At 42.2% G+C, this 66,648-nt stretch overlaps 2 protein-coding genes across 2 annotated transcripts; one reads left to right on the top strand and one right to left on the bottom strand.

Moving 5' to 3' along the window:
- Positions 1-22,953: 22,953 nt before the first annotated feature.
- Positions 22,954-27,955, bottom strand: gdap1 (ganglioside induced differentiation associated protein 1). The gene is made up of 6 exons (XM_069667394.1): positions 27,774-27,955; positions 26,925-27,117; positions 26,202-26,372; positions 25,973-26,067; positions 24,811-24,925; positions 22,954-24,668 (listed from the first exon to the last, which is right to left on the bottom strand). The coding sequence occupies exons 1-6, from the start codon at positions 27,933-27,935 to the stop codon at positions 24,316-24,318; spliced, it is 1,089 nt and encodes a 362-aa protein (XP_069523495.1). The 5' UTR covers positions 27,936-27,955; the 3' UTR covers positions 22,954-24,315.
- A 1,238-nt stretch (positions 27,956-29,193) lies between these two features.
- Positions 29,194-66,370, top strand: jph1a (junctophilin 1a). Its single transcript, XM_069667604.1, has 7 exons — positions 29,194-29,246; positions 29,366-29,868; positions 32,057-32,825; positions 53,659-53,777; positions 61,940-62,673; positions 63,747-63,843; positions 63,945-66,370. Exons 2-6 carry the CDS (start codon positions 29,490-29,492, stop codon positions 63,825-63,827), a joined length of 2,082 nt encoding a protein of 693 aa, XP_069523705.1. The 5' UTR covers positions 29,194-29,246; positions 29,366-29,489; the 3' UTR covers positions 63,828-63,843; positions 63,945-66,370.
- Positions 66,371-66,648: the final 278 nt, after the last annotated feature.

Below are 66,648 nucleotides of genomic sequence, written 5' to 3'. Positions count from 1 at the left end.
ATTCAACCCTTCACATGCTCTAAGCCGTGAGTTGTTGGTCCATCTCTCCCCAGCATGTGCAGTGTCAGTGAGGTGACCCATGTCATCAAGACCAGGCTGAGGAAACACATTCCTGGAACTCAACCACATGTGGAGGAAAAGCGGTGGGTGGTAGTGACGTAAAACACGCTCAAAGAACATACTATTAAGACCCTTCGAACAACAATCCCTTCTTCTCTGCTTTTCCTCCCATCCTGGCCTCGCAGGTTGGACGAGTCAGGAGGCAGTTTGAGCACAAAACACTTGCAGGTACATGCCAGTAAATGGTGGTTTACGCATGTTAGGGTTGGTTGACGTGAAGAATGTAAGTGCACCAAGATCTGTATCCTTCCTGTTCACTTTGCTGAATAGATATGTCTTAGGTTTCTGCATCTGCTTCAGGGAAATGGCTCTTAAATCTAAACAGGATGGACGTCACAGGGGTGAAACTGAGCTCAGCTCAGGTCCCTGTCACGTTTTCTTCCAGTATACCTCCTCACGTGGATTCATTGATCAACAAGAAAAATCCTGACCGTCATTTGACATTTTCCCATTAGAAAAATATTTTGCAAACTGACACAGAAAAAGTTTCTTTGCATGAATGTTAACCACGACTTCTTGGCAATGTCTGCTTGGTGAGCTTTTATTGAACCCAAGTGTGTCCATGACTGGTTCTGTTTCCCAAATCTCTGTGACTCCCCAAGGATGTAACTGACGTAACTGTGCCAGTGTTGTTGCAAAGAGCCATTAGAGAGATGACGCAGCCTGGCACTCAGGCTGATGTAGTGAATACATGCAGTTCACAGAGAAGTTCACACACACCAGGGCATAGTATCTACAGTGAAAAAGAGAGATTGTTTAATAGGCCCATGGGGATTGTTGGCAGAAGTCCATTAAGCAAAGAGAGCGTAACTAAATGACTTGTCTGATTGATAGCTGTATGTGTGTGTGCATATGCCTACACTGCCTTTGTAAGTGCAGACTAATGTACAGGTTTGTGAATTAATGATTTTCTTATTATTATTTTTCAGAAAACTGTTGCAGTTATTTGCTAAAGTGCTGGTAAGTGCACAGAACAGGCATCAAGTGACAGAGACCCTTGCCTGTGTGTGTTGATTGTGTGTGGGTGTGTGGGTCATGCCTCAGGACTCCAGTAGGGGAAGTTGCAGTCCTCTCCATCGCTCATTAGCAACAAGGTAAGAGCTATTTTGTTTATTACCTATTTCAGGAGGGGATGGCTATCATCTTTGGAATCTTTTTATTAATCTCTATAAACCTTAATCTGCATATAAGTGCAGCTAACACTCCAGCCGTTTACCTTTTATCTTAACACCAACTCCATTCTCACTTCTGCTAGTCAGACTACAAACAATGATGCCTAGACAGAAATGGAAGCCTTGGCCTGGATATCCTTTATCTGTTGTCTGAATTATCACTGGCTACACGGGAAGCCCTGAAAAAGTTGTTGTCTCTAACAGAGGCTTTATCATTGTCAGACAACTTCTTGGTTCCGAGATTGCCTTCCACAAGCTTTTCTAGTCTTGCGACCACTCAGTGTCTCTTCCGGCGCCGTCCCGGACAGCAGCCTGCTAGAGTCACTCCTCGTCGTCAGTTTAACTGCCACCATTACTTCCTGCCTACTTCTGCTAATAACTATTGTAATATTGTTTTTCAATTAGGCGCAGACTTTTGCATTAACCCATACTCTTTATATTTTTTACTTATATTTGAGTTGTTTTTTGCATTTCGATAATTTTTTACTGTTTTTTTGTTGCTATGTGGCACTATAAATTCCTTCGGGATTAATAATGTTCTATCTTATCTTAAACTTCTTTTACACTCCATGTCATATTCACCCTTTCACACACACATTCATACACTGATGGCAGAGGCTGCTACGTAAAGTGCCCAATTGTCAATCAGTCATCACATTCACACAGCGATGGCTATACCATCGGGGGCAATTTGGGTCTTGCCCAAAGACACTACGACACGTAGACAGAGGGAGTTGGCGACCGAACCACCAACCTTCTAAATGAAAGAGGACTGACTCTACCACTGAGCCACAGCAGTAAAAGACAGATGTGCAATTTTTTTCTTGTATATTGTCTAAGACTTCATGGCCACCTCAGTTGCCATAGGAGCTAGTTATTTGAGTCAATGTTGACTGTAATACCCCTTTCCCACCTAAATTTAGCGTGCTGACGCAGGTTTTTCAGACCCGGGAAGACCCGCTTATAAATGGCCATCGTTTTTGTTCCCATAGCCAGTGGAGTATACTGCTTTCGGTCTCTTTTCTGCTGCATCATCATCTGATGTTTCAAACACGCTGGAGACAGGGTTAGTGACAGTGAAGATGTTACGGTGGTTAGGTCTTTATTGTATCAATTACTCTTTCAGTCTGTGTATCAAACCCAGCACTGACAAATTTGGAGCGACGTTCGAGCGCTGCTCAGACGGAGACGGGCAGAATTTGTAGCTGAGATGACATGGAGTCGCAGAAGTTACCAATGGAGCATAGCATCGCTCGGGAAAGGGGGCGGAGTTTAGCATGTCGACACAAGCTTTGTGTTATCATCAGTGCCGATCGGAGCCGAGGTAATAATTACCTGGGTCTACAGCAGAGTCATTTGAAAGCCGATTGTAACCTTTCCCACTAAGCAAAAAAGCCGGGTGTTCGCAGGTTTTTTGAAAAATAGCTCCTGACCCCATCAGCTATAATTTGACGGCAATTTTGCTTTTAATTCTCTATAAAAAATAAACATCTGCATGCAAGTGCAGCTAACAATCAGCTCTTAGATGTTTAATCTCAACTCAAACTCCATTCTCACTCCTCAAGCTGCTGGTCGGAAAAGGAAGTCTTTACCGGAAGTCCTTTATAGCTAACTGCTTGCTTCATTGGAAGCCCTGGAAAGTTGGCCGTCGCTCCCAGGGGCTATATCATTTTCAGACATTAGCAGATGGGTTCCCAGATAATTCGGATCATAACTGAGAAGTGAAGATGTAAAAAATCTTTTGAAAGAATAAAAATGTCCTTAACACTTTTACTAGTAAAAGACACATATGTGAATATCTAAAACAGCTAAAGTAGTTATAGAAATACAATTCCATTCATTTTTTGCACGCACTTAGTCACATGAATCTAAATTTCTTAAAGGTTGCCAAACTTTTCAGTGAATATATTTGAATATTTGGCAGCTTCTTCACCCAGCGTGACCCCTCTGACTCCTCCAATAACATTATGAACTCCTCCTTGAGAGAAAGTGAAAGCAGGTTGTAGCTGGTTATATTTGTACAGTAATAATCCATTGGCTAAGCCAGCATGCTTTAGTGGAATGGAAAATAAATGATCCACCACAACACATCATCCAACCCAAAATCAAAACAATGGTTAGCCACATTTTAGGCCAAGTAAACACACATTTAATTGCCTGATACACAATCTCTCCTTTACCTCATGTTACCCCTTCAAAGTCCAGTTTCACTTTCCTCAGTAAGGTGTGGATTCACCCTCAGAGACAGAAATACTGTGCATCTGTAGGTGTTTCCTTTTACGTATGTGGGGCATTTGAGTTTCACCAGATTTAGATGACGATGGGATTTATTTTGGTTTGGTTGGTGTCCTGGCATCGCTGCTCCTGCTGCTGGTTTGTCTGTCACTGCAGTCAAGGTGAGCTGAGGGACACGAGGCCTGTGATGTCTGGCTGGGGGACAGCGGTCACAGCCTATGATGCACTGAGTCTAAATTGGTATGGAATTGACAGAACAGGGCAGGGCTGGAAAAAGCAGTGGTCTAAAACTGAATCTGTCTGAAGTTAAGTCAGGCCAAGTTGTCTCGTCTTTGCCCCTTATTTATTGAGCCAACTGAAATGACCACAATGACTGTAGCATGTAGTCATTATCAAAGTGAAATCTTTACTTGGGAATGGTTCCACGTCAAAGCCAAAGAACATATAAAAGAAGTTAGTGTAGCCTCTTGGGTTCAAAAGTGAAACATGCGCAAGTGTCTTGAACCTGCTTTCTTTCTAATGGCCAGAAGGTGGCGACTTCATTGGTTGCTATAAGAAATCCACTTGTACAGAACAGGACCACTATACTTTGCATTTAAAACATTTACCGATTAAGTTTAGGGTCTTCAACGCATGTTACATGTCTTCATAAACACAGCATCGTGTTCATTTTGTTAAGTAGGATCCCATTTAAAGCAACTTTGATGATAAAGCAGGAAAAACAATATGTATCCACCCTGTCATCGAAATATGGTCACCTTTGGCTCCAAAAACCAAGATGGCCACTGCCAAAACTCAAACTTAAGGCGTCAGGTTTTAACAAATCAATGAATGAAGTCACAGTTGTTTTGTCAATTTCTCTTACACAGTCTATGTTGAAAGCTCTGGGTATCACATAAGGGAATTACAATTCATACTCAGGAGGAAGTGAGTGTTTCTCCCAAATTGTGTAATTTCACTCAAGACCACAAATATCAGCCTTTCCAAAAGGAGTGCCAAAGTCACTAATCGTAATCCCCTGAAGACTATAATGTCTAAACATTTCATGGAAACCCACTCAGTACTTGTCAAGTATTTCAGTCTGGACAAAGGTTTTGGACAGACAGTCCAACCAACATTGGCCGCGTTTCCCAGATTCGATCGTTCTGAAGGACTTAAGAAGGCTCTTAAGAAGGGTTCGGCTAAGAAGGAGCGCTAAGATAGGGGTGTTTCCCAGACGCGTTCTTAACTGCCTTCTTAAGATCCCGCCAAAGAAGCTTCTTAAGAAGCTCTTAGTGGGAGCTGTCCACCGCCGTGGTGCTGAAACTAAATCAATCGATGCCAATCGATGGCAAATCGATCACCCACCACTTTATCAGCGAATAAATCACACACAACACCCTGTGGTCCCCACACACAGGTGCAATTAGGCTACGCGCGCGTGTGTGTGTGTGTGTGTGTGATCACAGCTAACAGGTGTATCCAAGTAGTAATCAAGCCCATTAACGCATATATACCCCCCTGTGGCTAGGCACACACGTGTGAGAATGGAAAAAGCAGCCAGCAAACGAAACAAGAGGTCACCCTCGTTTACCGCAGAGGAGATGGCCGTATTAGTGGACGAGGTCTGGCAGCACCGTGATGTGTTATTTGGGGGAACAAAGGGCAAAAAAAACATCGCATTAAAGAACCGAATTTGGCAGGCCATAGCCCAAAAGATGTCCCCCTCTAGTCCCTGTGGCCTGCGAGACTGGGGTGCTGTAAGAAAGAAGTGGCAGGAGTTCCAAAGCCAAACCAAAAAAAAAGTGCAAAGGTGAGGCGAGAGAGCATGGGCACGGGTGGTGGCGCACCTGGTGCTACAACCCTCACTCCGGACGAGGAAAAAGTCCTATCCATAATTGGAAAGACGGCCTCTGAAGGCATTAGTGGGGGCATCGATCTTCTGGGGGACGAGGGCCTCTCAGAAAACAGCGAGGGCGAGGAGGAGGAGGAGGAGGAGGAGGAGGAGGAGGAGCCATCTGGGAGCAGAGCGGCGACATACACGTCCCCAGGAGAGGACGACCCCCCACAACCGAGCCCTGTCCCCGCGCGCCAACCAGCAGGGCCCGGTGTCCGCATGCGGGGAGGCTTAACAGGGCGGCCCCCCATAACGACCTGTACCTGCAGCGAGACGCTGGTGCGTCTCGAGAGGGAGAAACTGGCGGTGCTGCGGGGGATAGAGGGCCAACTGGAGAGACAGACTGCCCTCCAGGAGGAGATGGTGCAGATCGAACGCCAGAAGTTGGAGCTGCACCGGAGACAGCTGGCATTTGCCGAGGCGCAGTTCAACTGTCCCTCCATCTCGGTCCCAATAATTCTCCCCCAGGATGGAGGTAAGGGGCATTTCTATTTTTTTTTCTCCGCATTGCACAATGTATCCCGTTCAATTTCACTAATCAATCTCCCTTCATTGCAGGTGATGCAGATGCAGACGCCCAGTAACGACAGCGGTGCCACTGCTTTTTGTTTCTCTTTGTTTTTTTTAATAAACTATCAACAGGGTTGTTGATGTTTTTATAGCTAATGTAAACTCATATGCAGATGCCGAATGTGTGTGAAAACGTAATGAGTGATAGTAATGATGATTCATTTTATTTATGTAGCTACAGGAACACATGGGCAATTCTTTATTTTTATATCGTTATTTTTCTTCTTATGCTATTATTTTTCTTGCGTCAGTGTTCTGCAGCTGTGGGCGCACATTCATCATTACGCATGGTTTTAGTATTCCTTTGAGTGTCAGATATAACTTTCCCTGACGCGGCTGCAGTGAGCGTTTGGTCGCTAAGAAGGCTGTTAAGAGTGGGTCAGGCTGATCTTACATTTCCTTCTTAGTGAAAGATCTTCTTAAGCTAAGAACGACTCTGGGAAACACGTCCTTCTTTCGCAGCGCTCTTAAGAGCGCTCCTAAGAAGCTCTTAGCGCTTAAGAGCTTCTTAACGAATCTGGGAAACGCAGCCATTAGCATTCCTTGAGCTGCTAGCATAATACAAAGTTTAGTAACAAATATAATACGTAGACTTACAATGTTCATTGTGTGAGCTTGTTCATAGTCCATATAGAGACCAACTAAAGGCTGGCCCATATGAAAAGCAGACGTGACAGACCCCACACATGACGACAAATAATGATAGATTTAACAGCTTTGTTCCTACAGTGAGACGGCACACCACGCACAAACAGATTCCATTCACCAACAACCAGAGTCACGACTCTCAAAAGTGGAAATATCGCAAAATCTGTCAAGGTCAAATGCAACTTTACAGTAAACAAACATGGCGGACAAAGGGCAACTGGCTATCGTTTCCTTCCACGTGACAATCCACAGAGTGCGTGCTCGGCTGTCATCAGTGTCCCCCCCACACACAACAGGATATTGGATCGTAAGTATTGAACGTGTTTAATATTTACGATTCTTTCACATTTTACCCAAGTGTCGAGAAAAGGCTGATGTATGTGATGCACAACGGAGTGATTGTGTTTGGTCCCATCTGACCTTCATCATTTGCTGACTAGGAAACATGACCTCATATATTCCTACGTAAACACGCACATTGCAGTATTACAAATCCTCAAATGTGTATTCTTGAAGGACAACATAAATATCTTCTCTTCTATGAGCATTATCCATCTGATCCTGATCTGATACATCTGTGTGTTTAGAATAATACAACAGTATGGAGGCATGACCCAGCGGTGTATCATTTTCAGAGAGGTCTGACTCAGAAGACTTCATTTGCAGTTTGTTGGTTTGAGCGCATAGTCCATATCAGTGCAAATGTTTGTTGGTACAGTACTGCCATCCAGAAATGGAGCCCTCACACCAAAGCTCCAAAAGCATAAAGCCCGCAGTGCGGCCGTCCACTGCTCACCTTGAATCCCACGGTAATAAAACAACACACATTGCTAGTTTGTTTCACTGGCTGGTGGTCGACTTTTTAATCAGTTTTTTGTTCATTCTGAGGGCTAAAATAAAGAGTTGATTGTTTGATTTTGAAAGTCAAAGACACAAGCCTGTATACCATTCTTCCCTCTGGAGTGGATAGGAGTGGATAGAAGACAAAGATTAGCTGAAGTACCTCGTAGGTACTGTCCTGCTGATGGGTAAGGTAGGCCTCAGGTGACCTCTACACCCTTGCTTCATAAGTCTAGATTTGGCCGTACCCTGTATCTTTTCTTGCTTTCAACTGGAAGAAAATACTATTTAAGGAGTAACTGAACACTAGGCTGAAAAGCAGAGGTCATTTCATTGTAGCACGTCTGACTAATGCTGCCATAACTGAGCTGTCCTAAGAAGAGTGCTGTGTTGCATTTGCTCAAGGTGGATTAATGTCGGGTCTCTACAAAAAGAACAGGTCTAGGTTTCTTTGTTATACTTTTAACAAAGGATCTTGAGATCTGATTGATTGATTGAACTGTAGCCCCACCCAACAATGACATCACAGTATAGTAATACACCATGGAGTACTATGGATAACTGTTTTGTAGCCTTGACTGTCGCCATCTTGTTTTTCTTGGAGCCAGAAGTGCCCATTATAGAACGAATGGGTGGATACATGTTGCGATGTCCATATCCTTGTTGACAGTTGTAGTGACTTGTCAATCAAAGGTAGCCACAACCTACAGCATGCCCGTTGACGTGGGTAAGCAGCATAGAGGCCAGTGAAGATGTTTCGGTGGTTAGGTCTTTATTGTATCTATTACTCATTCAGTCTATTTATCAAACTTGGTGCCGACAAATTTGGAACGATGTTCGAGTGCTGCTTGGATGGAGACGGGTGGAATTTGTAGCTGAGATGACAAGGAGTCGCGTCAATGTGCGTCGTAGCATCACACCGGAAATGGGGTAGGAGATTAGCGTGTCAATCTGGGTTTTGTGTTCCCATCATTGCCGATCGGAGCCAAGGCGATAGTTACCCGGGTCGACTGCAGAGTCATTTGACCTGGGTCTGAATGCCAATTGTAGCCTTTCCCAATAAGCAAAAAAGCTGGATGTTCGTGTTTTTTTTTTAACAGTGGGAAAGGGGCTTAAAGGTATAATAAGTAGTATTTTTCCTTGCACTTTGGCCAAGCTAACACCGACAGCATCACGGCTACCTTTGTGCTAGCATGCTAACGCTGGTTACCTTTGCGCTAGCATGCTATCCGCTGGTTACTGTTGTGCTTACATGCTAACCGCCGGTTACTTTTGCGCTAGCATGCTAACTGCTGGTTAGCTTGTCCTACCCAGCTTGAGGCACCTACCTGTCCAACAGAAAGAACACCAACTCTGCGTCGCTCTTTCGCCATGTTCGCCGGTCTGATTGGGGCCCAGTTGCTAATTTGAACCACTCCCACACTCACCTATATGCTGTGATTAGCTCAGGGAACCACAACAGCGCCCCTCCTGAAAACGTAAAGCAAAAACGAGCAAAACAACAGAATAGATGCAGACAGAAGGGTCTCACAAGGGTCTGCACACACACTCACCAACACACAGAGGCCCATAAGTGATGATTTATATTAGATTATATTTGTAAAAGTCTATATTCTATTTTTCTAGGGTAATCCTACTTAGTATACCTTTAAGTGGGGCCAGAATTTACAGAATGGACATCATGTTCTCATAGACTTTCATACAAACCCCCTTCTTTTCGCAACCAATGGAGTCGCCCCCTGCTGGCCAATAGAAAGAATGTAGGTTTAAGTCCCTTTCGCATTGGCTACACTTATGAAACTTGGAGCCAGGGGATGTGATAAATGAGAGGAAAGAGTGATGTTTGTCAGCATATCACCTTTTCATTATAGCTCAAAGAAGCATGCTCTCTTGAGGCCACAGAAGTTGTTCTAATTTAGAGGGATCTATTTGCGCCCAAATAAATATACTTCAGTTCCTGTGGGTGAAATAGTAACCGGCAGGATTCAGTCCAAACTAAACCACCATGTATTTTGGCTCCTACACGCCCCCTATAGTTTGGTTGCAGTAACTGCAAAAGCTTCCTCCTCAATGCATCCTAAAGCGAGTTTGATTGACCTGTCGATGGTGTGTGTGTTTTCTCAAATGACCTGATAAAGACACTCACAGCATTCCTCTCTCGTCCATTGATCCAAGGAGGTTACCAAAAGCGTGTGCGCAATCTCCCTAAAAGCACCTTGCAGGAGGAATTTCACGGCAGAATCATTGCTATCACTTCCCGTGCCCCCGTGGGGTCATAGTTAGCACTTCATTTCCTTGGCTGCAGCTTCCACTTTGAGAACTCCAAGCAGTGGAAAAATGTCTCTCTCTACTTGGCTGGTGTTAATGGGTTCAGACTTCTCAGAAAACAGACCTCTCTAATCCTCCATGGATACAGCCGTGTCAATAAAAGCCTCTCCCATTTAATGCCTCTCTTTGTAACAGTGAAATACGGCGGAGATACACAGCCAAACGAGAAACTTTAAACGAGCATTTTATTTTCAGTTGAGGCAACGTTTCAAACTTTTTTTTCTTACAAGTCAACAGAATGGAAATTGGCATCGAATAAACAAACACAGGACTGTGTACGGATCTCTTTGTTGCTTGCTGAATTGACACTACGATGCATTTTTCCTCGTCTCCTCACAGATGCTTTTACTTTGACATCGCAAAGCACCTGTACTCATCCATCATTTTCCTGCCATATTTAACAGGAAAAGACCCTTAAATGCCGACTAATGCAGTAATGATTCTTTTATTTCTTTTGATTTATGATGCATTTGTTCTTGGATAAAACTCGGTCACGGAGAAACGTATTGAAATTTATTGATCTGTTCTTTCCGTAACTGTATGTCATTTTGGGGCTTGTCTGTTGGACGAAAGCTTTCACATTAAATAGAAAGGAAGTTATTTTTATACGTGACTTGTTTTACAGTCGTCTCTTTTCATTTCCTCTTCTAACTTTGTTTTCTCCCTGAACTACTGTACCACACACCTCCTGTTCTCCAGTCTACACCCCTCAGACAGGCCCTTTAATCTTTATGTGCGGTGTTGTATGGGAATATTTCTATGGCTCTGAATCAAGGCCACCAAACATAATCAATGTTAATGATATGCAGTAAAATGTGAGCTCCCTCGGTTGCCTTCGAACACTGCGAGCCTCAGTGGATTGTTCATTTTGAAACAAGTGTTTCTCATTATGTCGAGTATTGTGCTTGGCAGCAGAACCTCAGAACCCCTGCCAATGCAAAATCTGCTTTCCAATGCCTGCTTAGAATACCATATATAGTTTCACCTGTTATCCTGCTCAATTCTCCGAGATAATCCACAAAGTCAGCATGTTTTTTCGTGTCTTCGGTAAGTATGTTGTGGCTAATATCCCGTGGAAAAGAAGTGTTCCTCGCATGCGTAGTTAATTTGATTTCAAGTGTTCCTTTTTGTTATTGTTTGAGAGTTCAGATTCAGTGAATAATGCGATGAGGTTTTGGTTCGTCCCCAGTGACCTCCACAATTTGTTAGTGGTGCTACTATTACACCTTACTTTGCAGAGTTAATTGAGAAGAACCATGCATAGAAAATCCGTTAGAAATGCTTAGCCTGAACAAATTAGCAAAAAATAATGACTTTAATGACTGTAGCATCAGAATTAATCCATTTAGCATCAAACAATATATTAAACCAATGTCAGCCTCATTTTGGGCATGAGCTATATTCAGCTTCGATATTAAAGAGTAACTTAACTTGCAGGTCTGAGACCCCAGTGAATCAAAGTGTAGGGAAATGATTTAGTAATTATAATTTCAACAAAATATATGAATTAATCCACTACGGTGGCTTCTGGAGTCATTTTTTGTATGTTTTCATATATTTCTGCATCAAAACAAACAACCGGATGTGACGTAATATAAAGGAGCCCGCCAATTAATGATGGCTTTAAAGAGCCAGATCGCCAATTTTTAACCTCAGTCCTATCGTGCTATCATGGGGAGCTAATGCCATTATGGTAGGGAAAAAATGCAATTTCTCTCAGTGCCTTTGGAGGACGCTATCCGCTTCTCCAATGGGCCCTGGAAAACCTCCGCCAGACGACGTAAAACACGTCATCTGGCGGAGGCCAGGGAGGTCGCTAAACTACACTTCCTCAATCTAGGTCGCCCTCCTCCGATGTCATGTCTCTTTCAAAATTGTCAGGTTTGAAATGTAGACTGCAGACCTGAAGATTTTTTAGACAATCCACCGGTATATACTTGTCATGTTTCGGATTCTGTACCGCTCTGAGCCATTGCCTGCAGCGATCAATGTCCTTGACTGGAAAACGGTAGTATTTCACTCCCTTGTCTCTCGCTGGGCTATTCCTTTCAGAGGTAGGGGCACAATGCACTCTGGGCAGTCTGGGCACTCTCTCACAGCTATGGCGCCAATTTCAAATATTATTGCTTCTATTGATTACAGAGAACACCAGCTTTGACTGACAGTGGCTTTTTCCAGGGGCGAATTGCTCCTTTAACATGATTCAATATGGATCTAAATCCCAGTGTTGTCATTGAAGATGAAGAAATTGTTAATTCATATGCATACGACGGACCACAGGTTTATAATTATGAGCCTGTTAGACGTCAAAGAGAGCAGGAACCGGCCAGGATGAGGAGAATTAACGGCCACAGGTGAGACTTTGAGTCATAGTGCGACGAGAACCAGTGGACAACTGAGCAGGTGTCGTGATGAGTGACCGGCGTTAGCAAGCGGTATCTAACGCTGTGCTCACATCACAACATTGTGAAGTTCATCACATACCAAAGGCTATAACAAATCATGAGTAGTGGCAAGTGGAAGCATTAAGACTTACAGTTATTAATGGGCGAGTGTCAGCTTGTATCAGTTGTATTTCATGTTGTCTTCTGTAATGTTTTACGGTGCCACAGCGGTGTGTGTAAGAAACAGAGAGGGAGAGAGAGCAGTGACAGTTTCCTGATACTTTGTTTGTGCTTGTGTGTCCCATCCTTTCACCTGCAGAAAACGCACCCAGGCACGAAAGCTAGCTAGAATTTGAGCAACTGGCACAAACGCAAAAATGAATCATCATAATAACTGGTGAAATGCAAAGTTAGACTACTGAAATAATATCTACACAATACGATACGGCCGCTCAGACTCGCTACCACCTACTTCTGTATGTTGAGCTCAGGCAGAGTCGGACACCTGACTGAAAACGGACAATTTTTCCTCTAAACTTGTGCCCTTATCTCTTGAAAATTGTATGAAATCAAGGATTGACCTATTCCACAGCATTTTCAGACAAGACTGAGTATTAATGTAGTAAAAAATGAACCTGCAAGTTGCTCTTTAAAGACTCTGCTCCCATTGAAGCCTCTTTTCTGGCAGCCATCTTGAAAATAGCATGTTGGTTTGTAATGGAGATGTGGAATTCGTGACACAGATTATTCCATCATGGACCCATATCTGCAAATTGATTGTATCGCTGAAGAAATGTCCACATTTTGAAAGCTAAACACCAGGTACAGACTCAAAAATCTCAATGGTATCTGCTCACACTGGGAACAGTCAAAGCTAGAATCACATATCATCACACACACACACACTATGAACCCTCTCTTCAATGTGGATTTCTATTCAAATCTTCGAATTGTCACAGAAAATTCCCCTCTGGAAAACATCTTTGCAACTAACAACAGTCAGATGTATTGTCGTGTTAGGTCACTGCCTTTAAAAGGTCACTGAGTACAAGCTGTTTGGTGGAGTACACAGTATGACTCAGCTAATTTGATCAATTCAGTTCCTGACATGTGTTTTCCTTTCTGCCTTGATCCTGAATTTCTAATTTTGTACAATGTGTTCATTGACATGTTCTGGCTGAAGGAGGCTGTGCTGATAAGACAGGCAAAGTGACGTAATATATCAAACTGAATCTAAAAATAGAACGAGGTTAGCATTCCTTCAAGCTAAGTAATGTCATGTTACATAACTGGTTTTTGGAAGACAGATGTATGGACTAAATTAAGCTTCAATCCTCTGGGAATTTGACAAGAAACTGCGACAAAACAGCAGGGACAAAATTGTGAAGCATGCTAGCACCCTAATGTTTACAAAAAAAGCTAGCTAACGTAAAATTGTCAAGTGCTGTGGATCAGGGGCGTGTCCAGACATGTTTGACTGGGGTTTCCCAATTGGGACTCTGACTTAAGCAGGGGTGAATCAGGTTTTAGCATGTATCTCCACCAATCATTTCTACTTTAACTACTAACATTGAAGGCAACACATTAATCTCTTATCTCCTGAGTCACAGTTTAAAGTAACAACAAAAGAAAACTTGCTTTCAGGGGGCCCATGCCTACGGTGGCCAGCAAGGGCATTCACGCTGCAATGGCCCAAACGGTTTCCATTGGAAGAAACAGGCTGCAAATTCTGAAACGCATACAAAAGTCCAAAACAAATGCAACAATGGAAACGCACCGCAAATGATAAAAACGTGCTGCAAAAGCCCCTGCAACAAATACATAAACATCAAACACACTCCAAATACAAAAAAACCCAAAACACACAATCCAAGAGCAAGAGCTGAGTGTTGCTTCAGTTAGCTACAGATCTAAGTTAGCTTCGAGCTAGTGATACTATTAGCTAACTCTGCCTGCTGCCAGCACTGAGCATTAATGTCCAACATTTCAAATTGCCTCAAGATTTTTGCCATGGAAATATGACTACCTGGTCCCCAATGACAGAGAGAGAACAGCCAAAGATTGGAAATGATCACTGGATTCACTCAGGAAAGACAGTGTGTTCTTTTTAATGCTAAGCAGGGTGTTTATACACAAGCAAACAGTTCTTTTTCCACTCATCCTTGTGAAAAGAGAGAGCATACCATTGGATGACCACTCAACAAAGATGGCGACATCTGTAGCCAAGAAAAGGCCAAGTATCACCAGACTAAATGTTGTTTTTGTTGACTAAAACCAATCTACAATTTCGAGGAAAAGGCTAAGACTACAACCAAAATAAAAATGAGGTGCCAAAATTAACACAGCTTGCAGAGGCTAATGGGCAGTGTGAGTAATCGCATGCTAGCTCGAGCCATATCTGTTGATGTTATGATTGGCTCTTGAGCATTGATCTGTGATTGAGAAGGATTTCTTTCAGTGCAGAACATAAATCAGCAACAGATGAATTAGTCATTGCACCGTGTTTGTGTCCATCTTGCTTATTCAGCGAAGACATATCTGATTGGCCACACTGGATTTAAACAAGTACACCAATCTCAATTATACCAGTCTAGATTTCATGTTTTTCCTTCAAAAACTGGCAACACGGCGTCTTTCGAAGAAACAAAAACCAAAACACGATTTGGTTTCAATAAAAAATGAATTGTCAGCAGTAATTTCACTGACACTGATTACTGCAGAAGTCTGGTGTTTCTCAAAACCACAATGTTCTGAGCAAGAAAATATTATCATATGGTGGTAACTGGGCATGTAGAAGTGTAATCCAATCTATCTAGATCATCTCTGTGTAATTATGTAGGGGTGCATTTCATTTTCTGTACGTGTCATTGCATGATTCTGGCTTCTTAAAGCCAAACTTAGAAGCTTTAACTAAAAGAAAGAACATTCACTGATATATCAGTGTCCTGGATATCTCAGTGGAAGTTGGACCATATTGTGTATGTTTCCTCTGTTGGCCGACAATCAAAGAAAATACCTGGTAAAAGCATTTCTGCTTCACTTTATGTCTCTGCATTACCTGTAAGCATGTCCAAAACCAAGAAACAAGCGAGACAGATATACACGATGTCTCTGTAGAGCCACTACTGAACCATTTAGTGTCTCTTCCCTCTGCCCTTCCTTTGCGATAAGCTCTCAATTGCTTCTGCAGAAAGTTCCAAGTTGCTAGCCAAGTATGTTATTGCTACATTAAGTGAATTGGACGCCTTTATTTTTGACCTAAATATTTGACAAACTCAGAAAGCTGTGCAGACATTTGAGGGTCTGTTGTTGGTAACTTCTAGATGTGTAACCTCCAACACTCCACAGACATCAGCAACCAATTTTCACCTGATAGCAAGGTGCTAAACAAGCAAAACACACCATGCTAGGAGGTACAATGCTTCCTTCCTCTCAATATTGGGACATCAACCAACAAGTTGTCAAAAAACAAGAAAAGAAAATCTATCACTGGCTTCCCACAAGCTGCAGATGTGGATCGGTTTAGCCTGGGTGTCTGCAGTGGTGGCCAACTGCGCTGTTAGAGTGCTACCTTGAAGACTTAATCTCGAAGATTTCAGTTTCGTTCTCTTTGGTGGCACCTATGGCGATAAACTGTAATTGCGGGAGCGCACTTTTCTGATATCCAGAAAGCGTTGCATGTGTGACGTCCATGGTTGGCTCCGGTTGTAACTCCTGTTTTTCCTCGCTGACAGTCGCTTTCCTTTTTAGACTGTTTGCCTTCAACTGAGCATCGAATTTGTTTCTTTTTCTTTGGATTTTCACTTATTTTTGAAGTTGTATCTGTAGTCATCCATCTTTTCTTTGTTTGATCGGCCATAGTAGATTACTTTTTACTCGCAACACTTGCAGAGACCGGAAAAGCAGCCGCTTAGCTCCGCCTACCCTCTCTGGCAGATCAACCACTGCTGGGTGATGGAAAACGCGTCACTAACTGGGCGCCGCTTGTGATTGTTTTCCCGCGAAAGTCGCACCAGACACCCAGTCTGTAATACTGCAAATGCAAAGGCTTTCATCAGTGAAAGCCAGAGGCTCAATCGCCATTGTGTTACCTCATTCGGCGATAGATAGTGACTTAACGCTGCTTGCTAATAAAGCAGGACTGGGAACCTTTGACTCCTATTTCCTTTAGTTAAATAATTACTTAAGTTATTTAATAACCTAACAATAAATAATATGTAATGAGTAACTGGCCCAACACTCTTCAGTACACATCTGTAGAAAAGTAAAACAGTAACCTTACCTTAAGTGCAGGTGGACCCAGCGCTCCAAACAGTATCTGGTCTTATGGGCCCATTCGCTGGAAGCTCAGGCCCGGTTGCCTGAGGGGTTCATGGGAGAGGAAGTGTTTTCAAAGCAAGAGGTGAGCTCTCTATTTACATTAGGATATCCGTTTAAATGGCCTCAGCTGCGTCCGGCCCCCCTCACAGGGTTTGCTCACTTTGACTGTCACAGCAGGTGGAGCGACCTTCTGTGACCTTTGGGACCAGGCAGACTATACATTAGAGACACGGCAACATTAATCTGTGTCAGGTTGACGTATGGATGCTCGAATGCACACACTCAGACACGTGCTGACCTCCATATTTTAAAGTTTTTCAATTTTAGTTCTTATTAACTCATATTCACAAATGATTGACAGCAGTCTGTAATAGTACGGTGTCTCACATCTGTCAAAACTGTTAACTTGTGCTTAAATAGTTGGAAAAATAATTCCTCCTCACACCTCAGACTCTTATTGACATCACTGTGGTTAATTTGCCAGGTAATGGCAAACTCATTGTACACACAAAAAATCATTAACACAAAAAAAGCTTGTGTTGTGTTTGACTTGGCCACATCTGGCCAACTGAACAGCGCTGGGTATCATCTCTCCTGCGCCGCAGTGTTTATGTAGGCCAAGTTTAAATATTTGAGGAGCACATGTGGGGATGAATGGTGGCACAGGATTTCATCACAAAGCTGTGAAGGGCAAACCCAGCGGGGGGTCATTGTAACAGTAGTGTCAACATCATGAGATCCCGCCTCTGTCGACTCAGCAAACAGTGTCGCAGACGCTCTGAAAGGCGGCGACGGCTGCTTTCTGGAAAGGCCCGGGTGGTTTCTGAGAACGCCTTTTGAAGGGTTTGTAAATCTTCCCTTGTTGGTTCTGAGTAGTGTGTCCAAAGCAACCAGGAGACATAAAAGAACAGTGAGATATAAGAGAGTGAAATAAGGGAGTGATGCAATAAAAATGCTCATTGGACAGTGGTGACAAAGAGCGAAACAGCTGCTGCTCCATTCTTGGAGGTAGTTCATCCTGCTGTGTAATTCCTGTGTCTAAAGTGTCATTACGTAACACCACAGGAACAAATGAAGCTCATTATGTCCCAAACATCTTTCCCATTTGTTCCTCTACAGGATCTTTTCTTCATTTGCACATTTCTGTTCTTTTATTTGTTCTGGACTTTTGTGAGGAAGAATTTGCAGCTCATTTGCACGTAGCCGCGTTGGCCCTATCAGACACCGTAGGTCCCATACAGTATCCAAACTTTCTCCAAATCTACCACACCACCCATGCATCTCACAGCGTCTGATTGCAAAGAAGTGTCTGTAGAAGTTTCCATGCTCCCACTCTCACAGTCGCTCGAGTAAGAGCCACATTAAAGCAGGCCTGGCTGTGAGCGACTGGTGCGTGGGTTTCTGTTTACCTAGCCTGCCCGTCTGTGGTCACACACCACATCATCACCCCACTGTCCACCTGCCTCAATACCTTCAGAAAAGAGAGTCTGAATCCCTGCTTTGAAATGGGGATTATAACTGCCTTTCTCTTTAACCTCAGCTTTGTTTTGGACTCTTGCATCACCCTGCGTGTTTCCATCCATCACTCCCAGCCATACATGCCACACTCCACCACAGGCCTTCATCTGTCTCTCCCTCTCTGGTTTCTGTTTGTCTGTCTGTGGGGAAGCAAAGTCTGCTTGGGGTTACCATGCAACTATGGCTTTTCCCAAAACAGACACCTGCACTACTCCATCCACCCTCTCTGACGTAGATACCCCCTCAGGGGAAGAGAACCGTGCTCAGAGAAGAGGGAGAAATAAATTGAGTCTGGGATTCCTTCTGATGCAGTTGCTGTTGTTTATTTGAACGGCAGCAAAGAAACTCGTTACAACTCCCTGTTAGTGGTCTGAGCTTAAGTCAGTCACCGTCTCCAATGTATACTGGGGGCGTTTAAAGACGCACTAAATGGGAGTACAAATAATCCACCAGTTGGCATTGCAGTACAACATAAGGTTTGGTAAAGAGGTGAGTCAGCAATGATGCCACATCATCAGAGACAGCAGGCACTGTATGCTTTGTCGTCATTTCTCTTTGGGAATTTGGCAGATGTGAAGAGGTTTAATGACTTCAAACTTATCACTTATTTTTTATTGTTGACATCAACACAATATTGACACCACAACAGGCTGTCAGTTACATTTTGGGTTCTGCTATCAGGCCTGCCAGTCAGACATTGTGTGTTTTGCCGGTAAGGGAAAGCTGAGAGTCATCATTCAAAAGATGTACAGCAGGGTCCATTAGAAATTGTGTCCCTGTTAGTTTTGAAATGGTATTAATAACCTTCCCCCACAGACTGAAAACCCCTGGACATTCCCATTGACTCCAACATGTCAAAAAGAGCCAATGGTCCCGGGAGAGCAGAATAAACAATAAGGGTCCGGTACCAGTTCCCATTTGGGGTATAATTCTCGGTGCTAGATATGCTCTATGACAAAATTTCAAACGTATATCCTGATGATTTGGGTTTCTCCAAGCACCAGTGACATTTTCCCAAATTGCATTCCAGTTTAAAGGAGCAAGTCCTCCCTGGAAAAAGCCACCGTCAGTCAAAGCTGGTGTTCTCTGTAATGGATAGAAACAATAATATTTTAAATTGGCGCCATAGCTGTAGAGAAAGTTGTACAAACAGCTCGTGGTTTCGCCCATTCTACATTCCTACAACACCCAGAGTGCATTGCGCCCCTCCCTTTTACAGTCAAGGATACTGGTTGCTGCAGGCAATGGCTCAGAGCGCTACAGAATCTGAAATACAACGAGAGTATATACCGGTGGATCGTCTAAAAAGTCTTCAGGTCTGCAGTCTACAAAACAATTTTGAACGAGACATGACATCGGAGGCCGGCATCCTAGATTGAGGAAGTGTAGTTCAGCGAGCTCCCTGCTCTCCGCTAGATGGCGCGTTTTATGTAGTCTGGCGGAGGTTTTCCAGGGCCCATTGGAGAAGCGGATAGCGTCCTCCAATTGCATTTTTTACCACCAGTGGCATTAGCTCTCCATAATAGCATGATATGTCTGATGTTGAAAATCAGCGAACTGGCCCTTTAAGTCTTGCCCCAACTCAGATATATCTTTAATCCACGCTTTCATTCCTGATGTAGGCACGTATTTCTGTGAGTCACACTAATCTAAGAATAAGAATACAAAATCCGCAGGCCCGAAACAAGATGTTGGTAGCGTAAGTGTTTATGTGAGTAATCTTTTTGAAGTCCATGGAGTATTGATCGATTACATTTGAACAGGCTCTGGTTTTATGCAGGAAAACAGTTTATGTGGAGGGCAAATGAGGCGGAACACACTGGCTGAAATGCATTTAGAACGCATTAGCCCATTTTCTTTAATCTCTGCAAGTGAGTGTACAAAACTGTGTGTTCAATGCAACTCCATTGCTTGTGTCTTAAATTGCTTGTTGTAGTGCAAGGTATACGTGGGGACTGAACTATCAGCTCCAGGAGTTGAATCATAAACAGACAATAGCAGATTGCCCTCATATTTGCTTGATGATCATTTGGTTATACTGAACCCTTAAAGTTACTTCAGTCACAACAGCCAAATTCATATCTAATTTTGTGTAAAGTTTACAAATCAGCCTTTATAAGATTAAAATGTTTCTGTTGCCGTAAATCTTACCGCATTGTTCCTATTCAGTAATGTTTTAACTCATCAGTTTCAGTAAAAGCAAATCTATTACATTCAAAATCCCTGTTAGTAATCTGGCCCCTAAAACGTTTGACAGCTTTTTTCCGAGCGCCTCGCTGGTCCTTATTCTACATCTTGCAATTCGGCAATGCCGCAAATCTAACATTTATAAACATTGTTCTGGCCGGGACATTAACATGATTGATCGCTCATCAGGAAACTTCTCCAAATTGTCTCAAAAGTTACAGAATTAGTCTAAGAATATAAATGGCCCGCGACTCACATATTAGTAAAAGCCAGAGAATTGAGCATTTATTATTACAATTACTGGAAACATGTCCTTTTAATGTCTTTGCTAATTAATCAAACCTGCAGCAGCTACAGTAAACAGTTGACCTTCTGTTTAGAGCAGGCCTGTATGGGTCTGGCCAAAGTGTTTCAGGACTCTTAATACGCTGTCAGATTTGTCTAATATTACATGACATTGACTCTGCAACAAAGGAAAACTCCTCTTTGTTTTGCTGTTTGAGTGAGGAGAACTTTGCCCGATTACTGCGAACCACCTGTTGGATTATAAACAGAATAGCAGGCTGTCAGGACCAATCACTTAAACAATACATAACCATGTCCAGCTCGAGTATGAGGTTCATTTTCTCAGCAGAATGAATCGCTTCGGCTCCGACTGCGGCTTCAATATATCGCAGTCCACTCAAAAAGTAATTAACCAATGTTTGGATATGTTTACATGACATGCATATCACCCTGCATGTTGTAAAAGTAGTTGTTTCAAACACACAGTGGCTTACAGAGCATGCCCCCTCCCTCTGGAGTATGGGGTGGGTGGTGTTGCCCCCATCATTTAGAGAGGTGAGTGTTTTTGAGGAAACACTGCCCTCTAGTGGGGACAGGAAAATGCATTTGAAAACTAGTTTAATGGCTGAAGTAGAACTATTTAAAATAATCAATTGTATATACGACAATAACTATTAATTATATAACAGGAAGTTCCGACCAAGTCATTTAATTGGATTTCATGAGGGCTGATGTTCAGTACAACAGCACTGGGACTTTTCATTGCATGTATCATCAGCTGCAGGAAGTTCTGAAAACTGTTAATTAACATTGCAGCAGAAGGGGGGGTTAATCACTAATGGATCAAAGCAACTCTCAACAGACTCTTATTTTATTGGCTTGCATGATTAATGGAAGCGGATTCATGTAGATAACTGATACATTTAAGTAGCTGATCTGTGGTTATTGTAGACATACACAAAGTAACAAAATGTTTGTGTTGCTTGGCAACGTCCAGTTCCAGTCAAGTTGTGTGACTAGTTGTTTTGTTAGAGCCAAATGAATAATTAAATAACCAAAATTATTATCAGTTGTTTGTTATTACTTTTAACAACAATCTGCTGCATGCAAAACTGTTGTATAAAAGCAATATCACACTCGAGGTCGTGCTGTTGTACTGAATATCAGCACAGCTGTGATGCGGTTAATTTGAGAGTCTTAGCCGTGCTGATATTCAGTACAACAGCACTGGGCCTTTATTTGCATGTGTCACTCCATGGCAGCACAAGGGGGTTGTTCTTGAGTGATCAAGCTGGTACCTTTTTAAATCACAAAGCAACCGTTAACAGACTCTTATTTTATCGGTTTGTATGATTAATGGAAACAAACAGATACATGTAGATAGATGATAAAATTAAGTAGCTGCTCTGTGGTAAAGTGAAGCCATACACACACAGTAATGAAAGTGTAGAGTAGAGAAAGTAAGTGACGTTAAATGAATGATTAAATAAACAACATTATTTTCTGTTGTTTGTTATTACTTTCAACAATGTAAAACTGTTGTATAAAAGCAATATCACACTCGAGGTGGTGCTGTTGTACTGTATATCAGCACGGCTTAGATTATCTGATAATTAACCAAATCATAGCCGTGCTGATATTCAGTACAACAGCACGATCTCAAGTGTGATATTGCTTAAATAAAAATGTGTTTCACACACAGCTATTATGCATATAATAAACATTATGTGCTTTTTAAAATTGGCATTTAATAGCATATAATGTCACTCAAAGTTGTCTTTTGATAGTGTTTTTAAAATCACACCATGACTCCCTCTAAAAGTCTTCAGTGAATGATCTGTATGTATACAAAGGCGTGTATTAAGCTTTAAATGAGGCACTTGAAATGTCACTCACTTTGTCTCTGAAAAACAGTAGATTTTAATATATTTGCACTTTATTTATGGCTTTGACAGTTACCCCTTAAAATGCCACCTGTGTGATATAACCTTCTAGCAAAAATGATGTCATTTCAGTTGCCATTTGCAGGGGTATGATTTTCCAGAGCTAACACACCAGTATGAGCTTATGGGCCTTTGACAGCTTGGCCTCGCATGTGGCTTTAACACGTGTGAGGCATTTCTTCGACAGCCGCACAACCCAGCCCTCTGGACGCTGAAAACAAAGGCCAGACTTTGTTGAAAGGTCTCGCGGGGTCTCTGTTTTATGTGAGTCTGAGCTCACGTGATGAGGAGTTAAATTAAAGCTGAGGAGTATGTTAAATGTCAGTGAATGTTGGCCTGCAGGTTGTGACTGGGCAAACAAATTACTGTGGATGTTGACTTACATCCAGACCCTGGGAAATTTGATTAGCGCATGTTTCCCTGTAAAATCCTATAACTTTTAAAACCTTTACGATGTAAGATTATGCTGAGTTGTGAATTTTTAAAGCTGTGCTCTATTATATTTGATTGACAAAAAGCAGTGCAGGTTGTTTTGCAGGAGTTTATTTTCAGACTGAGGCTGCATGTCATGACCGGAGGATGTAAATGAGATTTGGAAAGCTTTCTTTTAACTGCTGCCATTATACAAATACATCATGTCAAACAATCAGGACAATAAAACATGAGTGCAGGTGTTATAACAAGGAGTTCCTACAGATCCTTTCTCAAATGTAGACCCCCAGTTTTGACATACAGTACTTTAGCTGCTAGGCAGATCTGGTCACAGAAAGCAGCTGCAGGCTTTAACAGCCCTTTCAAAAATTGTAACATGCAAATGTGGACAACAATGGGAAAGTAAAAGACTTAAAAGCACGTATAAGACGAAACATATCCGGCTCGTCATCCTGATTAATCACACATATCTAACCAGACTGGTGTTTTTGAACATTTCTGCCAGTTCACCTTTAATCATGTATTCCTTATATTTAGCAAAGACAACTTCAGAAAGAATTCCCTTTCTTGACTTAATTCATTTATTATCTTCTTCCAGACTGCCATTGATTTCCATTTTTGTCACAACACATGTATTTAGTATATTTGTGGTGCAAAGGGTACATGTTTTTTTGACATCACCTGCAAGCAATGGTGCATTCATGTGCCATTACATTGATCGTAAAAACAAACTGCCTGTCTAACTTCCATAACATAACTTACTAATACGCTTACGTTTTGAGCATGGACTGTATAAAAAGATGGACGACATGACAGCTTCCTAAAAGTGAAGCTAAAACATTGTGAGCGCCCCCTGCTGACTGGCTGCAGTATAGGTCATAAAGCCCGCCACCTCCATGTTAACAGATGGGACATGAGTCAAACTATTAAATCAAATTACACGCCAAATAAATGTTTCTCAAACATGGTTTCTGCCATTATAGTTAGTTCTCATCATGCTGATTTACGTCCAAGTGTTCATTTTTCTGACAAGTTTATTTTTAATTAGTTATTTGATGCTGATTCGCGCATCACAGGAGCTATTTTGGCATCAATTTCGTACAAGAGCAGATGGAGACGCCTCGTCCATCTATATATACAGTCATTGGTTCTGAGCAACAAAAAACACACAAGATATGATAACTGTGATTTGAAACAAATGGCAAAACATGTAAAAAGGCCAGTGCGATGCAGAAGTCACACTGAGGATGGCTAAAAGTGCCTTTTGTGCAACCAGGAAACAAGACTATAAAGGTTTGTTTTACTTTCATATAATATCACTGATGCCTGCTGAATGGTTTAATCCTCTATGATTTTAAACTTTGAACATTTTAAATCATAATATAATCTACATTTCTCATATATTTCTGTGTTTTTCTACATCCCAGGTCCCAAATTCAGTCTTAAACCCTTCTCAGCTACCAGGAGACCGTCAGCCTCTTCTTCATGTACAGAAAGGCGAGGTATGTAGCTCCTCCTAGAATACCTATCAACAGAGTGGTGCCCACAATAACCGGTGCATTCTTCCTGGCCACGCGAAACGCCACAGGAAGGACAGCAGAGATCAGGATGTTGTTGACATGGCCCAGCACTCTCCTGAAGGCCGGACGCTCCACCACACGCTCGTAGTACGTCTCCAGGTTCACACGGTTACCGTTGCCCCAGTAGCGGCGGGAGAGGCCGAGGAACTTGAGGCGGTGTAAGGTGACTGCCAGGGAGACGTCGGCCATGCTGAAGAAATCGCCGCACAGCCAGGAGGGATTGCCTTCCTCTACGAGAGGAAGAGGACAGAGAAGGAAACAGAGCATGTAAGAACGACAGATTACATCACATTAAAAATTCTACTTCAACTTGCTGATGTGTTAAATTTCTTCCAGTCATAAACATGTGTATATCGTTTCGTGGTTGTGTACCTGGTGTTTCTTCCACCCTCCTCTGCAGCTCGGTCTCCACCTGGTCCATCACACTCTCCAGTTCATCCAGAAGCTTCTTCAGGTACTTCATGTTGTCATGGTCATACAGCTTAGACTGCAGAAACATATTTATATGTGAATGCATTAGCGCACATTTATTTCTATAACATTGTCAACTGCAAATCATGCAAAAGAAGGCTTTAACATTTTCAGGCTGGCTGCCAAACTGTGTTATACATAAAAAGGTATCTACGCCTTCATTTTATGCCTTTTTAAGGCTGATTAATTTGCCATAAAATTGTTGCCATAAAACTGACATAATACTGAAAAAAAGCATAAATTTCACTCAGTGGCCTGCATAATCAAAATCTACTCTTTCAACTGTAGTAAATTTAAGAAAACAACCATTTTGAGTATCTGTTTACATACCAGAGTTTATAGGGATTCAAAGTATCCATATAGTATCAATATAATAAATTAAGTTACAAAATATTGTATCTTAATGTGCGATTTTAAGACAGCTTAGCCAAACCAAACAAGAATTCAACTTCAGTTCAGTCAGAAATATAGCCGTTTGAAGGCAGTTATTGCTAATTTGCATGGTTAGTTAGCTTTAGCACGTTTAGCAAGTTTAGTTTTAGTTTGTTTTCAGTCGTTATTGTATTTAGCTACCGTCTCATTTAGTGATGTGACTTAACGAACTAAACTTCTGAGATGTTGGCTTATCCAAATGTGTTCCTATATTTGACATAACAGTGTACTTGGGGGAGAAATTGGTAAGTACATTTTGGCTAGCCATGGCTACCATATCTCACTAGCTAGCTTACATTTGACATTGCTCTCTTGCTTTAGCTTTCTACTGTAGTTAGCTGCGTCTCTATGGCAAAGAGTGCCATAAGAGTGACAGGGGATTCTTAAGCCAAGACATTACCTAACCTAAGAGTGCAGTTATTACTGGGCAGCAATAAAAAGCCAAAAAATAAGTATTTGACTCCAAGAAGTCCAGTCTTTACTCAAGCTAGTCCAAGCATGTACCTTGTTGCTTTGTGTGTTTTGGCTGTGTAGGCTAGCATGGCTCTTGGAGTGTACCACCTTCAGAGTAAATCACAAAATACAACAGTTTTGCTCAATTGGCAATCCTCGAATTTAATAACTTACTTACTTTCAAACGCCTCTGTTTGGCTACATAAGCATCTTTGAGCTCTGGGTTCTGCTCTGCCAGTTTCTTCAGCTCAGTCTGTGTGTTTCCGATCTGTGCTGTCAAACACAAAAACAGCATCATATTAGAGAGAATGAATTATTCTGTTACTGTCATTATTACAAACTCTATAGTGTAAAAAGGCTGTATTCAACTGTATATAACTACTTCAGTGCCTCCCAGCATGTCTTACATCGTATACATGTGGCGGCATACGCAGGTATGTGGGAGTCCACTGTGATCTCTGGGTGGAGGATGCAGCCATGGGTGTAGGCATCCATCTGTAGTGAGTCCAGCAGCTCTCTGTAGTGCTGCACTCTGAGATAGTATGTACTGCCCTCTTCAGGGATGAGCTTGGGAGTGCCTTAAGGAGACAAACAAGTCATGAAAAGAAAGGTGCAGACTGTCACTATATTTGTACATCCAAATAAAACAGAAGAAGAAGTAGAATAAGAAGTGATTTCTGCCACAGCCAATAGAGAAATAAAGAGTTTTATACATGGTTGCCTCGATGATAATACTTGTGGAATATGATTACACTGAAAAGCTGTCTTTTTAATGTTACATTCAACAAAAGGTACTTAAACGCATCGTTCTTCTTACCAGATTCTCTCTTCTTTTAAGTCAACTGGATGAAACCCTTAGAACAAAGTTATCATGGATGAGGGAAGAGAAACCAAGAAAGAATGGAAAATTAAAATAAATGATTGAATGAGAAAAATCAACAAATTCAAAATTAAACAAATTCAACAAAATAATAAAAAATTAAAACTAATAATGTGTCAAAAAAGGTTTGAACAAAGAACGAAAGCACAGTTCAAGCTGAAGCTCATCTTGTACTTACCCTATATGCCCTATATGCCCGACTATATTAAAACAGCTAATGAAAGTTTGGGGGCTTGCCAAACAGTCTCACCTTCATTGAAATTCTGCTCCAGGTAGTCCATGATCTGTGTTGGGTCACAGATGACGTTGTCATCATGGACTAGGACTGGCACCTCACCGGTGGGATTCAGATGCATGAACCAGGGTTCATTGTGTTCACTGAGAGGAAGGCTCACATCATACTCCTCACAGCGCAAACCTTTCTCTGCTATGGCCAGACGCACCTGCAAAACAACAACCATGACTGTCAAGGTTGGATGTCTTAATGCTTGTACCTGGGGAACTTTAAGTACTTGAATCTCTTATTGAATACAACAAAAACAAGCCATGCTAGGTTTCATAGCAACCCCAGTCATTTAAATAGGAGTAACAACGACAACAAACACATGTATCACAATGACGACACAATGATGAATGATCTTGATTTAAGTAGATTGATTTATGTAAAATTAGATCTTGTTTTTGTGTACTTTCCCTGGAACCAAACAGTATATGTTTTATAAATAGTATACATTCTGAGTCAAAAAAGAAAAAAGTTACATCAATAAACAAAGTTATTTTTTGGCAATAATGTATGGTTAGTGAGTTCCTTTCAGAACACAAGTAATAACGGTGTCCACAGGTTACTAGGATGTCTTAATGTCCACTGTATTAGGAACAAGCACCATTACACTGATATAACTACATAGGTATTCAAACCTAATGAGGAGCTGTAGTTATTAAACAGCTAACGTGTGTTGTACATCATTTTTATGAATTAAGACTAGTTCTGTGTGGGTAACATAAAGCTTAAACCGCCCCGTGCACCATACTGCTAATTAAACCTCTAGTGAGGAGCTGTTCATTGAATTGTGGTCCTGAAACGTAAAGAGACACTTACCTTCTGAGAATTGAAAGACTGCGTCCAGTGATACAGCGTTAACTTTGACTCGCTTTGCTTCGCAACTGTAGTACATTGCTGCTGCACATCTTGTTCTGAGCTCGGCTCTATGAGAGCTGCTTTCTCATCTTGGGCTTCGGCAGGGCTGGCTTCGGACGCCATTTTATCTGTTAGTGTTTTAGGGGACAAGTGAGGACAGCACACCACAGGACAGTCGACAAAACGCACCCCCTAGCGGCTCGGAGTGGAACAGTAATCCTCACATAATATTGATGGAGTTTCTTACAAACCGCATAGAAAAAATATGCATTAATTTAGTAAAAGGTACATTAACAGTTAATGAAAACGTTCCTTTTTTCTTCTTCTTCTTCTTCTTCTTCTTCTCGTTGTCGTGCAGCGCCGTACTTGTTGTTTCCGGTTGTAGCATCCATATGCTATTCAAATTTAAATTTTTCTTATTAACTATTAATTTTCTTCCTTATGCTTATGTATATTCTCGCCAGAGACAACACGGTCTATATAGGTAAGTTCGTGAAATTAAAAATAGAAATACACAATGTTAAAAAATAACAACAGACAAGTTACATGCAACCATACTTTGATATTTAACTAAACACATTACGATACCGTATCAGGTCATATTCAGCTGTGCAATAACTGCATTTGGACAGCAGAGGCCGCTGTTATCTATTCCCTTATTGTGTAAAATGATGTGTAGTTCTGCACAGGCTGTTATTTCCAACCCTAAAACAAAAATATAACAAACATTGACTTGTATTTACTTATATTTGATAATTAAATTAATTTATTTTCCCTTTTTTTGTTAAGTAGATCTTGGAGAGGTAATGCAGTCCTTAAACACGTCACTGCTAATTAAAACTGTGTTTCAGATGAAGCCTAGCAGTTTTAATAATTATTATTTTTATATATTTTTTTAAAAGAGGTAAGACAGTATAGGCCTACAATAAAAAAAAATGCCACAGTTTAAAACAAGAGAAACGTTACACTATCTCATTGTAATATTATAGAAAATACAGGCTGTAGATATTTCGAGGATTAATACTTAATAAAGCTGTATAATTTTTTCTTTTACATTACCTCACAAAATAGGCCTTAAGAGTATTATTATGTAACCAAGAATATCAAGCACATAAGCAACATAAACTCATGATAATGCATTATGGGAAGTTGTCATGTGAACACACCTGCAAAGTGAGGCGCGTTTTTAGAGGTCTAGTGGGGGTTTGCAAAGAAATAAAGGTACCTTATTTGAAGGTGGGTTGAGGCTTTCAGGCTCTTCACTGAGGTGGGAGAGAGAGAAGAGAGTGGGCGGTCCCTCGGGCGTGACGTTGCGATTGGCCCAGTGTCTTTCTTTAGCAGGGACTCGACGCTTCTCTCTCTCTCCCTCTGTGATCAGTGGGTGAGAGGGGGGAGACGAGCAACACACAGCGGAGAACCCGGCGTGCGCCTCCGGTAAATGACGCCCACCATTCATACCTTTACACTTACCATTACGCATGCCTCTTGTATTGCATGACAGTGTCTGGAAGTGCCATTCTCTTTCCTCATCCTCCTATTTTTTGCTCCTCTAGTCATCTTCTTGTCGGCTCATCCTTTCATCATAACACCGGTCCTGGATCCCCCAACCTCGGTCCTGGAGACGCCTGAGTCTGCAGCAGCAGCGCACGATAGGCTTTATTTCCAGCCTTCATCTGAATGACGGGCGGAAGGTTTGACTTCGACGACGGTGGCACTTACTGCGGGGGGTGGGAGGATGGCAAAGCCCACGGACACGGCATCTGCACCGGACCCAAGGGCCAGGGCGAGTACGCCGGGTCCTGGTCTCACGGCTTTGAGATAGTTGGGGTGTACACCTGGCCCAGCGGGAATACCTACAAGGGCTACTGGTCCCAGGGGAAGCGGCATGGGCTCGGTGTGGAGAATAAAGGCAAGTGGATGTACCGCGGGGAGTGGAGTCACGGTTTTAAGGGTCGGTACGGTGTCCGGCAGAGCCACAACACACCTGCTAGATACGACGGGACCTGGAGCAACGGGCTGCAGGATGGATATGGGATCGAAACTTACGGCGATGGCGGTAAGAAATCTTATTTTTGTGTGTGTCGCTTTAACAGAAGTGACTGATAGTGTGTTATGCAGCCTGTGTGAGTGAGGATGCTCAGACTCAAACTGAGGGAGGCTGATGGAAATACATCTCCATCTGATATCATCTGACTTGATGCTGAGATTGCGCACTGCGCACCGTGGTCAAGCATCACCACTAACTTCCCCCACCCACCCCAAAAAGAAATCCGACTTACCACCCTGGTGATGTTAACTTGCTAACTTGCTGTATACAGTTTAAGAGACTTGTTCTTCTCTTATTCCAATGCCTGCCTCGTTTGGCAACTACTGGTTGCTCCTCATATGACAGTGGGAGGAGAGTTACTCCTGCTGCCAGCCCAGTGGCACCAAGTCCCTGCTAGAAGGAGTTTGGAAATCACAGCAAATCCGCCTGTATGGAGTCAATTATAGTCAGACTATCACCCACTCCTCTGATGTGTTGGCACATTTGAACCTTTGTTGTAATAACACACCTGTTTGATAGTGTGTCTTGAGCTTAAATCCCTGCATTTGTTAACGAAAACAAACTTTTTCTCAAGTGCAAATGTCAATACGTTTAAAGAAAGTCCACAGAGGAGGTGCCTCTGCATTTTCCACTTTAATATATCTTCATAACAGTGCTTACAATACAAAAAAATACATCTATCATCCATGCATTCAGCCATGTTAAATTACAAAACGGATATATTCTTGGACTTTCTGAATTTGACAGCTTTAATCTCTCTTAATCGGTCATGTGTGACCCCTGTGATCAGAGAGCAAACATCCTGATCGGCCCACAAACACACGCGCTCGCAAGCAACGCACAAGCTCTATTACAAACAGTCCTCCGTGGTTATAAAACATCCTATTTGGCGTGGTGATTTGTGAGCATCATATCCCCTAACGGAGGCCTTATGGTGCAGGATAAATGCCTCACATATGACAGTTACAGAGGGGCCGGGCTTGGGAAATCAGCTGATCCTAGAGGATCTACAGAACATCTGGCCGTCTGACCCTGCAACATCCTGATGACTTGATCTGCAGGGTCACCGATTTGAACCGCAGCGCAGAGCCAGCCTGTTAATCTCACACTGTTTATCCATCTAAATTCCTGCCCGGGGGCTGGTATATCATTTTCTGTTCTAGAATCAGACCATTATGGCTTATTTTATTGTGTTGGTCAATGAGATTGGAGTACTGGATTAACAAGCCTTTTTTATTATTAGGATTGGGATTGTAATATGATGCTCTGAAGAAGCTACAGTAGGCCAGCACATGCTCATTGGGCTCAGCAGCACCCAATGGGATTAATGAAGTATTCCTCTCATTATGTGACTCATAGCGATTCCCTGCCGTCAGAGGCAAACGGTGAATGTGCCTACTGTCAGTGGGGGAGTTAGAGGCTGCCTGAAAATAGGCTGAGTGATTCACATCCATCCCAAGTGATCCTCGGTATCAGTACCTTAATCAAATCTCTGTGATTGAGTTAGTTATGCTCATAGTCCCGGATCTGTGGGGAAGGACAGAAAACATTTCATTGGCCGACATAGTCTGCTGCACCCCGACAGCAAGGCTCCCCTGTGTTAGTGCTGATGTAGAGATTAACTGTCCGACAAAATGCAAGGTAGAGGAAAAAGAGAAACCTTGTCAATGAGGCCAAAAGTACCAAAATACGCACAACATCGCTGTTGCTGTGACCATAAATGTTTCCCTGGTGTGACTTTAAAGCCTTCGCAAAACAAGTTAAGGTAGTCAGACATACATGTCGTCGATGAGTCAGCTGCTATCTTTGGTTAAGGTTCCAAAACTTCCCTCAAGGAGCACTTTAAATTGTTTTCAGTGTTTCTCTCTTCCTCGAATAGTTTGTGGATATTCCCACCCTGCAGATATTTTCTAGGCTTCTACACTGTTTCAACTGCTTTAGATAAAAGGCCGTCCCTTTTTTGGAATTGGGCCCGGTGAGACAAGCAAACTGTACACACAAGCAACAACAACACAGACACACACACACAGGCAGGCAGGCAGCAGTTTCAATGCTTTATGATGTCAGCCAATTCTCTTCTTACTCTTGATTAGTAAAAGAGACGATGTTTATCAGAAAGTGAGGCCTAATTAAATTTCTACTTTATAAAATCAGATGTACAGAGTGACTCTCTGACCCATGTCTGCCTCTCCCTCAGGTACCTATCAGGGCCAGTGGATGGGTGGGATGCGACATGGCTACGGCGTGCGTCAGAGCGTTCCTTATGGCATGGCCACAGTTATCCGCTCTCCTCTGCGTACCTCTCTGGCCTCCCTGCGCTCCGAGCAGAGCAACGGCACCGTCCTACAGGACCTCTCCTCCCCCGCAGACACGCCGACAGGCAGCCGCGGCGGCTTCGTCCTTAACTTCCACTCAGACAGCGAGGTCGTCACCGGCAAGAAGAAGGGCCTGTTCCGCCGCGGGTCGCTCTTCGGCAGCCTCAGGCAGTTGCGCAAGTCGGACTCTCGGACCTCAATCTCAAGCAAACGCAGCTCCGCGCGCAGCGACGCCGCCATGAGCCGCATCAGCTCCAGTGACGCCAACTCTACCATATCCATCGGTGATGGCGAGCTGCCGGATGAGGACCTACCCCTGGAGGACCACGTGGATGCAACCACGACCGAGACCTACATGGGCGAGTGGAAGAACGACAAGCGCAATGGATTTGGTGTTTCAGAGCGATCCAACGGGATGAAGTATGAGGGAGAATGGCTTAACAACAAGCGCCATGGGTATGGGTGCACGGTTTTCCCAGATGGCACCAAAGAAGAAGGGAAGTACAAAAATAACGTGCTGGTTCGTGGAATAAGGAAGCAGTTGATTCCTCTTAAGAACCCCAAAACCAAAGAGAAGGTGGATCGAGCTGTGGAGGGAGCACAGAGGGCTGCGGCCATCGCCAGGAGTAAAGTGGAAATAGCAGCTTCCAGGTACCTTGTTTGTGTTCATTCATGCTGCTGTATGTTCATGTGGGTCCATGCTGTGTAAACACAAGAAGCACAGTGCGGGCGTTCTTAGAAGATATTTTCCCCATGTAAGAGTCAGGGGTGTGGCCTGTTTGACGAATATCTCCCGAGTGATTGAAGGCTCAGTTGTGTGTAAGTGGAGTCCCATGACAACAGCGGCGACCTTTATACATCATCGGCAGTCAAGGCTTTTGTGTAGCCAGTGTGATCATCCCTGGAAAAGGTTCTGTTTCTATTCTCTGCCCATATCTTTCATTCCCAGGGAGAGGGGTGAGGCATCTTGTGTGAGTGTGCGAGAGAGCGATTCGTGTGCCTATGATTTCACGTATAGCCATACCTGCGTCGTGCCAAGTGCGTCTTGTGTGCCCAATAACGATACCTGCTCCTCCTGCCAAGTGTTGCTCTGATGTGGCATCTGCTCTTTAACAGGTGGATGAGATGTGACCTTTTCATTTAAAGCCTCCCTCCTACTGGGACACAGTTCAGCGTACGCAGCATCACTTTGACATCCTCTGGTTTCATTGCATCAGGGAATTATTAGACGCAGGACTGTGAGGATGTGTACAAGCTGTGAAAAGGTCTCCATGCAATCACGCATGCTTTGATTTCTTTGTGTGTCTCTCTCATGAGGTGAACATGAATTTGCATGCATGAAAACACACAAACACACATTTATAGGATGTGGAAGCAAAGACATTCTTATTGTATCCCCATCTCTCACACACTTTTAACACAAAGAATATGGGCGCTAACACTTGCATACAAAGAGTGGTAGTTATGAAGCAATTAGTCAGTCGATCAAATAATTAAAAGAAACATAATGAACTATAATTCTTCTTAATCAATTAATCAGTGTAATTAGTGTTTTATCCTGCTGAGAACAGATTTAGTACAGTTTTATAGAAGATAAGTGTCTGCAGCCATTTTTGTAGTTTTTAGCATGCTAACATGCTGATATCTACTAGGTAAATATGTAACTATTTTAGTTTAGCTTGCTAGCATGCTCACCTTTCTAATTAGCACTGACCACATGTTGCAGGTATTTGGCCATAAACCAAAGTATTGGACTAAAAATTTGACCTGATGATGCTACTAGTTGACGTGTTGAAGGATAACCAAACTTCTTACAATTCATCCCGTTGGGAAGATGATAATTTGAACCAAATTTCATGACAATCCAACTTGTTGTTGTTGAGATATTTTAACTTCAGACCAAAGGAAATGTCAGGGGATCTTCAAAGGTAGCATGATTCATCGTCTGGGAACCACAACAAAGTTTTCATGACAATCCATCCAGTAGATTTTTCGGTGTTTTACCAAAAAAGTGATGGAAACTGATGGTGCTCAAGTTAGAGTCAGTGGTTCACCAATGTCTTTCAAATTCATCCTCTGAGCACCATGAATATCAATACCAAGATTCATGGCAATCTATCTAAGAGTTGACCTCATAGTAGGGCTACACGATTATGGCCAACGTGATAATCACCATTATTTTGATCAATATTGAGATCACAATTATTTATTAATTTTTTAATGTACTTTCACATTTAAATAAACATTTTGTTCTAAATCCCAGCTCATGTACAAATTAAGACTTAAACTTAGCTTCTTTACCTGAATTTGGTGCATCCTCTAGAGGTTAAATGCAATGCAAGCTGCATTGGTAGTTTCAATGTGTCATTGAGAGTTGGGTGGATAAGGTGTCTTGCTGTTATGGATGACTGACTTGATGCTGGACGAGGACGGGGAGTAGCGACGTTATTCCTCTTGGCCTTTATACACTCGTCACACTGCACTTTGTGTTTGTTTTTTCAGCTGGTTGAACAAGTTAGTTGTGTTGCTTTGCGGTGCAGACACAGGTTATTTTTTCTTGCTGAACCAAAATCGTGATCGGGACGAATATTTGATTAATTGTGCAGCCCAGTACTTTAAAACAAAAACATTATTGCCGTAATAGACGGAGTGTAATGGTAGGGTTGATCCTCTGGGGATCATGAAAGCCACTACAAACTCTCAGTGCTATTCATCTGTTACCTGCTGAGACATTTCACTGAAAAACATAAATTTAAACCCTTTGGTTGTACTTGTTAAAAAATCAGGCGATGACCAAAACTAGACGGGTTTATGCTCTGGGGATCCCCTGCACAAGATTTCATGCTAATTCATCAAACAGTTGTCGAGATATATCGGTCCAAACCAAAGTGGTTCACCGAGCGTCAGACTTTGCAATCTATGGAGTCACATCAAAATGCTTTTTAGACCAGCGAAACAATCATAGCTGATAACTACGTGCCCTGGCGATTGAAAATGGGTATCATAATTTCAGCATTGTTTAGCATGAATGATTAATCCGGTGATCCATTTTTCTTTGAATCCACAAATCTAACCTATTTTGTCTGATGAAATGAAACACACACTCAATATTATAAAACACAATGAATGGGAGTATTCTGACTCCGAGCTGAACCAAGCCATTTACAGTAATACAGTAATAGCAGGCTCTATGAATAGCTGCTTTTACTATAATATCCCCAAACTCTCTTAAAGCATAATACATCCTATCCAGCGTAGAGAGAGGGGGAGAGAAAGGGCTTAATTCTGCAGATTTCAGGCATATAAAATAAAGATTACATAAGGTGGATTTAACATGATAAGTACTCAAACTCCTGCATACTGTTTGCTGCACAGATAAGCCCCCTCTAAAGAGAAACCTGGATGAAAGAAAGAAACACAACGGTGCATTAGAGCAACAATTCACAGCAGAAGAAAGCACATGACCTGATGCATGGCGCTAAGGCAACAACAGTATAAGCATTCAAGCTGCTACAAAGTGTTAATGGCAGCAAACAAGGCCCCCTGTACTGTTGTAAGTGATCAAATTACTGCCGGGTACTTGCCGCTCCGTCATGTGCTACTGAAAACATCCTATTTTCCTTTTAAGACTGTTTTTGTGCTGTTAGCTCGGATGGCAGACTGTGACGGTTGTGTGTAAGCAGGTTATGTAAGTCTCATTATACAGTGCATGGGGAAAGATGCACTCGTATCGATCCAGCTCTGGTCACATGACGCGCTGTCTTTGGATGTGGAGTGTACCCAGCGGATGCACGGGGAATGAAGGGAGGGCTGGTGGAAGTAAAAATGGATTGAAGTGAGAGACCAGGGGGGGTGAAAGTCGATCGGATAAGACGGGGGGGGGGGGGGGGGGGGGATGCGGTCACTTTGCTGAGCGAGATGTTTCTGGGGAGTCTGATCTGAAAAGAGAGCAGAATTTAAGAAAAAAGAAGGGCACAGAGGACCCGACCGGCCCTCCCTTGCGCAGAAGAGCTATCCCATCAGCCTCCAGGGTGGAGCTGATGACCTCACGCTCTCGATCAGCCAATCGATACAGAGCTGGCGCGAGTCGTGCGGCTGTGACCCCCATTCACTGTTAGTTTGTCAGCCTTATCTATGTCAAATGGACTTCTACACACACAGACGCGGTGTGCTCTTGTGTCCGTGTGTGTATTTGGGCGTGTGTGGTGTTGTGGTGTCAGAGGCCTGGGAACTGAGATAAGTGGCCGTGCCTTTGAAACGTTTACCGTGTCATGATGCTTCTCCTATAAAGCCCTTTTGTTACAGAGCAGCAGTTTAGGTGTCCTGGTGGCTCAGTGCTGTGACAGTATACACTGTAATCTACTGTAATGGCCTTTAGTACACCTAAACTTTCCCTTTAACTTACTGTGCTGTCTCTTAAAGGTAAAGGTCTTATAGTGAATTTCTACTTGTCTGAGCTTCTTTCAAAGCATAGTGTTGATTTTCTATATTGTTTTACCGACCTGCTTTTCTTAGCGTTGTAGGTTGGGAAAGTGTGCATCATCAATTTAACCTAAGGGTTTGGGTTAAAATGCCAAAACAAACACACCGTCAGCCAGCCCATGCATGCAGGCCAAGTGTGTGTTTCCATTTGATTGCACAGTTTACTCTGCAGGCTGCAGTGAAAGGTTAACCAACACCTAATATGCAGGTCCTCCAGATATGGGAGAGATATTTATATGATTCTTTTTTTTCTCTTTACAGTAATCAGCAAAAAGTTAAGACTAATGGTGTCCAGGAATGTCTGGAGTGTTGACCATCGTATCAATTCCCGGCATGTGAGGCCATCTGAGGCCTGTGTGTTTGTCTCACCTATGTGTAGTTCTCTATCGTATCTCTAGTCTCTTCACTCAAAGAACCAAGGTTACAACGTAACCAAGCGATTCATTGCTGAATAACTGGATAGATCCTGCAGTTATAATATAAAGTACTGTAAAAAAAAACAAAAAAAAACATGTCGACAAGTTATTTCAACAATATTACAATTTATTTTCATTCAAAACACACAAATTACAGCCTACCATCTGTTTTCGCCATGTCGAGTTTGCAATCCTCCTAGCCACTGGTGCTGTAGCTAGCAGTAGCTGGCAGCCTACGGTAACGTTGATTGTTGTGAGGGTGGCGGCTGCACTGGCGAACATGACGGTGCACGTCCGTGACGAAGCGTTAGCATCAATCAAGTTAGTTTTCCTCGCTTAAAACAGAGAGGAAAACAAAACTGGTGCATATTGTAAATAGGAGACGTCGTAGTGGCTTGGCCACGGAAACAGTTTAATGCAGAGACGTGGAGTCACCACTTAATAATCGGACAGCGCCATTGTCTGGGTAAAATACCGTAACACAAAAACATACCCCTTTCTGCATTTTATACTGGTATATTGATCGCAGCCAACTTTTTAAATGGAAAAAAATGTATTAAAAGCGCGTCTTATACACTGAATTTTGCGGTAATACTTCCCACACCTGGCTGTATATGTGTGCAGCAGATGTCTATAGACAGACAATCATTAACCCTGAAATAATCAACAAACATTTATTATAAGTGCAATAACTGAGTATATATCTTAATGATGTATGATGTACACTAACTCTAATTAGACCTATGATTATTGAATTACTCTGCCAGAGGTAATTATGTGATTCTTAACCCGTAAAATATGCTTCAGGATCACTAATTGAATGTGATTTAAAATGTGATATAGGAAGGACATGTAAGGGTGTAAAATTTCTCAGACCTTTAAGATGCTTCTTTAACCTATAATTAATGTTGGAGTGGGGGGTATTAATTAGCTGTATTTACTGTAAAAGTAGGCTGAAAGTAGATTATAAAAAATGTTTTAGCTATTATTCAAGACTTTCAGATATATCCGTCAAATATTTAGGAAGCTGTACCGAGGACTTTTTGTATGTCCATGGATTCACTCTTACACACATACAAACACACATTTAAACACTATCTATATGCATTCACTTAATCAGAACTCACTTCCCTCCCCACAGAAACACCTTACACACATACACACACAAGACAAATGCATACACTGAGGGTGCATGGGGTGTCTGCTGCTCTGCTGGTGTGTCAGCAGTGAGTACTGACTAAATAAGGCAAGGCATCAGTTGGCTTATCAGCACCAGCCAGGAATATATACCCGTCCCACCACTGATATAGCAGCCTGCCATCTCGCTCACACTATCATCTCTCCCGTGTCTGTGTGTGCATGTGTGTGTCCATATAAATGGGAGGAAGAGATTTTTTAGAGAATGGGAGAAACTGTGCGTTTGGATGTGAGAGGTGAGATAAGGCTGCTATCATTTGGCAAGAGAACAGAGAAAGTGTGCGAGTGTGTGGTGCGTTTGAGTCCAGGGGTGTTTGTTTATCACCTGCTGTGTGATGACCTCAGACACTCACCACCTGCCCTTTTTGGAGAGAGTTATAGATCCGCCTGTGTTTCAACATGTGAACAAAATAATCCCAACCCGAAGAACATCATGTAAGATTCTGTTTCTGCAGTTCCTCGATGCTGATGACTTCTTCTGCTCCAAATAGGGGCACAAGGGTTCATTTTGCCTGCTTGTCCCACCTCTTATAGAGAAGAAGTGGCGCCACACACCTTTCAGAAGTATGTCAAGTTGGTCGTTTTATGAAGTGACAAAATGTACAGTAGCAACGAGCCACGAAACCTATACTTACTGTAACTGTGGGGAGGACTGCCAGCCGTCTGAATCACTAGTTAGAGTAGTGCAAAGCACACCATACAATATATTTAACCCATGACAAGTCTTATACTCATGGAAATGTGAACACAACATTTATTGCTGACAGAATCAAACACTCACAACATGTACACACACACACATAAAATACCCGGACACATGTGCGTCATGTTATCTATTACAGTCAAATTAACGACCGGAGCCATCTTGTAAAAATAAGCTATAAATAATGGGGCTATGCAATGCTGCATGCATCATGAGTTAGTGGAGTTGTTTTATTAAATTACAGCGTGTAATCTAATCTTATTCAGTACTTCACCACATTAGCCTTCTATAAAGTCATAGTTAGCAGCCCGAGAGATGTCAGTGGATGTAACCCTGTAAGCAGTATTATACCAAAAGGCTAATGACTGAGCTATTGTAGGCTTGTAATATGGGAATCATTCTGAGTGTATGTCATGAGCATTAAAAAAAACACTAGTGTTTTAAGTGTTAGATTTTAGCCATGCTAGCAGTCTCTGGAGATTTCACCGATGATTGTTTTGTCCAGACTGAAACATCTAAAAAAAATTCAGGGTGGATTGCCAAGAAGTTTTGCCATCAGTGGGAACCCGACAATGTATCCCAATCATTCTGATGATTCGATGATTTTTTTTCTCTTACGCTGAAATATTTAGTTAGCATTTGTGTTTTTAAGAGGAATGACTCAGCAACTATCAAAATGACTGCATTTATATGTTGTATTTATGCCCCCCTTGTTGTTACTTATCTAATTGGCATATTTATTTTACATTTGGTGCCATTATCAGATCAAACTTTGTGTAAATACTACTAAAACAAATGACATTCTATCGAGTGCTACTGTACTTGCTAGTAGCTAGCTTGTAGACTGCTAGCACAGCAACACACTAAACTAAGATGGATAAAATGATGTCTGTTAAAAATCGTATTCTTATTTTATTTTCATTTGAGGCCTAAAGAGTCAAACAACACTACAAATAGCACATGTTAGCAAGCTAACGTTAGCACGTAGCTCAACGCCCCCACTGTAGCTAATTACAGCTTCACAGGCCTGCTAGCATGGCTGAAGACTTGTTGTTTAATTACTACACAGCTGTATCTGTAGTAATTGACACATCAACAACGAGGACATGTAACCTATCAAACATGTGGCTTAATTTTGGTGCATTTGCTGCTGTAAATACACACAATGCTACAATACTTTATCTCAGTAAATAGGAATGATGTAGAAAGAATTTGGAGAAGAAATAAAAAGGATGCATTTTCAGAGTGAGCGGAAAAGGCTATTTTTCTCCTCACCCCCTCCTTAATATTTCTTCTCCCTGGTGGGAGGCATTGGAAAGGCGAGAGGAGAAAGGAACATTTTGGCAGAAATAATCAGCCTACAAGTCCAGCAGGAGGACATCACACAGAAAGAGAAGACTTGAAAAGGGAAAGAAAGTGTCCATTTTACTGTACGTGTAAATAAAGCTTGAATTGGATAGATTTCCTGACTTATATTTACACTGTACGAGTGCTTTGTTCCCTGGAGAGTAGAGGAGAATAGCCTGTGGGAAATAGCTGTGTGTAAACGTGAGTGTAGCGCTGGGCTGTGTCGACAGCGGTGGTGATAGGATTGGGTTTCACCGACATGCCTTTACACTGTGTGGCTGTGGTTTGTAATCTCTCTGAGAATGGTACATATTTCTGCTGCTTCTCAAGAAAGGCTGCGATGAGTCAGGCAGGCAGGCAGGCAGGCAGGCGGGCGAGTAGCAGGAAGAGGTGGTGGAGGGGGGAGTCATGCGGAGTCCAAGGCTGATATAAAGAGGTTAACTCATGTAGTGGTACACCTGCAATCATTAAAAATTTAGATGTACTTCTTGTGCAGAGGCTTTACTCTATTTCCTCCACATTGTGCTCTTACTTTATAAAGAATTTTCTACAAGACCGTACTCCTTTCATTATTAAACAGTGAATGTGATGCACTGCTTCTTTCTTGTAGTGCGTCTTGTCGCTGTTAATTTATACATAACGGGAGGATGAGAGGAGGAGTCATTGGAGTGAGTTAAATATTGTATTAGACACACTGTGATTTCAGATGTAAAGAAATGAAGAGTGCACGGTTCAGTAAGCTAGATCTCCAAGGAATTCTGTGTGTTAATGTGTGCGTGTGTGTGCGCTATCCTCCTGAGAATTTCCCATGACATGACAAAGAATTAGGTAAAAATCTCAAATGGCAATGTGCCATCTTTTCTAACTCAATGCACCTGTTCAACTGTAGTGAAGTCATCAGTCAATATTGCAAAATGTTAGCATCAATGACTACTGATGAAGTAAATTAAGACTGATAAACTATAAGACTATAAAAATTGCTAAATTGCCAAAAAGTGACAAATGACAAAATCCATCTCAAGGGGCTGAATTGAGATGAGGGTCTACGAAGGATGGGTAATTTGTAGCCTGCGTAGACCGCCAAGGCTCAACTGAAACGAGATGGTCTGGTCTATGGAGGATTTCCTGTTGTTCCCGCCCTAACCATTGCGTCACAAATCGCCGCCCCTGTCGCTTAGCAACCGATAGCTAGCTGAATAACTAGCTCACATAACTAACGTTTAGTAACTTAACTTAGTTATTTTAAAGATAATTTGTTTTAAGGCCCCTTTGTTTTTTTAACATTTGTATCGCTAGCTATTCACTAGCTAAAAGTGTATTCACTTTTACACTTTGACTGCTAGCGAGGGTAGAGTTAACAGTATCATGAAAAATGTCTTACCTGCTACTTATAACCTGCTAAAAGATAAGCTAATAATTTAATACAACCTCTAGGCTTAAATAACATTTTTAACTCATAGTCTTTTGAAATTAACGTTTGCCATTACGAATAGCAAGCTTGCCACCTAGCTAGCTAATTATCCTCTAATGTGTGGACTGATAAAGCAGTCAATTCATCAAACTGAGTGGCCCATATTTCTAAGATATCTGTAGCTGTCATGTTTTGAGGGACGTGTGCGAGCCAACTTTTCATGGGCACTCAGTCATCGAAACTTTGGTCATACAGAAGAGTCCAAGGTAGGGAATAAACCAAAATATTGTCCACAGCAAATAGACTGACTTAGAATCAATAGGTTAGTCACTAATAGAAGTATTGTTGACTATAAATAGATATTAACTGAAGAGGCTGACCATACTTTTATCCCTAGATTCACATTTTTTAAATGCATTTTAACCTTCTGTATTTTGGAATTTGGGTATGTTTGCATATATTATGCACAGGGGTGGGTATTATGCATAAGGCTACATCTACTATCACATAACTTATTTTATATTGCATTTTAGTGCTACATGGTGATTTGTGCAGCAAGTTGCTATAACAACAGTACAACAGAAACTGACACAAACTATCTTATCATCATAAAATTGTTGTATTTTTTTATCAATCGACTAATCGAGTAACTGTTGCAACACTGATAAAGATTATTGCTTTCACATCATTTTTATATCCACACACATTTAATATCCACATCATCAAAGATCAAGAAATAGTACCTGTAGTGTCTTTAAATGCACTTATAAAGAATGTTAGCAAACCCAGCCTCAATAGTTGCCATCTGCTTCCTTAAAAAATGGGTCTTTCAGTTTGTTTTGACTGGAGCAACTCTTAAAATGTTTGTTTTTTCCGGTTTGGATTTTTATTTTATTTTTGTACCTTCTACCAGAGCCGTGCATCTTTAACCTCTGGATACTAATGTGCCCTGCTAAATCTGTTCAGCCACTCTGATTGGCTAGCTAGGCGGCTTTGACTCCAGATGTTCACGGATTGGATTAGGGATGTATCACTTCTCCTGTTGTTGTCAGAGTATTGCTTTTCCACACAGAAACCCTTTTCGAAGCATGCAACCACTCTTGTAATGACACGCATGGATGACACTGTATGTGTGGCCGTGTTGGTGATGCGTTTCCTGTTGTAGTGAATCGGATTAAATGAGGATATTTCATCTATCAGTGTCATCTTTTTACAGTATTCCATTTTATTATATTATTTTACTGTTGCAGAAGAAAAAAGTTGCATCATGAGACATAATTTTCTTTAAAAAAATACTGTACTTTTTGTGTTACTATGGTTGTTGTTTTTGCACCTCTTCCACTTACTCCATGAAAGACAGATCCTGATTGCATCACAGTTTTCTCGCCGTGGGCAGATGTAACCTAACGCTAATGCTCCTTTGGCTTTGCACAGCCGAAGGAAATTGATGGTTGTGTGTGTGTATATGATCGTGTGTGTGTGTGTGTGTGCAGACACTCGGGTGAATAGTGGCAGGAGATTGGAGGAGAGAGAGTACAGACCATAATTAAAACCATTCCTTAAGCTCAAGTGGTTGCCAGGCAATGTGACCTTTACTCGCACAGGTTCAGCTTCGGATGTTGAGCCTCGTAGTTAAATGAGACGCACCATGGAGCGGCTGTTTGTGTGCGTGCGTGTGTGTGTGTGTGCCTTCCTCTTTGTCATATTTACACTACAATCTATGTTTTGTTTATATGTGTTCATTTTAGTGCGAGATTACACAAATACAGTAGTATGTAGTGCTCGTTTGTTCATTTGCAAATGAATACAGGCCAGATGCCTCGTTGGACAGCTTGCTCAAGTGTCTCTGCTGGTTACCGTGGTTACTGCCTCATTGCCGTCATCATCGTGTCAACCATTTGTTGATTTTCTTCATGAGGAAGTCGAGTGAAGAGGCGTTGTTGGTTTAACATTGTGTCTATTCATCCTCTAAGGCTCATTCGACGGATCTGGTTCCAGATTTGTAAAAGATTTATGGACTGTTATGATCGAGAATCACTGCAGAGTCACCTCAGTGTGTCCTTTATTCACACCGATTCCTTTATTCCCTGTAGACCTCATTATGGCACGTCTTGCTAAGAGTCCTTCTTTTCAACTTCTAATGAAGATTTGAGTCATTTGCATGTGAGGTGGTTTATATTTAAAGCTTCTGCCTGTATGTGTGTTTGCATGTGGATATATTGGAGATGTCTGACATTTGCATAGTTGTGTGGCGACATGTCTTCATTTGCATCAGTGGAGCTCTGGGTGTGCATGTGTGTATCATATAGAGACAGTATGTAGTTGTCTGCTTAGTTTGAACGCAGGTTACTTTGACTCCCTGGTTAACAGCGGCTTGTGGATAAAAAAAAAGACACAAAAATAAGACATCCAGTGTTTCATCTTGACTTCAGAATATTTACTTCATATCAGTATTTCCTCCAGTGCTTAAACATTTGCTTTTTGATCATCAATTCTCATCTAAATAAAAAAAAAAAAAACAACTCCATCCATCCATTATCTATACTGCTTATCCTTTTCAGGATTGCAGGGAGTTCTGGAGCCAATCCCAGCTTTCATTGGGCGAAAGGCGGGGTACACCCCGGACTGATCAGCGGTCATTAGAGACATCATCATTCACGCTCGCATTCACACCTACGGGCAATTTTAGAGTCACCAATTAAGCTAACGAGCATGTCTTTGGACTTTGGGAGGAAGCCGGAGTACCTGGAGGGAATGCATGCATGCACAAGGAGAGCATGCAAACTCGACAAAGAAAGGCCCCACCTGGGCGAACCAGGAGCCTTCTTGTGCTAACCACAAAATATGAAATATTACAAGATATTTAATTGGATTTATTTGGTCTCTGAGAAACGGCTGGAATTTTGTAGGGATGCACAGATCCAACTATTTTTTCTCCTCATACCAAATCTACTAACTCATCTCCTTCATTGCTAAAATTCCTTTTTTTTCTTACTGCAACTCATTTCAATCAATATAATGTAACTTTTATGTATGTAAATTTTATAATGAGATGGACCAATAAACTATTTAACATGGATTGAACATCAACCATCTGGTGGACAACCAATTTATTAATGTGGAATTGGCAACCCAAACATTTAAGAGACTTATCACCTGTTTTTTGAGCTGGCAGCACCCACAATTTCAAATTCAGAGTGCTTCTCACCGGCGTAACTGTTGCTAGGTTACGAAGGTTGTGTCGCGGCACTGCTTTCCTTGGTAGCGACCGGTAAGTCTGTTTTAAATCACTCTGAATGCTTAATATTTGCTTTTATCAAGGAAATTTTTGCATGAGATAAATGTCAGTGAACGCCAGGATTAGTTGAAGAAAGTTGACATCTGAAGTCCCGCCCCTTTTTGATTTTTATTGGTCAGTGAGGGAGAAGTGACATTGACAGGCGCGGCAATGTTCCAAAGCTACTTTCATCTGAGAGCGCTGTGAGCACAGCAGCGATGTAGGCCTAATGCTGACACCGAGGGCTATTTGCGCTGAGGACGCTGAATTGCTTTGGTTTTGTATAGAAAATAGGCCCGTTAGTGGACACAAGCTAATGCTGTAACCAAAATATATAATAAAAGTGATAATTACAACTGTTCTCAATTTGACTTTGATATCTGTCTCCTTCTCGTCTTACAAGATACTTTAGCTTTAAAGTCCTTTAAAGCTTAGCTGTTTCAACAGTTAGGTGTGACTTAGTGATGTTAGCGCTGCAGTGATCCACAACTTTAGTCAATGATTGTCATTCATAACAATTCTTTTATTAAATGTCGGTAAAATGTCGACTGTATGAGATCAAGATTTTGGAGTGCTCAAGGTTAACTCAGGTCAAGGACCTTAAGATGCCATTCCTTAAATACAGCTTTTAAACGGCTTTAACGTTTTCGCATTCAGTCTCTTATGATTTTGTTTTGGCTTTAATGAGCACATATGGCGTTCTGTTGGCTTGGTTTAATAGTTTCTGTTCCCTCATCCACTTCTTAGGATCGTCTGCTTATCGCAAAATGAAAATCGTAAAACCAAATCGCATCTTCAAAAGCTCACAGATACTCCATCCCTGTTTTTCTGCCGTGTGTGGTTTAGCCACCATCGCCCCCCCCCCTCCCCCCTCTGTGTCATTAGGCGTATCAGCTGTGGCCATGTTTCACCAGCAGTGTTGACACAAAGAGCACGGAGCAGAGGTCTGAATTCCTGCCATTGCCCTTCACCAAAACCAGAGGGATCATCTCAGAGAGGGATTCTGTGTCACTCTCTCAGCAGAGTCATGTCAGCACTCAGAGAGGAGCGTATCAGACCTTTAAACCTATCTGAGCACTAATATGTGCAATATGCATCTTGAAATAATCATCAGAATATGCTTTATCGTTTCTGAGATGCACCTATAAACATTCCCATACTGAAATCCCGATGCACAGGCTTCCACACTAACACATACCTGTATCCGTGTGTTTTTGGATGGAGGCCAGGTGGAGTCTCGGTTGAGGGCAGAGCTCCCGAGTAGAGAACACCAGTGGGAGATTAGGTCTGTTTGTAATCCACTGCCAAAAATGTTGGTGGAGTTTGGGGATTTTTTCCCGGTTTAATCAAATAGTGATTCTACTCATTCTTCTTCCCAGAATTGGAGTCTGTTTGGGTGCTGGACTCCAATCTGTCCACCTGCCAATTCAGCCTGTGTATCATGAGTAAATGCGTTGTTTGGTGGTAAATAAGGGTACCTTTAATTCTGAATCTGTACAACATTAAACTACACATGACACGAGAAGACAGGTGACACCTTAAATTTGATGCCAAAGCTATGAGTTTGTTAGCTTAGCCGATGTATCGTTAGCCTAGCTTGACTCAGACTGCAGGAGTTTTAATATCTGTTTGTTATTGCTTTATTCCTCCGGCTAAAGGGAGAAGAAATCTTTCCTAGGACCTTTGACCGTACTGATGTTGGCTAGATTATCTTGTAATATGAGGGGTCAAAGATCCATTCATTTTTGATATTTAGGATTTAAAATCTGACTGATAATCCCAGTTCTTTCAAAGCAGAACCACAATAGCCAATGAGAGTGAGGTCTACATGGAGGCAGAGCAGCTGACGGGTAACATTCTAGCCCTGAGGCTAGTGTGAGCTAGTATATTACTGTTAACACATATTACAACGTACAATTCAAATTACACCTCCAGTTCTGAGAGACCAGCTCCAGTCATGTTTAAAGACATAAAATGCTCTGCTTGAATTAATAATAAATTGTGTCTGATAGGTTTTTATCTGTATTTAATTACCTTGTAAAAATCCTCCCAAAGCATCTCCTCCTTCTCCCTCATTAAAAATTCCTGAATCTGCATAGGCCCCGCCCACTATGCAAATTTCCAACCTCCCTCTCCGTCGCGAAAACAAAACACGTCTCTGCCGTCGTTTAGTGGCAACTTGTTGAAACTTAGCTAGCTTGAAATGTAGTAATTAGTCGACGTTAACGTTACTGGTCAGTAGTGAGTTTGCAAAAATTGCGATGGCAGTTACAGCTGGCTCGCACATCGCCGAAGTGGTTGCCATAGGTTACACATAATGATATGCATAGCGTCACCCCATCCATTAACGGGATTGGCTCCTTAGGTTTGTGACGTCTCAAAGCTGCCAATCTGAAAACGTGTTGTTCGGCCTGTCCTTGGTACACTGCTGTTTAAAAGCAGACAGGCCCAGCAATGGAGATGACTGCTTATGTTGTCCCTGATTTTTCTTGTAGCACATGAGAAACACTTGATTTTCACTGGAGAAGAATAGAGTTGACTTCTTTTGTCTTTTCTCACTTCAAATCATTGCTCCAACAGGTTGTTGCACCACCTCTGTCTCCATTTTGCTTTCCTATAAGATCGTGAGAGATTAAATGAGATCACGTGAGGTGGTACGTTGCTTCCTCTGACGCACATGATAACCTTAGTGACATCCTGTAATGTGTTGTGCCAGATTATTTTGCTGGTATGTGTATTTTTTTAAACTTCAGAGCTACACTAGCCACGCTTTTGCTTAGCTAAGCTAACCTCCTGCTAGCTATAGCCTAATCTTTAAAGGTAATGTTTCTTTGGCCTTTTGCTTTTATTGATAAGACAGTGAAGAGTGACCTCAGTGAAGAGAGAGAGGGGAGGACATGAATCAAAGAGCAGGTATCAGCCGTTCTAGCGAGGACTTTGCCTCTGTTTATGGGGTGCAGCTCTACCGACTGAGCTAAACCAGCGCCCCATGACTGTAGCCTTTAGCATATTAATATGAGCAAGGAATAAAAGCTCTAATCTTACTCTGAGTGAGAAAGCAAAGGAGTATTTCTATAACTTTTTTCGCTATTTAATACAGTAGTAAAGCTGGTTGTTGTGTCTTCATCCTCTCTTTTGTATCCTTTTCTTCTGCTTTCTGACAGGTCTATTCATTACTCGATGCAGTCTGCGTTTTTCCCCATTCATTGTTCCGTACCCCTGCACCCTGCTTAATGCTTTCACCCCCTCACCCTGCGTTTTTCATATCCTCCCAGTAGACTAATGTTCTTTTTATTCAAGTGCCTGTGCTTATAATTTTGTAGTTATACTGCTCAGGTGCTCTGTGTATTCGTGTTTGCATACAATGCCGTGTTACCTTGAATGAACCTTGTAACAAAATTACTTTTCCGTGCAAGTAACAAGATTCGGGAAAATTTAATAAGCCTAATTGATCTTAGATGATGCATTTCCCTTTGGAGCATGCATATCTTCACTTCTACTGAAAAGAGAAAAAGGATGAGAGAATAAGCAGCCTGCAATAACCACCAGGTCTAAAATACTTAAAATACAGTACATGGCCATTCCCACATATCCTCATTATACAGCAGCGAGGCTCTTTCTTCAGGATAAAGTTAGCTTATCTCATAATAACAGCCACTCCATCTCCCATTTAAAGCCTCATTTGCTGTAGCCATTGTCCCCCTCCCCTCCCCATACCGCCGCAGCCCCTGGTAATGTGAGCCCGGACCTCAGCCCAGGAATAATTCCTGAATAATTTCAGAGTCGGTTTTAGCTAACCACTAATGGTGTTAGTCACGCTTGAGTAATCCTGAATTAGCACCAGGCGGGAATTCAATAGCATTGCCCGCACGGATATAAGAGATATGTGCAGGGGCGAGCTAAGTGCTAATTTGTGCAGACTTTCTGTGGTGTTGTGTGCTGCTCTTTTGGACCTGGGGACTGTTTGGGGAAGATACAGGGCAGTAATTTCTGTTGATGTATTGTATCCTTTCAGGAGCAGGATGGAGCATGGTCTTGAAATGTGAAGCACTGTAGTAGAACTGTTCATAGGGAAGAAAGAGAGAGTTTAAAGGAAGATGCTGATGTTTACAACGGGCAAGATCAAGCCTGATCTTCTATCTTATTATGTACTGTACCAGTCAGCATTCCAGCTCCCGAGCCCGGACAGACGAGGAAAAGAGGCTTGATTGGACGAAGTGAAGACAGGCGGAGGGGGACGGAGAGACGAGGGGGCGCAGATCTGTGTCAGCATATGTGAGCGAGATTCCTCAAATAGGCCACAGCCTGGGGAGTGATGGACCGAGGCAGGGGAATGTGCACACACAATCAAGCACGCACTCGCACACAAACAGGATCATAATACGGATACACAAATACCCAATTCTGCGGAAGACTAAGGTATGATGAACCTTAAAGGAGGATGCACCGTGCCGCATGCGAGCTGGGGTTTGAAATTCAACCCTACAGTAAAATTAGAGGGGCTGAGATGCATACCTCAGCAGTTCTAAATACCCAGAAGTCTTTAGTGTCCCTCTCTCTCTCTCTCTCGCTCTCTCCTTTTGATTTCCATACCTTTTTCTACCTCATTTTTCTTCCCTTTCTCTCCTTCTATATCTCAAACACACACATTCTGCAGGGGGAATGAGCGTCCGCCTCGCAGTCTGCCAAACTGACTCGACACTTTTCACACAATTAATTTGTCACAAGTGATGAAACAGCCATTGATCTCGCCGGCCATCAATACCATCTCTCAAACGGAGCTTCAGTCCAACAGCTTCAAAGTCTCTGCTCGCTTCTACACTCTCGCCAGATTGCTACAAACTGTTGTGTGAGTGTTTGTGTTGTTTGCATTTATGGATTCAGATACTTGTGTTTGCTTGGACGGATCCCCGGCTCACTCGGCCTCAAAGGAAGCACCTGCAGGACCCCGAACTAGACTTGAACAGGTGTTGCTTTATGTTCAGAGGCAGATTGGCCTCAAGTGGAGAGGTTGCAGACTGTCTGAGAAGTTCTAGAAGTTTTTCAAAGGTCAAGCGTGAGTTGTTGTGTACGCAGACTTTTGAATTTATAATCAACAGGATGTTGAATTTCAAAGTTGGGCTCTTTAGGTGTGCTAACACTTTGTGAATGGGCACTGAAGCCACTTATTGCTAGTGTAACGCATACTTAAAGCTGCTTTTAAAAATTTTACATTAACAATGCATCATGGGTAATGTGAAAGGGGCCAAGTTTAGTGACTTTTATTACCTCGCCCTGCATTTTCCCTTAGCTGTACAAAGCATGTATTATTTAGTATGCTAATATTGCTTATAAGTGATAATGTGTCATGTTGTGTTTACAGCTTGTTGCGCTGCCCCCTCGTGGAAAAAACATCTGATGATTATAGTTAGTTTGTTGGGAGCTGTACCTTTCTCAGAATTTTGTCAGCCAATCAGATTTTGCTGTTAAATTTAAGGGCCTGTGTCCACTAACAGTGTTTTTTGGACCTATTTTCTAAACAAAACCAATGCAGTTCGGCGTCCTCAGCCCAAAAACGCCCTCGGCATTCAACTTCGGAGTTCAACTTTTGGAACACTGTCGCACTCGTCAGTGTCAATTCTCCCTCACCGACCAATCAAAATCAGGAAGGGGCGGGACTTCTGGTGGAGGAGAAGCGTATGGTATTGCTTTTTCGAGGGTACAATTTCCTTGTCTAGTGCTGCTAACGCCAGGACGCGATTCCTAACCATTGTTTTTCTGTTTCTTTGTAAAATATCATTGAATTAAAGCAAACATTAAGCATACAGAGCGATTAAAAACAGATTTAACGGTCACTACCGAGGGAAGCGGAAGTGCCGCCAGACAACTTTCGTAACCTAGCAACAGTTACTGCTGGTGAGAAGCGCTCTGAAATTGAGGACGTGGGTGCTACCAGCACAAAAAACGGCGTTAGTGGACATAGACCCAAAAGCTTAACTATTTGTTGTTTTTTGGTTAGATTAGCGCCACAGCTAACTTCTGTATCAGCCAACATGAGTCTCATGTTTCACCTGTAAGACAGCAGGTGTGAGTGCTGTCAGCCAGATAGCGATACTGGAAAACTGACTACTTTCTTTGTGTTTCAGGTTAATTCACCATCATGTTTAACCCTATGAATGAATTTAGTACGCTAGTATGCTAATGTTAGCAGTAGCTTAGCTTGCAGCGTTGGAAGCCCCACCAAACAGCCTTGGAGAGACACAATTTCTTTTTTTTTTACATATTATTTTGGGGGCATTTTTTCCTTTATAAGATAGGGCAGCTGAAGAGAGACAGGAAATATTTGGAGGAGAGTCGGGAATGACATGCAGCAAAGGGCCGAGGGCAGGAGTCTAACCTGCACCCGCTGCGTAGAGGACTGTAGCCTCTGTATTTGGGGCGCTTGCTCTACCAACTGGGCTAAACCAGCGCCCCGAGACACGGTGAAACAGCTTCATTTTGTGTTTTTACTGCTTTTAAGATCCTTGTAGAAACCTTGTGCACAAAGACAACTTGTAAGACTCAGGGTCTTCTCCACTGATGACTCCAATCGTCCGCTTTATTGGTGCAGCCCTAATCAAGATGTCATTTGAGTAAAAGTGTGTGTAAGATTATCTTCCTTCCAACAGTAAATGAAACCATCCATCCCGTTCGTCTCTACGCCTCACATGCCCACGCTTTCTCGCCTCCCATTCCGCTCTCCTCTTGTCCCACTGCTCTCTCACACTCCCATCATTCTCCGCCTGTCACCTCCCGCCACCAGACATCCTGTCTGTGCGCAGTCTGCATCGCTTCCTCTGTCTGCCCGTGACTTTCTGCCCGCTCTACCTAAAAGGAACTGTTAAGATCCTTTAGGATATGTCACGGGCACGCTGTATGCATCGGTGACGCATTCGTGCCTCCTTTCACTCGGCTGCACATTTCACACATTTCAGAAATAGAAGCATGTACGTCCTTGTGGCAGCATGTGTGGCAAGTTGGATGTCTACAGTGTGCATGTCGAGGTGTGATGTAACTGGAATGCTTTTATGTCAGTTTTAACAGTGAAGATATACTGTACCTGCTTATAGCTGCACTAGTTGTATTCCTATACATGTTTGTAACTGTGCCACAGCTGGTCAGTTCTTCCTTCAAGCAGAGCCTGAGTGTGTCCTCTGTCTTTGGGTGAAGCAGGAGCTTATTTCTAGAGAGGAAATGGTCCGTCTTTCCCGCCAGCATATGGCTCCTCATGCATTTTAATATCCCAATGTCCCATCCCCGTCAAAAACAGGACTGCCCAGAGTCCAAGGACAGAGAAGTGTGGTCCGAAATAGAGACATCTGTCCGTTGGGGTCACTCTGACAGAAAGAAGAGAGAGAGGGAGGGAGAGGAGGAGGATGCAGGGGAGGGGGGTGTGGGTGACAGGATGCAGAGTCAATAAAGAAGGATGGAAAAAAACAGGGAGCATTGATTGAAAGAGAGAAGGGATGGTGAATGAATGAGGAAGAGGAAGATGGATGAGTGGGGTTAAGCAGGGCGCGAGGCACAGCTGTCAATACTTACAGTGATACTCGGACTGCACATCTGGGCACTCGCTTTGTATGTTGCGCCGTCACGTATTGTCAGCTCAAGTGACTCAACTTATAAACACATTGTTGCAAAATTAGGCCTTTTATTGAATGGAGTCTGGCAGAGGTGGAGCGATACATGCCCTCCTACGGCTCTAAATGTTTGTTTGTTTGTATGTGCAGGCGCGTGTTCGATGTGACGTATCGTGGAGTTTTCAAGGGATTTGTTAAGCAGGTCAGCACCCTGGCCTCTGTCTGTCCGAGCATGCTACGCTCCCATAATACCTCTCAGTGCTAATGCTGCGCTCACATTGATTCCAAAACATATTACTCTTCTGCCTTTTGGTTTCTGAGTGAGGTTTTTTCATGCTGCTGTTTCGGGAATGGTCTGAAAAGTTGTCATAACGGTGTCTATTTTTATATATTTTAAGGTACATTATTTATTAATGTATTATAAGCTTTATTTTCTATCAGTCACCTGCAGCGGACACGTTCCTCTTTTTTTCCTGACTGGCTTAAGAATCAACCCTAAGCCTTCACTCCACCACCTGCTGTTCATACATGATATGATATGATATAATATGATCATATGTGTCCACATGTGTCTCAGTGTGTGTGTGTGTGTGTGTGTGTGCCTTCTGGGCACTGCTCCCGCGTGGTTCAGCAGCAGTGCAGCGCAGTGCTCCAGACTGGATTAAGGTCTTGCTTGGATGTGGCCGCGCTCCATTTGGAAAATCAGGATTTGGATTTGAGATAGAGGCACAAGGGGAGGTGTTATGTCATCCCCAAGAGAGGGACAGGCTTGGTGATACACAGCTCAAAGATGAGGAGGAAGAGGCAGGGATGGAGGGTCAGACAGGGGAGCAAGAAAGAGATTGAGATAACAGAAGGAGGATGTGTTTAAACCGAACGACAAGAGTATCACAGATAACATGGTTGCGTAGACGCGGAGCCATTAGTTATAATGGGAAAAACATAAAATATGTGTGTGTGTATGTTTCCATGTCGATATCTCCCACACTTTTCACCACTGTAATGTCTTTTCCTCTTGAGTTACAGCTCTTATCTCTGTTTGTGTTCATCCAGAACGGCCCATGCCAGGACAAAGAGCGAGGCCGCAGAGCAGGCCGCCATCTCTGCTGTGCACGACTCTGAAATCGCCAGGGCGGTTGCTAGGGAGCTCTCTCCAAACTTCTATCAACCAGGTAACCCGTAACAACATGCACAACACATTACTGGTATTCTAAAACATGTTTCAAGTGGAAAAGTTTGGACATCAAGCAGCCTTAGCGGACTCTCCTACTGTCTGAATTAATAAGACTTGGAGTGCAGGTGCACTGTGGGGTCAGGGGGGGTCACATGTGTTCACTGCACTGGAAGTAATGAAATATTTTGAATATTTCAAAGGGACTCAATTTGCATAGTATTTGGCTAGCTGTGCATGCAAGCAGAGGTTATAGGCGAGGTTTTCTGGCATGACTGACCAAGAAATGAAGGCGCTGTCCTTGCTAAGACGGTCGCAGAGGTCTGCAGGAGGGTTTTAACGAAAGGTGGCAAAGGTACACACGTTATTTACTCGAGTAGAAGTACAGATACTTGGGGTGGGAGTTCTTATTCAACTTCTTTACTGAGGTAAAAGGGACAAAATACAAGTATTGGCATCTTATTTCCCCCGGGCGTCGACATGAACATCACCAAATATTGATCTTTATAGGTCTGCAATCTAAAAACAACAAAGAGTATTGTTTACTGTGCCTTTAACATCTCCAGAACGCTGCATGCTAGAGGCGTGCTTTTACTTGATGTGAATCAGACAGCTGATCCGTTCTAACGCGGCTCTGGTGCAATCGTCTCTCTTTTATGAGCTACCTGATCAGGCCTGAAACAGCAATCTTTATAGAGACTCTGTACAATCCATGATAACAAATCCAATACACCACTTCCATGTAATAAATAATGTGTGGATTCTTCTTCGGGTATATGGATTACATTATTCAGTGGCAATTTCCTTTAGTTTCATTCAACTTTTACACATTTTATTTGGCATCTTGACTCAAAGACAGCTAGCTTCAGCCAGTACAGTGGATGTGTCTTGTTACACAGGAAAAAAAAGCCTTAAAAATCATCACAACTTGCATTGCAACTTTGTCAAAAATCTGTCCCGAAATCAGGCGTTTGAGGCTGCGACAATCACTGAGACAGCCAGCGAAATCCTGGAGGGACTGAATGTTGCCTATTTCACTTCGATCCATTCACAAAACACCAATTCGAAATTGTATATTATGTGTCAGCTCTTTGTGCGTGATATAAACTGACTGAAACGCCAAGAAATTGTCTTTTCAATGAGTAATTGTCACATTCAATTAGGTTTATATCGATCTTGATGTTAGACAGGCAAGAAATAATTCCCCTCAAAAGCATTTAAGCTCAATAAGGAGCCTGTTTTGAAAATGTAAGGAGAAGAAAGAACAGAAATCCATTTAATATTAAAGGTAAAGTTACTAAAAAAAAACATGCTATTCCAAAATCCTTCCACTTCCACTTTCCCTGTTTTTGCTCCACACTCCTCAAACCACTGATCTTTCCGTTGAAACCACATGTCAGGAATCGGGTAAATGGTGTTGAATAATTTGGGTATGAATAATGATGTTTGCACCGTTTTAAAGATGTTTACTGTGCGTGTCCGGCTGTGCGTGAGTCACTAATGAGCTTGTTCTTAGGGCGTAGGGTTTGGTGTTCCAGGACTGTAATCGAAGCCTCGAGGTACCGAGGACGACGTCCAACACCACAATGGAGGACTGTGTGTGTGCTAAGACAAAGCAGGGCCAGTTTAAAGCTGAGTACTGTAGTCTGGATGGAAGCCTTGTCTTTGCTCTCAAAGGCCCGTTGTAGCTGCTCGGAAAAACTTGCTAAAATTTGCAGCCAAAAAAAAAAGTGTAAAAAGCTCATTTATCCGTACTTTTGTTGGCGTTTATTTTTCAGATTGTATCAAACTTGAGCAGTAGAAATATCGTACAGGTATATGAGTGGTTTGTAAGGGTATCTAACGCTCCGAGCAGTTCTCATCTTTCCTCTGCCTGTGAGGTTTAACAGGCAGGCTGCCATACTATACAGCAGCTCACACAGCGTAGGGTGTCGACTCGACTCTGTTTAGTTCATTTACAAGGTAAGCTGAGTTTTACAAGGCAGTGCCGGACATATAATACTACATAAATAGTGAGGGGTACAAATCCTTTTTGGTCAGAGAGGTTGGGATGTGAGCGGGGGCCAGAGGTGGAACACGAGGGCACGGAAAGGGCAACATCGTTTTTAAAGAAGCTTTACCTCAGGAAGACATTAATCTACTAACATAATAATCTCACATTGGATCCATTTGTTTTTTAAGCTGAAATTTTGTAAATAAGGTTTCATTAATATTCAGAAGTTCCTTGTCCTGCCTTTTATGTGTCTTTTTATTCATAGTGTGAGATCTACATTAACTCGCCTCCCCTCTTCCACTCTGTGTCATATATTTAGTTCTATGAGCTAGCCGACCTTGGGCCCTCGCCAGAAGCCACCACAAAATAGTGAGTGACAAATAGATCCACAATGGGACCCATTCAAGCATGTCCCTCCACTAAGCCTTAGAAACGGTCAGCCCAGGCCAGAGACATCCCGCCGCTTGTTTGTGTTGTGGAAAACAGCCGTCATGCTTGGCAGAACGGGGGATCTCCGGGGTTCACGAGTCGGTGCCGAGAGCGTCCTTGCCTTATAAGTCAGATTATGAATGAGAAAGTGGCCGATGTCATCATAATGTACGGCGACATCTGAGCCCAGAGTTTAAATGTTCAGCTACGTGAGCGTGTCTGGTAAACCGAGCCGAGAGCCAGGCAGGCACCTGCAGGAAGCCAAACCTCATTTTCCACATGTCCAATTTTTTCCTACTTTATAAAAGTCTTGCAAAAGTTCTGGTAAGCAAGAATGTCTCACTTTTACCGAGACTTTCACTCAACGTCTACCTCCGCAGTGGAAATATTCTCACTTACCCCCATCCCTCAGCTTCTAATACGTCCTCTATGGCAACAACCAGGGGTCTAAACCCCTTGTTGTTTGTAATTGGCATTTCAGACTCATAGCAGATTATCACCCAGATTGGGAGTGTGCACTTCAAAAGGGAAGAGGGGGTCACAGGGAACAGGACCCTGACCTTTATGATTGGTTCACATACAGCACCCTGGAGGGGGTGCAGCAAGGGTTAGCGGGGCGGGGCCTGCGCCGTGACGTTAATTGGGCTATATTTGGTGCTCGCTTGGGTCTACTGGAGACATAGCTGAAATCCTTATGCACTGAGAGGAACCCAGCCCCACGCTCGCCCCTCTCAAGGGCTGACACAGAGCAGCTGTCCCTTCCTTCAGCCGGTAACAGGGGGAGGGGTTGAGGGTTTGTGTGGGTGAGTTGGGATCCCGCTCCGCCCTGTTTGACCCATTCAAGGTACACTTGACCAGGTGGAACCATAAAAGCAGGGGCCTGTCATGTCTGGAAAGCAGACATGAGCAGGTGCTGCTTTATATTCATGGCAGCAGGTGTCGTGGAGTAAATTTCAAGACAGTAGCTGAAGTTTAAAGTCATGCAGCAACTTCGAATGACTTTCAAGGATACAGAATGTAAATTATTTAAAGCCACCTACTGATCTGAACATTTAAAAGCTCTATTTAAGTCTGTAAAAATCTGTGGTTTTACTGCCGTTTCCTCGTAGCGTCTAGCATCATCCCACGGCTCCGTCAATCACACGTCACTTCATGTCAGCGTAAGAGCCCTTCCATGTTCCTCTTTTCACGCCGCCACTTAATAACAAAGCACAGGAAGACAGTGATTACACTCAACCACAATGAGGTTTACTTTATATGCGTGTGTTTGGTTAAGTAAACACACAAATACGTGTGTTTACATGTGTATGTGTCTATGCAACACTAGTACAAGTAAGCTGGCCAAACAATGACAGCTCCCCTGTCCATCTGTCTGTGTGAGTAGGAGGATGAAAGAGAAATTACAACCCACAGACACAACTACTACATATATTTCAAAGAACAGGGACACAAACCAGGAAAATGCAAATGCCACTCACTGCCAAATGATAGACCTATTATTATATAGCATGCTGAACATTTAAACAGTTACCTTATAGAAAATGTATACCTGTGTTCACCAATCTGTAACTGACAAGGATGTAAAGGCCACTGGAAACCAACATCCGCTATAGCCTTCTTACAGTGTAATTTAGGGTTTATGTACATAATAGTTACATAATAGGTACATAGTAAGCATAGACATTAGTTTCAATGCAAACTACAAATGTTGGCATTAAGTTTCTGTAAACTTTACTGATAATTTGTTTAAAATGGGGCTATGCTCTGATATTTATTACAAAAGTAATTCAGCTATCAAATCATAGGCAAAGTCGTACAACAGCTAACTTATTCGGGCTGTTTACACATAGTGTTAGCATTAGCGTTAGCCAAGTAACGACTGAGTGACGACTGCTGTTGTATATTTCCGGCTGCAACGTTTTGTGCTAGCCATTAATTATCTATTGTCGATAGCCGAGGGAGTTTAGCACTGTAAAAAGCGCTAGCTAGCATTACAGAGAATTTAGCATTGCAAGGTTAGCTTTGAGACAAAATGGAGCATCTCGGCTAATGTTGCATGTGTATGCTAACTGCTAGGTATGTTATAGATAGTTATGCATTTTGTTACTTACCCTTGTGCCGAGCTGTGTGCCGAGCCAGTGAGATGTCAATCAAATGTGATTGGCCACGCCCACATAGTCTTGAGAAATGGCCGAAACAGCTAATTAGCTGTATGTTGTTTTAGGTGTTGTAATAGTGTTGAGGGTATATTTTCACTGAGATTTTTGTGGATGCTTAATAAGATTCAGAACTTTGATATCATATACATTTTTTCACTATTTCAAGCATAATTGATATTTTCTTTCAGGCTTAAGCTGCCTAATGGCCTTTCAACTCTGGGCTTTATAAGCTACTGCCCCCCTATGATCATCATCTGAATGATGCACCATCACAACAGATGTGATACCGGCACATTCTGTACTCCCCCCCCCCATCCCCTATATACGCACATCCAGGCATGCACACTTATACTGCAGCTCCCCTCGTGCTTCTACCGTTCATCTCATATTAAGGTCAGCAGGGGTTAGGCTGGGTCTTAAACAGCCGATCTGTTGTGTTTTGTGTGAGTATATGACGGTGTGTGCGTGCGCGTCGCTGAGCGTGTGTTTTGGTAAGAGATCACTGGAGCAGAAAATGTGCTGTGGATTAATAGAACTGGTAACCGCAGCTTAAACAAGGCCTTGTATCTGTAGATCCTCAGAGAGACAATGAGGCTACAGTTGATATTTTCTTTAAACTTGATAGGTATATATCTTAAATTTGAAAGAAATAAAGCTCTAAATTCTTTAATACAGATCTTTAGAGTGCTTTTTTAGTTTTCCGTCGAGTATTTTTGTCTTGGTCATGAATAATACCATGGCCTACTTTAATGACTCTATCTGGGGGGGCTGCAGACTCAGCCCAGATGATCAATGTTCAGATGAAAGAAACACCACAGCCATTTGGGTAATTGAGTCCCAGTACATGTTCCAGCTGACCTGGCAGGATTCCTTGGTGGAGTACATCTAATAAATTTTCACTCACTCACGACAACGAGCTCTACACAAGCTTAAATGTCAACTCAACAACAACAAGTTGTGAGATTACTCAGTTTTGGATTAGAAGTGTAGTAGAGGTTGTTTTAAATGACTGCCGGTGCAGCACTTCTGTGCGAGCGTGAGGCCGGGGGTCATTTTAGTGCCGAGAACCATTCAGAAAATGCCTGGAACCCCTCGCAGGAATCCGTCCCCAAACAGAGCGAAACTGCTCGGGCCCGCCCACGGAGCCCTAACTCTTATTGAGTTATGGTGTGAAATTAAGCTCGGCAGATACATTAAGCCCCACAGATGTTCAAATGTCCCCCTGTCTCTTTGTAGTGGGTCTTATTAGTTGTGGAGGTTATGAAACAAATTAAGAATGCCATGCAGCCGAAAAATACTTCAGGCTTATGAGTACTGAGGCCCAAAAGGCTCGGCGATAAGGCTGTTTACACTGATATGGGAAGGGATGCACTTGTTCCCTGCTGGATACGAGTGTTCCTGGAGGCGATAGCTGTCTTCAAATCAATTTGTATAATTTTTAATGATTTGCAGTGCACAAACGTTGAAGGTGGCATGCATATAAAGAGACGCCTTTGATTGATTTTCCAACCCAGCAACCCAGTCAATACTAAACACACCAACATGAACACATAAGGATCACCAGCAAAACAGTCTTTGATATCTTTCTTTCAGCATTTATAAAGTAGATTGCCTTCATTACTTTTGTATTTCTTTCTTTCTACTTCAAATTGGCTATATGGATGCAGAGGATCTGTCTGTGCTCATGCCATCTGATGTACTTCACACAAAGCAGCATTGTCCCTGCGTTAGTCACACTGACACCGCCTAATTTAGGCGAAGTGAAGAAAAAACAGGCAAACAAAGAGCCTGATGTCTCTAATAAATATTAATTCAGCGCAGAACAAAAGGGACAGATAAAGTGTCATTTTTCACACATGCAAAAAGGCATTTACATCCAGATCCAGGCTCTATTTTCCACACATTAGAGCACATCATGTCCGTAATGGAAATTCAGGAGATATGTCGTTAAAAGAGAAGTGTGCATTTATTCTAAAAGCAGTACTATCACTATAATTGCATTAAATAACCAAGGACTGCAGTCCTGATTGATCGTACAACAGTAAGAGCTTCCCCAGACAAAAAGAAAGGCATAATTGCACCTTAAGGTCGACTCTTTTTATCTGTACAAGCGTGTTGGTTGGATGCGGAGAATTGATGTGACAAGGGCCTTTCCAGGAAAACAACATTTTGATTAAAGAGAATAACTGATGATAAAGAAGAGCCTGCAGAGGAGGCTTGCTTTGTGAAAGGGTGTCTGTGACCCTGCATTAATCAGTCTATTTCCCCGTCTCCCTCTTTGCAGGATTATTGCATATATAATGTTGATTCATGAATATTTTAATTGAAAGTTCAGCTTTGCTTTGGGCCAGCTCTGGTTTTAATCTAGCTCACTGCAGTTGGGCAGGATGGGAAGCAAATTGGGAGTGCTCTGTTCTGCTAATCTGGCTTTTTGGACAGTGGCCGAATCAAAAATGTCAGACTAGCATTGTTGTCGGTTCAGGGTTTGATCGGATCTCCTGTGACATCATTGAACTATCTACAAACCTGAAAAAAACATGGGCCATTTGAAAGATCGTCAGCTTGTGTTTTGTACTCTAATATGTGTGAGCTAGGGCGCGCTAAGCCCCAGTTTGTACCTTTTCATATGAGCTTCAATCAATTCATTCAAGATTAATTTCTGGTAGGGCTGGGTATCATTGAAAACAATATTAATCCACTAGCTACCGTTAAAAAGATACCAATACTAACAGAGTAATTCATTTGATACCTTTTACTTTCTTCTACATCCATCTACATATCCCACATGCAGATGGAAGCATTCAGTTCCGTAAAATGCCACTAGCAACACGCCTCATCCAAATGTCTTTTACTGCCAACTCTGTCAGATATACAACACTCAACTTCACCACAGCCCAGACTGTATTAGTTGTAGATGTAGTGGGCAAATCAAGTGTCACATTAAGAACACTGACAGTGTTTGGCTGCTAGCAAAACAATGCTAATACTCTACTTCTAGATACGGATACAAAAAGGATCAAATGTAGCAACCGTTTAATTCGAGCAGCTTCAATACAAGTAGTGACTATATTATTTTGGTCAATACCTGAAAAGTATTGAGAAATTTGTTTTAGGGTGGTGCCTGTATGATACTAATGAAACCATAGCCAGCCTTTTTTTTAACTTTGCAAAACACAGAAAAAGCTAGCCGTGCTTTGCCCAAATGTAAAAATCAAGCTAACAGCACCTGTGAAGCTAACATTACCTCTGGTTTATTTTAAAGTAAAAACTACATGTTGATTTAACAAACAAGATATAAAGTGCTTATTAGACGGCTGAAGGGGGTTCTGGTTGGCTTATTTAGTTAACTTTAAAAATACCAATGCTAGCTGCTTAGCTTATTCACCCTGTTTTAGTTTTGGCTAAGTTAAGCTAGCAGGCCGCTGGTGTTAGCTTCATGTTTCCTTTACAGACTTAAGAGGTGTATCAATATGCTCGTCTAAATCTCTCCTCTTCTCTGTATTTCTTGAAAGATTTTTCTCTTTGCTATGTCTGTAGATTATTTTTTTATGCTAACATGTGTCACCTCTCTCCCCTCTGCAGGACCTGACTACATAAAACAACAGTCAAAGGAGCCCGTGGAGATTAAAGAGGTCCCTGTTGAAAAGAAGGACAAGTCGCCAAAAGATTCTCCCCACTTTTACCGCAAAGGTACCACTCCCCCCCACTCCCCCGCGACAAGTCCTGTAACCACGCCTCCCCCCTCGCCTCACTCCAGCAAGAAGAAAGGTCAGCTCGCCAACAGCACCAGCCGCAAAACCAGCAAAGAGGAAAAACCTTCCCGCAAGATAAGCAAAGAAGAAAAGTCGAGTCATAAGCCGAGCAGGGATGAGCGGTCTAGTAGAAAGCTGAGTAAAGAGGAGAGGCCGCCCGTCACTGATGGCCCTAAAGCTTCTCATGTGCACCTCGAGGCTCCACCGAAACCTTCGAAAACTCAGCAGCCTACCGCAGCATCCGCTCCGCCTCCTCAGCCTCCTGCAGTTCCAGTCAATGGTGAGCTCCACACCGAGTACCACAGTTACTATGTCAAGGCCCCCACAAGGGTCCATCCACCGCCGGACCCTGAGGAGGATATAGAGGAAGAGCCCAGTGCCCTGGCCCTGGCACGTATGCCCCCACAACCCCCTAAGTCTTTTAGTACCCCCACTCCTAAGCCAGCCTCCCTACGGGAGAGCAAGAGCGAACCGAAACTCAGGAAGCAGGATTCCCTAAAGCCAAAGAGCCTCGCAGACACAAAGAAAGCCAGTATGGAGATTGCAGAAAGCATGGAAGAAACAGTAAGTATCAGTGTTAGGATAAACAAGGATAGATTTTTCAAGGAATACTAAGTGGATATTTTGGGAAATGTTCTTATTTGCTTTCTTGCCAAGAGTTAGAAACCAGATCAACACCATTTTAATCTCTGTTCATCTAATATGAAGCTGAAACCAGCAGCTAATAAGCTTAGCACAAATACGGAAAATGCTAGCCGTGCTTTGCCCAAATGTAACAAATCTACCAAACAAACACCTGTGAAGCTAACATGACTTCTTTTTTTAATTTAAGTTGTACAAAATCAAAATTTTGATTTAACAAACACAATATAATATGCTTATTAGCCGGGTTAAAGGGTTCTGGTTGGCTTATTTAGTAACTTGAAACAGAGCAATGCTAGATGTTTCACTAATTCACTCTGTTTTAGTCTTGGCTAAGTTAAGTTAGCTAGCTGCTGGTGTTAGCTTCATGTTAGCTTTGAAGACTTGAAAACCAAGAGTAAGAAGACTAGCTCAATACCCTTTTCATCTTTGTTCATCAAATATGAAGCTTGAACCAGTAGCTAATTAGCTTAGCTCAGCAAAAGAATCTGAAATAGGGGAAAAAGCTAGCCTTCCTCTGTTTAAAGGAAACAAAATCTGCTAAGTTGCACCTCTAACACTCTCTAATTACTATGCCATTCCTTGTTTGTGTGATCCATACAAAATATGAAGTTTAAAAACAAAAATATACACTTTGCGATGGTTTATGTGTTGGATTTTTTCTCTCGGCCAGTAGCAACTTCTTGTAATGTCGGCTGGCCTCAGTAGCAAGCGTTATCATGTTAAGTAGTCGGATCAGTTGAATTTTGTTGCCTTTCGACAGAGCCAGGCCAGCTGTTTGCCTCTGTTTACAGTCTTTGTGTTAAGCTAAGCTAATGGGCTGCTAGCTGTAGTTTCATAACTTCCATACAGAAATTAAAGTGGTATCGATTTTCCTATCTGACTTTGCCAAGAAAGAGAATATATGCATATTACCCCCCAAAAATATGTACAGATCACTGGATGTGTCATTATTATGTGAAATCTGATGTTTATTTTGATATCATTTTTTACAGGGTCCTAACTCAATCCTGGTTGCTATGGTAATGCTGTTGAATATTGGCCTTGCAATTATATTTGTCCATTTTCTGACATGATGATGCTGTTTCTCAGGTAAGTGTATTGATTTTACTTTTATCAATTAAAAACGACCAGATGAACTGATGTAATTCTAAAGATGAATCCACCTGTTTTACTCATTTTTTCTGTTGCAGTGAAACCATGGCAACCAGTACAGTTGCATCACCGGCCTTGAAAATGAAAATGGCGCCAGTGAGAAACGGGGGTGGCCGTAGGTGTTGAGGAACCAACGTGACACCGAAGAAAGAGAATCAGGAGGGAGGCATCACTACCACCAACCTGTCATGGGCCTTCTTAAAGGGCCAGCCCCGTGAATTAGCACTCCTTTGGCTTCTGTAAAAGCTGAGGCGAAATGTTGTGTCTAGTGAGATTAAAAAAAAAAAAGTTTAAAAATGCAACCAAACATACACAGGCTGAAAAAAGAAGTAATTGAAACCCACACGTATGCTGATCCCAGCACTGGTCTCTGTAGCCCACTCCCACTGCCTTGGCAGGGAGAGCGGTGGGCTGACGGACTTTGTTGGAAGAGTGTGGAGATGCACTTTTAGATGACGGGAGCAAACAGCTGCCTTTCTATTTTGCCATCTGACGTTTTGATGGGGAGATGTGAGCCCGGCGGCCATGGGCGAGGGAGGGGGCAGTCGCAGCGGGAGCGTGCGTTTTCTGGGGTTCACACCACTCTTGCAACAGGAAACTGGGCACGACCGATGCCAGCAGTCAGTGCTAGCACGGTCACTTTCCAGTCTTACTCTGTTTACCCAATCATCACCGCAGCTTTCTCAAGCTCCGTCCGTTGTAACCCAGGATACACTGCTTTGACACACTCCCCGTGCATGGTACAGTTTTAACATTTTTATTTTTGTTTGTTTTCTGTTTTATTGTAGCTTTTTTTCGGTCATTGTTGTTCTCTGAATGTTGGTTACCTGCAGTCATATGAATAATTTTTTCCCCTTTTATTTTGAAATTCTACTCACTTTTTCATCGATTGAGTTGTAATTTGACATTACACATTCATGTCACTGAAAGTGCAATATGTTTTATTTTTTCAAAGGAAAGCTTATAGTATATATTGCCAAAAAGGGGGGTCGTACAATTATAAAAATCCATTTTATTTTGTCAGACTCTCATGATCTGAATGAGTGGTTTTGAAAGAGGGTGTCAATTAACAGCGGCACTGTGCGTAGGAAGCAGGATCACACTTTAAAAGCTACCTAGCTCTGTGAGAGTGAAGTAACACATGTCTTATGTTATTTATTAAATTTAGAAGGAAAATTATTTTATTGTACATGCCAAGACCATTTTGCTTGAATTCCCTCATTTTATTCTTTGCTCTCATTTTCTCATTTTACCACTCAAATGCAAAGACGCAGTTCACGCAGCTGCTTCTGTAGTCCCAGCAGCGTTGCGTGCTTTGAAACTGGACTGAGAGAGTCCTGTGGACGGTTGAAGGTGAATTTATTCAGGTTAAGGCCATGGGGAATGTGGCAGCAGGGAGAAGGAGAGATGCCTTTTAAAAGTCTTTAACAGTGCTACTGTTTACCTCAGAAACAGATGAGGAAGGGGGGAGGGAACGAGATGCCATCCTTGTCTTAACTTTGTCGTGCGGGGGGATATTTTGACTGTTGTCATCACCTGAATCATGCTTTTTTAACTTGCCTCATCGTAGCTGTTTGTAGTCTTTGTTGCAGGTATGGCATGAGTTTATTTGATTTATAAAAAAAAGTGGTTATTTGTATGATTGACATTTACTGTCATCACTACCAAGATTCATTATTTATTCATTGTACAACTGATGTGTTTGTGAACATTGGTAATCACAAAAAGGGCTTTAATATGGCTTTTATTTTTAAATTAAGTTTTGAAATTAAACTTGATTAAATTGTCTGTTTCACAATAAGCAGCACATTACATTTTAGTTTGCAAACTGTCAACATAAAACTGGAAACTAAATATTTAAAATCTGGAGTAGAAAATAAAAGCAGACCAAGATATGAATTATTCAAAACACTTGTTTTATTCTAAATGTGATGCATTGAGTAACAATTTTTCACCCTTTCTGTGCAACACCCTCTTTTTCTTGTTTTAACTGTCTTCACACAAGCATGGTGAAGACTGGAGTTTGTGGAGGGTTTAACAGAACAGCCTGTTTATGGGATATTTTTCGAAATGCAACATTGCATGTTGGAGTCATTTATATATAGATTATTATATACTATTTGTAAGGATTTTTACAGAGCACAATCCAGAATCTGGTATGAGTTGGTATTTTTCTAACAATTTGCACACCTGTATTTTGACAATGAATATAACTTGTTTGTAATTGGTAATGTAATGCACATATGATAATGTTTGACAGTGGAAAAAAATACTTTCTTTCTAATTGGTTGTACTGTATGCACCATTTGGGGATGTGAAAGGCAGGTGTACTTGTTTGAGTATTTAAGGAAATGACGAGGAACTGCGGGAGACTTTTGATATCTCAAGGTTCATGTTACCCCACTGATTTGTGCAAAGTCTTTGGAGATGAAGTTATGTGTATAACAATAAAGATGTTATGCCTTGTTAAACTAAAATGTGCTTATATCTTCATATTTTGACAGTTTTACATGAATGTATGGAAGCCATGAGTGGCCATGCTTGCAGTTACTTTTTTGTGATGTTTTTTGTCATAACTGGTAAAATTATCTTATCTCGACCAGATCTGGACCAGCCAGTCTAATGAGATTGTGACATAATTTATCACCAACATTTTTTTTAATGGAATGAATATTTAGAACTCAAAAATAATGGACAAAAGTTGCGATCAAATGAACTATACAGTCTTCAAGATCACTGTCA

This window comes from Semicossyphus pulcher, unplaced genomic scaffold (assembly GCF_022749685.1).
Source record: "Semicossyphus pulcher isolate SPU_LCO1_2020_fin unplaced genomic scaffold, fSemPul1.0.p SCAF_18, whole genome shotgun sequence".
Lineage (NCBI taxonomy): Eukaryota > Metazoa > Chordata > Actinopteri > Labriformes > Labridae > Semicossyphus > Semicossyphus pulcher.
Note: the sequence above shows the minus strand (reverse complement) of the source record. Positions and strands in the feature narration are given on the sequence as shown.

Coding starts and splice junctions, on each gene's coding strand:
- gdap1 (XM_069667394.1), bottom strand. CDS start 27,935: ATGGCGTCCGAAGCCAGCCCTGCCGAAGCCCAAGATGAGAAAGCAGCT. Junction 27,118..27,773: donor AGTCTTTCAATTCTCAGAAG/GTAAGTGTCTCT, acceptor GTTGTTTTGCAG/GTGCGTCTGGCCATAGCAGA. Junction 24,926..25,972: donor CCAAACAGAGGCGTTTGAAA/GTAAGTAAGTTA, acceptor ATGTTTCTGCAG/TCTAAGCTGTATGACCATGA.
- jph1a (XM_069667604.1), top strand. CDS start 29,490: ATGACGGGCGGAAGGTTTGACTTCGACGACGGTGGCACTTACTGCGGG. Junction 29,869..32,056: donor CGAAACTTACGGCGATGGCG/GTAAGAAATCTT, acceptor CCTCTCCCTCAG/GTACCTATCAGGGCCAGTGG. Junction 53,778..61,939: donor TCCAAACTTCTATCAACCAG/GTAACCCGTAAC, acceptor TCCCCTCTGCAG/GACCTGACTACATAAAACAA.